General features: G+C 42.5%; 1 protein-coding gene and 1 pseudogene across 1 annotated transcript; one reads left to right on the top strand and one right to left on the bottom strand.

Annotated features, from left to right (window-relative positions):
• Positions 1-13,521: 13,521 nt before the first annotated feature.
• On the bottom strand, positions 13,522-37,112 carry LOC144615187 (integrin beta-3-like). Its single transcript, XM_078442058.2, has 9 exons — positions 37,019-37,112; positions 36,504-36,593; positions 35,666-35,800; positions 33,790-34,219; positions 27,619-27,841; positions 26,354-26,454; positions 23,814-23,933; positions 17,972-18,138; positions 13,522-16,638 (listed from the first exon to the last, which is right to left on the bottom strand). Exons 1-9 carry the CDS (start codon positions 37,091-37,093, stop codon positions 16,573-16,575), a joined length of 1,407 nt encoding a protein of 468 aa, XP_078298184.1. The 5' UTR covers positions 37,094-37,112; the 3' UTR covers positions 13,522-16,572.
• LOC144615438 (U2 spliceosomal RNA) lies at positions 24,730-24,884 on the top strand (annotated as a pseudogene).
• Positions 37,113-64,982: the final 27,870 nt, after the last annotated feature.

Genomic DNA, 64,982 nt, shown 5'->3' with positions numbered 1-64,982 from the left:
CTCAGAAAGCGGGAAGGCTGGAGGACAAAGGGAGGGAGAGCTGCTGAGCCCCCGGACGGCAGAGCTCAGCTTGGCGGGGAACAAAGGCGCTCGCCAGCGCCATCTCCCCCGCCCATCCCCCAGCCAAAATCCCAAAGGGAACCAGTTCCTGCCGGGGAACTTGCTCGCTCCGCGCAAACACCCAACTCTGTGCTTCTGCGGAGCCAAACCTCCGGCAGCGGATCTGACTCCCTTCCGCTGCCACAGGGCCCCTCCTGAAGTGGATCACCTAAGGAGAAGCGAGCTAAGCCTGCCCCTCCAGCCCCCGTGCACCTTGCCTACCCACCCCAGCTAATATGCCAGATCCCCAGCAACACAAGCCTGGCAGTGTGCAAGTAGCCCAGATGGGCCACGCCACCCCACAGTGAATCCCGCCCCTAGGAGAGGGGAAGAGAAGGCACACACCAGTCTGACTGTGGCCCCAGCGGTGGGCTGGGGGCAGACATCAGGGTGGACTGTGGCCCCGCCCACCAACTCCAGTTATACACCACAGCACAGGGGAAGTGCCCTGCAGGTCCTCACCACGCCAGGGACTCTCCAAAATGACCAAACGGAAGAATTCCCCTCAGAAGAATCTCCAGAAATAACAACAGCTAATGAACTGATCAAAAAGGATTTAAATAATATAACAGAAAGTGAATTTAGAATAACAGTCATAAAATTAATCGCTGGGCTTGAAAACAGTATACAGGACAGCAGAGAATCTCTTGCCACAGAGATCAAGGGACTAAGGAACAGTCACGAGGAGCTGAAAAACGCTTTAAACGAAATGCAAAACAAAATGGAAACCACGACGGCTCGGCTTGAAGAGGCAGAGGAGAGAATAGGTGAACTAGAAGATAAAGTTATGGAGAAAGAGGAAGCTGAAAGAAAGAGAGATAAAAAAATCCAGGAGTATGAGGGGAAAATTAGAGAACTAAGTGATACACTAAAAAGAAATAATATACGCATAATTGGTATCCCAGAGGAAGAAGAGAGAGGGAAAGGTGCTGAAGGGGTACTTGAACAAATTATAGCTGAGAACTTCCCTGAACTGGGGAAGGAAAAAGGCATTGAAATCCAAGAGGCACAGAGAACTCCCTTCAGACGTAACTTGAATCGATCTTCTGCACGACATATCATAGTGAAACTGGCAAAATACAAGGATAAAGAGAAAATTCTGAAAGCAGCAAGGGATAAACGTGCCCTCACATATAAAGGGAGACCTATAAGACTTGTGACTGATCTCTCCTTTGAAACTTGGCAGGCCAGAAAGGCTTGGCATGATATCTACAGTGTGCTAAACAGAAAAAATATGCAGCCGAGAATCCTTTATCCAGCAAGTCTGTCATTTAGAATAGAAGGAGAGATAAAGGTCTCCCAAACAAACAAAAACTGAAGGAATTTGTCACCACGAAACCAGCCCTACAAGAGATCCTAAGGGGGATCCTGTGAGACAAAGTACCAGAGACATCGCTACAAGCATAAAACATACAGACATCACAATGACTCTAAACCCGTATCTTTCTATAATAACACTGAATGTAAATGGATTAAATGCGCCAACTAAAAGACATAGGGTATCAGAATGGATAAAAAAACAAGACCCATCTATTTGCTGTCTACAAGAGACTCATTTTAGATCTGAGGACACCTTTAGATTGAGAGTGAGGGGATGGAGAACTATTTATCATGCTACTGGAAGCCAAAAGAAAGCTGGAGTAGCCATACTTATATCAGAAAAACTAGACTTTAAATTAAAGGCTGTAACAAGAGATGAAGAAGGGCATTATATAATAATCACAGGGTCTATCCATCAGGAAGAGCTAACTATTATAAATGTCTATGCGCCAAATACCGGAGCCCCCAGATATATAAAACAATGACTCATAAACATAAGCAACCTTATTGATAAGAATGTGGTCATTGCAGGGGACTTTAACACCCCACTTACAGAAATGGATAGATCATCTAGACACACGGTCAATAAAGAAACAAGGGCCCTGAATGATACATTGGATCCGATGGACTTGACAGATCTATTTAGAACTCTGCATCCCAAAGCAACAGAATATACTTTCTTCTCGAGTGCACATGGAACATTCTCCAAGATAGATCACACACTGAGTCACAAAACAGCCCTTCATAAGTATACAAGAATTGAAATCATACCATGCATACTTTCAGACCACAATGCTATGAAGCTTGAAATCAACCACAGGAAAAAGTCTGGAAAACCTCCAAAAGCATGGAGGTTAAAGAACACCCTACTAACGAATGAGTGGGTCAACCAGGCAATTAGAGAAGAAATTAAAAAATATATGGAAACAAACAAAAATGAAAATACAACAATCCAAACGCTTTGGGACGCAGCGAAGGCAGTCCTGAGAGGAAAATACATTGCAATCCAGACCTATCTCAAGAAACAAGAAAAATCCCAAATACAAAATCTAACAGCACACCTAAAGGAAATAGAAGCAGAACAGCAAAGGCAGCCTAAACCCAGCAGAAGAAGAGAAATCATAAAGATCAGAGCAGAAATAAACAATATAGAATCTAAAAAAACTGTAGAGCAGATCAACGAAACCAAGAGTTGGTTTTTTGAAAAAATAAACAAAATTGATAAACCTCTAGCCAGGCTTCTCAAAAAGAAAAGGGAGGTGACCCAAATAGATAAAATCATGAATGAAAATGGAATGATTACAACCAATCCCTCAGAGATACAAACAATTATCAGGGAATACTATGAAAAATTATATGCCAGCAAATTGGACAACCTGGAAGAAATGGACGAATTTCTAAACACCCACACTCTTCCAAAACTCAATCAGGAGGAAATAGAAAGCTTGAACAGACCCATAACCAGCGAAGAAATTGAATCGGTTATCAAAAATCTCCCAACAAATAAGAGTCCAGGACCAGATGGCTTCCCAGGGGAGTTCTACCAGACGTTTAAAGCAGAGATAATACCTATCCTTCTCAAGCTATTCCAAGAAATAGAAAGGGAAGGAAAACTTCCAGACTCATTCTATGAAGCCAGTATTACTTTGATTCCTAAACCAGACAGAGACCCAGTAAAAAAAGAGAACTACAGGCCAATATCCCTGATGAATATGGATGCAAAAATTCTTAATAAGATACTAGCAAATCGAATTCAACAGCATATAAAAAGAATTATTCACCATGATCAAGTGGGATTCATTCCTGGGATGCAGGGCTGGTTCAACATTCGCAAATCGATCAACGTGATACATCACATTAACAAAAAAAAGAGAAGAACCATATGATCCTGTCAATCGATGCAGAAAAGGCCTTTGACAAAATCCAGCACCCTTTCTTAATAAAAACCCTTGAGAAAATCGGGATAGAAGGAACATACTTAAAGATCATAAAGGCCATTTATGAAAAGCCCACAGCTAACATCATCCTCAACGGGGAAAAACTGAGAGCTTTTTCCCTGAGATCAGGAACACGACAGGGATGCCCACTGTCACCGCTCTTGTTTAACATAGTGCTGGAAGTTCTAGCATCAGCAATCAGACAACAAAAGGAAATCAAAGGCATCAAAATTGGCAAAGATGAAGTCAAGCTTTCGCTTTTTGCAGATGACATGATATTATACATGGAAAATCCGACAGACTCCACCAAAAGTCTGCTAGAACTGATACATGAATTCAGCAAAGTTGCAGGATACAAAATCAATGTGCAGAAATCAGTTGCATTCTTATACACTAACAATGAAGCAACAGAAAGACAAATGAAGAAACTGATCCCATTCACAATTGCACCAAGAAGCATAAAATACCTAGGAATAAATCTAACCAAAGATGTAAAAGATCTGTATGCTGAAAACTATAGAAAGCTTATGCAGGTAATTGAAGAAGATATAAAGAAATGGAAAGACATTCCCTGCTCATGGATTGGAAGAATAAATATGGTCAAAATGTCAATACTACCCAAAGCTATCTACACATTCAATGCAATCCCAATCAAAATTGCACCAGCATTCTTCTGGAAACTAGAACAAGCAATCCTAACATTCATATGGAACCACAAAAGGCCCCGAATAGCCAAAGTAATTTTGAAGAAGAAGACCAAAGCAGGAGGCATCACAATCCCAGACTTTAGCCTCTACTACAAAGCTGTCATCATCAAGTCAGCATGGTATTGGCATAAAAACAGACACATAGACCAATGGAATAGAATAGAAACCCCAGAACTAGACCCACAAACGTATGGCCAACTCATCTTTGACAAAGCAGGAAAGAACATCCAATGGAAAAAAGACAGTCTCTTTAACAAATGGTGCTGGGAGAACTGGACAGCAACATGCAGAAGGTTGAAACTAGACCACTTTCTCACACCATTCACAAAAATAAACTCAAAATGGATAAAGGACCTGAATGTGAGACAGGAAACCATCAAAACCTTAGAGGAGAAAGCAGGAAAAGACCTCTCTGACCTCAGCCGTAGCAATCTCTTACTCGGCACATCCCCAAAGGCAAGGGAATTAAAAGCAAAAGTGAATTACTGGGACCTTATGAAGATAAAAAGCTTCTGCACAGCAAAGGAAACAACCAACAAAACTAAAAGGCAACCAACGGAATGGGAAAAGATATTTGCAAATGACACAACGGACAAAGGGCTAGTATCCAAAATCTATAAAGAGCTCATCAAACTCCACACCCGAAAAACAAATAACCCAGTGAAGAAATGGGCAGAAAACATGAATAGACACTTCTCTAAAGAAGACATCCGGATGGCCAACAGGCACATGAAAAGATGTTCAACGTCGCTCCTTATCAGGGAAATACAAATCAAAACCACACTCGGATACCACCTCACGCCAGTCAGAGTGGCCAAAATGAAGAAATCAGGAGACTATAGATGCTGGAGAGGATGTGGAGAAACAGGAACCCTCTTGCACTGTTGGTGGGAATGCAAATTGGTGCAGCCGCTCTGGAAAGCAGTGTGGAGGTTCCTCAGAAAATTAAAAATAGACCTACCCTATGACCCAGCAATAGCACTGCTAGGCATTTATCCAAGGGATACAGGAGTACTGATGCATAGGGGCACCTGTACCCCAATGTTTATAGCGGCACTCTCAACAATAGCCAAATTATGGAAAGAGCCTAAATGTCCATCAACTGATGAATGGATAAAGAAATTGTGGTTTATATACACAATGGAATACTACGTGGCAATGAGAAAAAATGAAATATGGCCTTTTGTAGCAACATGGATGGAACTGGAGAGTGTGATGCTAAGTGAAATAAGCCATACAGAGAAAGACAGATACCATATGGTTTCACTCTTCTGTGGATCCTGAGAAAGGTAACAGAAACCCATGGGGGAGGGGAATGAAAAAAAAAAAAAAAAAAGAGGCTAGAGTGGGAGAGAGCCAAAGCATAAGAGACTGTTAAAAACTGAGAACAAACTGAGGGTTGATGGGGGGTGGGAGGGAGGGCAGGGTGGGTGATGGGTATTGAGGAGGGCACCTTTTGGGATGAGCACTGGGTGTTGTATGGAAACCAATTTGACTGTAAATTTCATATATTAAAAAAAAAACAAAAAACAAAAAAAACCCAAAAAACTATATGCACCCCTATGTTTACTGCAGCATTATCTACAATAGCCGAATTTTGGAAGCAGCTCAAGTGTTAGCAGCCCATCTATCCATTGATAGATGAATGGATAAAGAGGTGGTATACATATACACACACACACAAGCACACACACTGGAATATTACTCAGCCATAAAAAAGAATGAATAATCTTGCCATTTGCAACAGCACGGATGGAGCTAGACAGTATAATGCTAAGTGAAATGTGTCAGAAAAGACAAATACCACAAGATTTCACTCATATGTTATGAAACAAAGGGAAAAAAAGGGACAAACCAAGAAACACTCTTAACTATAGAAAATAAACTAATGGTTACAAGAGGGGAGGTGGGTGGAGAATGGGTCAAATAGCTGAAGGGATTAAGAGTACACTTATGATGAGCACTAAGTAATGTATACAATTGCTGAATATTGTACACCTAAAACTAACACTTTATGTTAACTATATTGAAATTTAAATAAACAAACTTTAAAAGCCGTAAATGAAGTCGGGGAGGAGTGCTTATTGTTACATGAAATCATAGAATCCACAACAGAGCTAGGATGATTTCAGAAATCTTTCTGGTCAGGGGTGCCTGAGTGGCTCAGTGGGTTAAGCTTCTGACTTCAGCTCAGCTCATGATCTTACGGGGCGGGGGGTTTCGAGCCCCACATCGGGCTCTGTGCTGACAATTCAGAGTCTGGGGGCTGCTGCAGATTCTGTGTCTTCCTCTCTCTCTGCCCCTGCCGCACTTGTACTCTCTCTCTCAAAAATAAACATTTAAAAAAAAAGAAATCTTTCTGGTCCAATACCTTAGTTATATATAAGGAAGCTGATACACAGAAAGATTGTGATTTGCTCACACAACGTACACAAAATAGTAGCAAAATTCAGGTCCCTGACTCCCAAATCCAGGGATACTTTCACTAAATTTACACTGCTGCTTAGTAAACCCAGAGGCACAGCTAGGCAGAAATATGGAGAATCTAACTTTATTTTGTTTTTAGCGCTCTGATGTTTGCACTGCGCTTTCACAACTGCACTTTCTCACTTGCTGAGTTACCACCACCTCCACATCTGCTTCCCTCCCATCACCCACCACTTCTGCAAAGTACTTTCTACTCTTTCCATTTGGGTTCCCTTCCAAACCGCCCCTCACTTCCTCCCTCACTTCCCTTGCAGCGATGACCGCAAACGTCCATTAACAGCAACTGCAGACACCTCTTCACCGCACCTGTTGCCCTTAACGTTCACACATGACCGGCACCACCCCCAACTACCACCTTTAACAATACTGACTGAACTTCCACTTCATGGAAGAACCTGTGCTGTGGAACATTCCAACAGGCCCTGCTCGTTTAGCCTTCTGGCGAAGAAAGTGAGTAGACCTGTGAACACGTTAAACCACTCACCAGATGAAAACAAGTGCTCTACTAGAGGTCTGAGGGTTTGCTCAAGAAGCAGGGAAGCGTCCCAGCCACCATGACCTCCACCCTTCTAGAACCACCACCATTTCCGAGGCACCACGGGATCCAGCCGCGTCTGCCCCTTTAGTGCCCGGCCCGCCCAGTCACATCGCTGCCCCTTCTGGAACCTTCGTCCATCTCCGTAATTGTTCTACTTTGTCCCTCGCACCGGGTGGCACGCTCCTCGGCAAGTCTTGCCTCTCCACCTGTGTCCCCCCGGGGGGGGCGGGGGGGGGTGTCCCACCGTGAACCCCCTCGGGCTCCCAAGGGTGTCCCCGTCCTCCCGCCTCACGGGCCGAGGCCCTAGCCCAACGGGATCCGAAGGTCCTAGCTGCAGGCCGCTCAGCCCCCCCGCGTGGCCCGGCGCTCTCGCTGCGCCGCCTTCCCGGGCTCCCACGCGACGAAGCCCCGCCCCCAGGTCACCTGACCGAGGCCGACGCTCCGCCCACTGAGAGGCCCGCGCTGGAAGAGCGCGGGACCCAGGGCACGGCCACCGCCACCGCCTCCGCCACCGCGCAGGGGCTCCGGGGCAGCCGGGAGCGGCTGAGCTCGCCGCCGCCTCCGCGCCGACTGGACGGCGCTGCGGCCCCGCGGCTCCACCCCACCTCACAAGGGCCTGTGACCTCACCCGGCCCCGCTCGGCGGCCCAGACGCGAGCTCCTCCCCGCGCGCTGTCCTCCCGGCACCTGGATTTCGCCGTCCATCCCGCACTCCCTACCCTTCCTGCAGCTGTCTTCGTTCCCTGGTGCAGTGTCCCGCCCCAGTCTGACATCTTTTCAGGATTATCCTGTATCCATCCTTTGAATACTTCCCGCCCTGCCTTCGAAAACATTCCATCCTTCTTGGTTTCTACCGCTCTGTACCGGACAACAGCGCAGAGCTCTTTGTCCCGACACTTTGCTGAAATCTGTTCCAGGCTGCCCTTCAGAGGACTAACGCTCTCTTTGGGAAGAGATGCTTTGTGTTTCTTCGAAGATCAATTTCTTGTGTGTGTGCGTGCTGCAGATGAAATGTTACTGGTAAAAGACAACAAAGCGATTTTTCACGGCTTGCCCCAAATATTATGTCGCTAAAACGTTGTACGAATCCAAGACAGTGAAATTAATCATTTTTAAGGTTTTTGCTACACTAGAGTCGTAATGTTCTGTCAAGCGGAGAGCGTTTTGCAAATATTTTCCCTCTAAAGCTCATGATTTGAGGTGTAAAGGTAAATTTTCAAAAAGGTAAAATTCACATTGATTGAGCCAACCTGAGCTCTCCGTTGTTAACATTGTGGTGAGCAGCGTGGGCTTTAGAGCTGGATCTATGCAAATTCAATTATTGAGTCAATTATCCTAATTATTTACTGTATGCAGTGGGGCAAACTAAGCTCTCTAAGCCTCAGTTTTCTCATTCGTTCAGAATTGTGATAATTCAAAAATGTTTATGCAGTGCTCAAAAAATGTTAAAACATTTAATTACTTCAGAGATACTTGTGCCCATTTATATCTCAAATCCTGTTGTGTAGGCATTCTTTAGTATTCTTTAGTATTTTTAGTATTCTTTAGTATTTTAACATGTATGTGTTTTATCTCCCTAAACAGTCTGTAAGTAATGAGTGCTGAGACCATGTCTTTTATTTTTGTAAACACCCCACCCTCCATTCCCTACTTCCCCACCTACCCACACACACTGTTTACAGTCCACCTCTATTAATGAGCTGAGCCCATTTTCCATCTATTCATAAGACATCAACTTCTAACGTGTAAGGATTATAATGGTTTCAGTCTGTCTGATCACCAGATTGTGGACGCTTCACAATCTTGAGCACTTGTAGTTTGTTAGTACTGAGTCTATTGATGAGTTAGTTACTGTATTAGTCAGTTTCAGAGACGCTCACCAAATAGCACCAAGAGTATAGTAGTTAGGATTAGATTCTTTCACCTAACAGAAAATCCCTAAATAACAGTGGCCTAAGCAAGATACAATTTTATTTCTCACATTCAAGAGGTTCAGAGATGGTCACTCAAGGGTGAATATTGCTAACCATAGTTGCAAGGACACAGTCTTCTATTTTACTGCTCCACTGGCATTTTTTCCAGTGGTGGCTTAAGGGAGATATCACAGGCAAAAGACTCTCAAAAGATTTTAAGGTTATGCTTCTTGGATCCTCTCATTCAAATAATATGGCTTCTAAGAAGCTTAAGGCTTTTGTCCTTCTGCAGAAGCCCGAGGTAGCAAAAGATTTAGCTCAAAGATATTTATGGGTAGGGCTTTTATTTTATGGGACTGAAACCCAATTAAGATTTGCAGGAGATTCATAATTTTTTTAAAAGAGTATTGTAATTGTCAGAAACACTGCCAGCTTGGGCTGAAGGAGTCAGAGCATGAAAAGGAAAGAGGTCTTTGGACCCTCAAGCTCTATAAGCAGGAAGCAGGCTGAGAAAACTATTTCCATGTAAATATATGCTACCTTTAATGGAATAAAGATGGCTTAAAGGGTAAAACCAAAAGCCTAGAAGATAGAATGAAAATCCATGGAGAATTATTCCCAGGCCTTTCATATGGAACTGCCAGCCTATACCCAAGTGACTTTCAGAACTGCTATGGACTGGGGGCTTCTGCAAACCTGTTTTCTGCCCCTTGAAACTGGAATGTCTATAACAGTTACCCTATCTGTCCTGCCATTTTAATTGGTTGTTGCAGGAAGAGAGCATTATAGCTTTTTCCTTTAGTTCACAGGACTTCAGATTAAGAGGCACTATACTCAAGTAGCCAAATGTAAGGAACTATATCCAAGAAGACTCCTCTGCCCCAGGACCTATTTAGAGGACAAGACTCTGGACTTTGAGTGAATGCTATAATGAGATAAGACCCGGGGTCCTTGGGAAGGGGGAGCACTTGTTGCAAGTGAGGGAACTAGGAATAAGGAGTGACCAGAGGGTGGACTGTGGCAGTTTTGAACTATGTCCACAAGTTCTTTGGTGTATTAGTTTCTTGTTACTGTAACAACTTACCACAAACTTCAACAACAATGTATTACATTTCTGGAGGTCAGAAGTCCAAAATTGGCCTTACAAAGGCTGCATTTCTGGAGGCTCTAAAGGAAAATCTACTCCTTCCCTTTTCCCGCTTCTAGAGGCTTCTGCATCCCTTGACTCGTGGCAACCTCACACTGACCTGTTTCCATCATTACATTTCCTATTCTCACTCTGACCCCCTTATGATTGTATTAAGGCTATCCACATAATCCATGAAATTTCCCTGTTTCTGCCCTTAATTACATCAGCAAAATTCTTCATTCCATGCCAGGTAACATATCCGCTGGTTCTGGGGATTAGAACATGGGTGCCTTTGGGAGAGGGGGATGGGCAGGGGCAACAATTTTATCTACCAGGGCGCTCATACCTTCAAGAAGTGGCATCTAGGTTCATGAGTTCTAGCCCCGCGTCAGGCTCTGTGCGGACAGCTCAGAGCCTGGAGCCTGCTTCAGATTCTGTGTCTCCCTCTCTCTCTTTCTGCCCCTTCCCCACTCATACTCTGTCTCTGTCTCTCTCTCTCTCAAAGCGTAAACATTTAAAACAATTTAAAAAAAAAAAGTGGCATCTGGTCCACGCTTCTTGCATGTGGACTAGTTGTAGCGGGCTGCTTAACAACGAATAGAGTATGGTGGAAATGCTGACGTGACACGTACAAAACTACGTCACAAGAGATATTGCAGCTTCCTCCTGGCTCTCTCTTGGCTTCCGCACTTTGGGAGAAGCCAGCTAACATGCCGCAAAAACTGCAAGATCGCGTTTGTGGTTTTAAGCTGCTAAATCGTGGGGTAATTTATTATGCAGCAATAGATAACTACCACAATCCCTCAGGTCCCATCCTGTTCCGTGAGGTCTGCTTAAGTTCTAGCTATTGTCTCTACAGTCGGCCTACCTGAAGAAGGAAGGGGAGAGGGGAGGCATGCTCCCTTCTTAAATGGCACGCGATGGAAGTGGTATGAACCTCTTCCATTCACATCTGTCTACAAGATGGACAGGGCAGCCTAGGAGAAGCTTGGAGACATAGTATCTATTCCAGGCAGCCATGTGTCCAACGGGAAATTAGGAGTTCTGACTATGTGAGAAGAGGAAAACACATATGGGGGCACAATTAGCAACCTCTGTCACAATGGGGGATTATAAGGGTCAGGAGAAGCAAAGTTGAGCATAGATCCATTAACATTTTTCCTAACCAATCTCTTCATTGGCCACCGAATGATATTTACACACCCAGCACTGTGATCTCTCCAAAGAAATCATGCCAATTGTATGAGTCACAGGAAAACCCAACTAATAGAAAAAAAAAAAAAAACCCACAATGAATTGCGAAATTTTTTTTTTCTTACAAAGCTCTTTTCAGGGACACTGATAAAGAATTTACTGTGGAGATTTTGCCTGAAGGCTGTTAAATCTCCTAAATGTTGCTTTCTAAATGCTTCTATTCTGTGAGCATTCTCCCGTGTATTGTCAGAAAATACACAGCTGATGGAAAATGTCTTCTCTGTGCAAAAGTTTAGAGAGACAGCACTATGGCAGCAATCGCAAGGAACACAATCATGTTAACTGACCTATAATTTTCTTTTCACATGCTAACTATTCTTGGATAGTCTCATTAAGTGGATTTTTAAAAAAATTTTTTAAGTTTATTTTTGTGAAAGAGACAGAGCAAGTGGGGGAGGGGCAGAGAGAGGGAGAGAGAGAGAATCCCAAGCAGGCTCTGCACCATCAGCACAGAGCCCAATGTGGGGCTCAAACTCACAAACTGTGAGATCATGACCTAAGCCAAAACCGAGTCGGACACTTAACCGACTGGGCCATCCAGGCGCCCCTTAAAATTTAACAATATAGATAACCCCAATCACAAGCATTTAAAACTGCCTGTGTGCTTTAGTCAAACTACAAACTATCAGAAATAGATATTTCAAGAAATATGTTACAAAACCAAATAGAAATTATTTTTCAACAAGCATTAAATGGTTTTCTTGCACAGCATATGTTACTGTTTCCTTACATCAGTGTGAAAAATGAAAATTATAGTTGCACTATAATTCCAAGGCAACTTGCTTGTAATTGATCCCGGTGGTCATTACATGGCTGTCACTATAGAGTTCAGACTACACAGGCCAAGAGTTAGGGGATTACAAATATGATTTGATATATAGCTTTTCATTTCATTTTCACATAAAGTCCTCCATTTTACCCAGATATGTAGTCATCAGTTACCATGAAGTAAATAAAACACAGTGTACCTACAAAATTTCACCATAAAAGGTCTCAGTGTGTGTTCACATAATCCTTTTATGACGTCATGCACCGTCATGTTTTTTAAAAATGCACGTTATTTAAGGAATGGAAGACCCAAAGGCAAAGATGATGAGTGTGCCATAAAGTACTTCAACCCCACACTGTCAATGCTCAATACATTTTAAATAGCAAAAAGTGAAGTTGCAAATTCTAGAGTCTTACCCTATAAAGTGATAATGCTAATAATTTCGATATTCATCCCATCTCCTGTGAATTAAAGGTTTTCTTAGATGCCTGCCAAGTATCCTGTTAGTTGGGTTTCTTTCCCTGTGATTTTGATCTAGTACTTCTTTTAGTTTTTCATGGGAATTTGTGGCTGTGAGGGAACCAGAAGCCTCTGATCACTTAATTTGGAAAATGGATCAAAAGTGCATTTTCATTTTGTGTGGGTAGATATTTGGTTCTCTTAATATACCCGCCAAGCTGTATTCATAATCTTTTAGTAACTGAGATGATTTAACTGCAAACTTAGTAAGCCAGAAGGACAGGTAAGTGACTTCTTAAGTCAGTGGTTCTCAAACTTGAGTAAGCAGCAGAATCACAGGGAGGGCTTTGCTGAAACAGAACACCGGGCCCGGCCCCATCTCAGATTTTCTGAGTTAGTAGCCCTGGGGCGTGGCCTGTGCATTTTTATTCCTAACAACTTCCCAGGTGATATGGAGGCTGCTGGTCCTCAAACCACATTTTGAGACCCAATTCCTTAAATAAAAGTTGGGCATTTTTCCCCCTAAAGCTGGGCATTTAAATGATCCTGTCAATAATCTGCCATCAAGCCTTTATTGTACTGATTTATGCCTCCTGCAAACAAAACCTAGGCCAAACTGACAGTCTGTTCTATTGAGATTGCACAAGTTCCTAAAAAATCCCCAATTAAAAGACAAAAAACTCCAACTCTTAGAACAGCAATAACCTACTCAGTTTGAAAACATTATGAAAGTCTAAAGAAACGCTCTGGGTTCTGGAGTAAACTTCAGTCCCCGTGGTGGTCATCATTTGGTTACATTTGGAAACAGGCTTGTTCTAAAATAATCATTTTTGAGGCGATGACATTTACTCTTTTCACCCAAAGAAAACAGAAATAACAACACAGGAAGAACTGGGCAGCCTTAGGTCAATTCTTTTTGGAAAGCACATTTAATTTACTGTTGCACAATTCAAACAGAGGGGGTGGTTAGGAAGTCAGGAAGGCACTTAAGTCATTTCAACCAGGAATACCTAACAAAGAGAGGGATCTTGAAATCATGGATGGTCTAGGAATATCTGAGAGAGAAAGAAGGGATTCGTTATGTGACAACTTGTCAGGAGCATCCCAAGCTTCCCATTACTATCCACACACCCTGAGACTGAACATACATTCTCTCCAGATGAGCTGAGCACAAATAAATAACTTCTTTGGGCTGTGCTGATACCAAAATACTATTTAGATGTTCACCCTACGTGATGCCCAAACTGACTGCCATTTGCTGTCTTGCGAACGCAGCTACAGGTTCTCCCCGCATACAAAGAGTATTGGTCTTTTTTTTTTTTTAATCTTTATTTATTTTTGAGAGAGCGTGAACAGAGAAGGAACAGAGAGAGAGGGAGACACAGAATCCGAAGCAGGCTCCAGGCTCTGAGCTGTCAGCACAGAGACTGATGTGGGGCTGGAACTCACGAAATGTGAGTTCATGACCTCAGCCAAAGTCAAACACCTAACTGAACCACCCGGCGCCTTTTTAAAGCCTAGGAGTCTCTTTCCAGAAGCTCAAAGAGTCCTACTGATTTTTTCATCCTTTAAATATATGTTCTTCCTCCTTTGATATAGTGTCTTCATATAAACCATCTTATCTAAAGAAAAGGTCCAACTACTGCTTTAATGGACTCTTGTCTCAGTAGCCAAAGGGTATAGTTAGGTTCTAAACTTCTGGGATTCATTATCGACCCTCCCCTCCCCCATTTACCCCTCTACTGTACTACCATCCCTTTCAGTAAAGAGTAATCCATGGGTGAGACAAGGCTCAGTCATTTGCCCTACTCCTAATTCCAAGGCTTATTCTCAGTGTTAACACACGAATACAGAATACACATTTCAGCTACTTCTTAATGGATTCCTCTCCCTTATATGTGGATGCAAACGTGTGCAAAGTGAGCTAAGGAATAATAAACTAAGTGGAGCTTAAGTGCTACATTAGGAAATGTGACTGCTAACAAACATTGGAGAAGGGGCTCTAAGAGAGGACAGAATGAGGCTTTTTCATTGAGAAAGGTGATGTGGAATGACATCTGCTCTTGCAAAAGCTGGTCTCTCAGATCTCCCAACTTAACAAAAAAAGTAGTATCAACATCTCATGGAATCTTGACTGTATGTCTGATGCCACAGTAAATCCCAGCATCTCAGATTATCAATATTGAAAGACACCTTCCAGACTGGCTGGTCCAAACTATCATTTTTCAAACTAGAAAACTGAGCCCCGAAGGGAAGGAAGAGAGGCTTGCCTTAATTAAGGGTAAAACTTCCTCAGCTGCAACAATGAGGCCAGGACTTACATTTTCTGATCGTCAGACCACAGATCGTCTATAGCTCTTTCCTTTTTCTTGATGAATGGGGGGTGAGGGTGGTTGTTAATGTTTAGACCAATGTGAACACCAAGGAAGCAACTGCTAGGAGAAAAGAACCACTTGTACCCCTCCTGCTCAGAATGGCCCAGCATGCCCGTGGGGCCATCCCCACAGGCTCCCAGGATGAGAGAGCCCCTACAGATCCAGCAAATGGGCAGCAACTCCCTATGAATGATGCCAAGTGGGAGGGTCTGTATCCATCCCAAGTCTATGTGGGGTTGTTTGTTTGTTTTTAAATATGCTCCTTCCTCCTCAAATAAAACTACAAAATATAATGCAAATGTGTTTCTGTACATGTTCCTTTAGATTAAGCAAGCCTCATCATGGTTTCAGGTGACCCAATGAGAAAAATAAAATAAAATTGCACTTGTGGCCTCTCAGATTAAAGACTGAGTTAAAATGAGGTTGCCCAGCCCGTAGGAGAATAGGCCACACACGCTGATACAACTGGCCCATCATTCTAAATGTGGCACATATGCCCAGCAGACTCAGAGACCCATGGGAATGATTCCTTCACAAGACAGCCAAGAGGTAGATAAGTGCAATCAGCCCCATGGATGGATGTAGCACACAGAAGCACCAGATTGGGTGTAGGGGCGGGGGGGTGCCTTGGACAAGGGGCAGAGGGCCTGAAGGGTGGGGCCAGATCTCTGGCTCTCATCACAGCACTCTCCCTGGGAGGAAAAGCGTCCGGTCATGAAAGAAATTCCCAGTATGTAGCAAATGTCTACAGCAGTGAGAGTGTAGACGTAGCAGGTAAAGAGGTGATGCTGGTCTAAGGGTAACACGCGTCCTCCAATCGAACTTCTAGGGTGGGGTGCCAAGGAGACAAATGTGAAGGGTGATGATTATGAACTGGGGGACTCTGGCACATTCATCCAGGCCATGCATGACCCCTGAGTGGCCTTCCCATCCTCACTCCCAACAGAATTGCTGGCAAGGGCTCCCCTTGTGAGAGAACCATACTGGATTGAGGGGACAGCAAAAGACATAGGCAACTCCGATGGCTGCTCTTGCTTCTGATTTCTCCGTCAGCCTGAGGGAAGGCAAAGGAGATCAAAGTCCAGATGACACGACAAGGCTGCGGAGCCCAGCATTTGCTATCAGAGCTGCTGAGCGTCGGACCCAAGAACCGTCAACTCAAGGCAGAGTCAAGGCCCCTTCCTCTGGAACGAGAGGCTCAGCCCTGCCCTTCTCTTCGGGAGAAATGGCCGGAAAAGGAAAGCTGGCTTCTCAGTGAGGTAATGAACAGTACCTGCTCAGCTACGTGGGTCACCCTAAGGTTAAGCAGGAAGGATCCCTGAAGGAGGCATTCTGCGGACAAAGGCTGAGGAGCTCCACGTGTCTGGACACACCTCAAGTTTTAAATTACACACTCCCCCACATGCAGCACACTCACGCGCACACACGCACAGAGACCCACACCTCCACATACTGACATTCTTGTAACCCACCCCACTCCCAGCCCCCGATCCTGCCCCACGGATTTCGTTCCCTGTAAACATGACAGCAGATGTGTCCACAATTCTGGGACAGCCTGACAGTGAACTGAGGATGACTGCTTGTCATTAAGTGCCCCGGTAGGTGATGTTGGTGAAGGTGGATGTGGCCTCTTTATACAGTGGGTTGTTGGCCTGCGGAGAGAACAGAAATGTGTCTTACAGTGAATTCCTCAATTGTTCCCTGCCCTCAATGATTACATTTCGCCTGAAGAGTTTACCCAAGACACCTTTCTCCGGGCTACACCATCCATGAATCGCTTAATGCTCATTGTAACCCCATATTCGCTCCTGAGATGGGAGTGGGTAGGAAATAAGAGGAGAGAGAAAGTGGAATGCCATTGTGCTGCTGTTTCGAAGGGGTTGAATTCAACCCATTACTTTTTGGTGATCCCCAAACACCTCAGTACCACTTGTAGCCAGTATCTATTTCCTGCTTCTCTCCTGAACTCTCTCTTTTGCCCTTCTCCAATTTTTTTTTTCTTTTGTTGTGACTATGCTGGCGGATGCGGGCAGAGACGAGAAATGTAGCAGGTGGTAGCTGAAACAGAGAGGATAGCTTTCACTCAAAATAATTTTAATTTGTTCTCATCTCATCCTTCCAAGCGCTACCCACTGTCATGTTAGCAGGAAAAAATAAGACCCTCACTGGGTTGCCCAAATTATTTTCTAACAAAAAGTGATAAATCCCATAAGATCTGGCCGTCTTTAGGAGTCCCATTTCAAGAAATACAACACATTCTCATGTGCCGCTGAGATTCCAGATTTCTACACTGTACGAACAGAAACATCTCAAGTTTCTTGGGACCCTTGAGTACCAAGGCCTGAGGTGACCATCAAATGAGAACAAACTTTCAGCCTCCCGCTAGACATTCATGGACTCAAACAGCCATTTTGGAAGGTCCAGAAAAAAAAGTCAGAATGTGGAAGATGAGCCAAAGGAGAACAGAGCAAAATTAAGTATATAGAAAGTTCTCAATAGATGCTTGATTGAATGCAATCAGAATAAATTGCAGAGAGGATATGTTTTAAGAGGCTGGCCCAAAGAGTCATTTCTATCATAACTTGATTCTCTCCCACAATTGGGCAAGCTGTTGAACGTCTCTGTGCTCAGTTTTCTTATCTACAAACTGGCAATAATAACATTCCCCACCCCCCATCATTTGTCCTGTCTTCCTCAATTAGAGAATATGTTTCCTTTTGATTATGTCAGTGTCCAGAGCAGAGCTGGGCCCTACCTGTACTCAGTCAGTTCTCACCTATGGGACCTATGGTCACTGTGTGGCAGTGAGAGACTCAGGTGGTTTTCAGGAATAATAAAGACAACAGGACCATCTCCCAATTTCCACAACAGAGACTAACTGGGAAATTATGGTGCTGGCTGAACCTGGCTCCCCTAAGTACCTACTATTTCCAGTTGAGGCTCTCAAACCAATGACTTAAGAAAATGCCCAGCCCCGACTCTTACTGTGTCCCATTTTGCTCTGGCTCGCTCTTCCTCAAATTTAGCAAACTCCTTCCGGTCATGGATGGTGATGAGGAGCTTCCAGATGAGCAGAGTAGCAAGGCCGATGAGCAAAATGGCCCCCATCACTGAGAGTAGGACCACCAGGATGTCAGGACCCTTGGGACACTCTGTCAGGAGAGAGCACAGAGCAGGGACGTTGTAAAGGCAACCTGACCAAGTAAGAAATTACTAGAAATCTCTCTGAGGGAAACAGGGCTTACAAAATAAATCAAAATTTTTAAAGGGGGGGGGGGAGCACCAATATTTAAGACAGCAATAATCTGTCCTGAGTAGTTTAAATTAGAGGTCATAAGCAGGTCACCCCCGGTAGAATCTAACCTACTCAAGTGTTTATTAAAAAGTTGATTTTATGTTAACTCTACTGGATTTAAAACAAAAGCTTGATTAAATTTTTATTTTGTTGGCAGCATGGAATAATCAGGAGATTATCCCCCTAAAACTTCAGATTCTTCTTCTTCCCTTTAAAAACATGAATAAATAGAGGCGCCTGGGTGGCTCAGTCGGTTGAGCGTCTGACTTCGGCTCAGGTCATGATCTCACACTTTGTGGGTTCGAGCCCCGCATCAGGCTCTGTGCTGACTGCTTGCTCAGAGCCTGGAGCCTGCTTCAGATTCTGTGTCTCCTTCTCTCTCTGCCCCTCCCCTGCTCACGCTTTGTCTCACTCTGTTTCTCCTCTGTTTCTCAAAAATAAATAAAAGTAAAAAAAAATTTTTTAAACATAAATAAAAAGGTCTGGAAACACTGCACCCACAGGGCAGCTCTGGTTAGATGTGAGTAGCTGCTGTCCCCTTTAGATGGGACACATTTTCTAGTTTGCCAGACTTGTCACCACCCTCTTTTCTCCACTAAACAGAGGCAACATGTTAACTTGTCATGGAGGCTGTGCTACTGTGGGTTCTGGAGCTAGACCGCCAGGGTTCGAATCCTGGCTGACAACTTACTTTGCTATGTGACCTTTGATAAACTATTTAACCTTTCTGGGTGTCTGTTTCCTATCTCTCCATGTTTAAAATGGAGAAAGTAATAGCACTGAATTCCAAAACTTATGAAGCATAGTTAAGTTAAATATATACTTTTAAAAATTGTTTTTAACGTTTATTTATTTTTGAGAGAGACAGAGCATGTATGGGGGAGGGGCAGAGAGACAGGGAGACACAGAATCCGAAGCAGGCTCCGGACTCCGAGCTGCCAGCACAGAGCCCAACGCGGGGCTCGATCTCACGAACTGTGAGATCATGACCTGAGCTGAAGTCGAACACCCACTGCGCCACCCAGGCACCCCAACTTATTTATTTTTTTAAGGATTATTTCTTTTTTAGAGAGAGAGAGAGAGAGTGCGCATGAGTGGGGGAGGAGCAGAGAGAGAGGGAGACACAGAATTTGAAGCAGGATCCAGGCTCTGAGCTGTCAGCACAGAGCCCAATAGGGGCTTGAACCCACGAACTGCAAGGTCGTGAGCTGAGCTGAAGTAGGACGCCTAACCAACTGAGCCACCCAGGCATCGGGCTCCATGCTGATCATGAAGCCTGCTTGGGACTCTCTCTCCCTCTCTCTCTGCCCCTCTCCCCAACTCGTGCATGCTCTCTCTCTCTCTCTCTCTCTCTCTCTCCCTCCCACAAAATAAATATTTAAAAAAAAAGAAACCTGTAAAAATAAACAAATAAGTTAAATATATTTAAAGAACTCAGAACACTGCCTAGCACAGACTCAGTGCTCAATAACTATCAGCTACCATTATTACTCGTGTTCTTGTTACACCTGTTTTCACTAATTTATTTACCTAGCTCCTTAGGCATTTGTATTTGTTTCTCTGGTTTGGATATGTACATCTCTGAGGGCTGGGAACCTAATGTCCTTGTTAGCACAGAGACCAGGAAGCCTGCCAACCCAGACAATATTTTGGGTTCCTTCCCAAAATATTTCGTCATCTTTAATCCTAACCCTATTGAAAGCCGACTTCCTGTTCAACCCTAGTCAACAACCAACACAGACAGAGGTGCATCACCCCTCTGAAGACCAAGCTGACTGTGCTCTGCAGAGCTCTGCTTCCCATAAACCACAGGTGTCTGATGGGTGACCTCACTCCAGTAACTTCTCAGGTGTTATGTAATTAGGTGTTTGAATATACGGGTATTGATGGGTCTGGAGAGGTGGTCATGCCTACTTTCCACACTGTCTCCCACCTTCTTCTCTAAACATACACCCTATGCTCACCACACATGACCCAAAAACAACCACCGATGCAGACCCAAGCTGGCTATTTCCCAAGCTACCAAATTATAACCTGTCTATAATTAAAGGAGCATCTGGAGAGAGGCTGTGAGGTTCCAGTGTCTGAGTTCCCAGGAGTGAAGGGCACCAGCTTTTCCGGGAACAACAATTATGAATTCTTGGGAAGAGAGGGCTGACCCTCAAACCTCAGAGTGAAATCTCTTCAATTCTGCATGTCAGTATGGGCAGGACAAGTAGAATGTCAAGAGGTCTTCAGGCAAAAACATCTATTAAGCATTTGTCCTGAAAGGAGTAGATGGCAGGATTCCCGGAAGAAGATGATGAGATCAGCTAGTCTCTAGAGAGCTCTCTCAGCCACGGTGATGAGGACCCATCGTGGAGACCCAAGGTCAGGAAAGACTGGGCAGGGCTGGCAGGTTTGACAAAAGCACAGGAAATCCAGTTAAACTTGAATTTCAGATAAACAATAATTTTTCAGCCTAAGTAGGTACTAAATGTTGAATGGGACATATTGTATTCGACGAGGCAACTCTATCTGGGAGTGATAAGGACCCAGCTCAGCGGAGCCCACTCCACATAGTAGGCTGAACACCACCCAGTCAAGGCCAAGCCCTTTGGCAGTGCTGTCTCTACTGCCTTGCAGTGGCCCAGCCCTTCAGGGAGACCATCCGCAAAGGCATGAGTTGGGGAAGAGAATGAGAATAATCCCCTCCTATGCTCTGGGACCTCAGATGACACATTCTGCACAAAGCCAGAACCCCTGAAAATAGTTGGGGGCGGTAGGTGAGAAGAGAGGTCAAATTCAGAATTCCAGGGCAACAAGATAGGGAATATGGGTCTGGGGTCCCATCTCCTCATGTGGAGGATGGAATCTACATCAGAAAAGCTACTCCACCCCCCACCCTGGGGGGTTATTTGTACCAGCTCAGGTTATCACCATCTTTCTGCCCCATAATTCCAAGTAGTGGATTCCATCTAAGAATATCAAGCCAAAAGATTTTGGTGTTACAGCAGAAGCACCTGCAAGGATTGTTATAGCAGAGATGAAGTAACGTTAAACCCCAAAGCAAGAACGTACTGCCCTTCAAAAATGAGAAAGCACAAAGGTGCAAATAGGGCGGGTGTGGAAAAATCCATGAAACGTGTTAACACAGGTGGGCGGGAAAGTGTGAGGGGTCATGGCCAAATAATCCACATGTGCTCCCCCACAGATACATACCCAGACTCTGCCCTCTCCCCTTCCCATGTCAGCTTTCCCTTGAGTCGCTAAATAAAATTAAGGTCATACCCTTTCCTTTACCTTCCTTCTCCCTTCTGAAGGGTGAGAGCCCTGGGAAAGGCAGGTGAACAATATCACGGTAGGGGGCGCCATGCTCTCCGGTACCCATGCAGCCAGCAACACCCTGGCTGACCCGGATGTAGTAGAGCTTCTTTCCACTGTCACCCGCTTCCTTCTCCAAGCAGCCAAAGTTCTCCGAGCAGGTTATCAACATGTATGCAAGCCTGCCTGTCAACTCGAATAATCAGTCCTAGTAACTCATTCAAAACCCGTTTACTAAGTATCTTCTCTGTAGATGACTGAGCCAAGTATGGAGATATAACGATAGATAAGACAGATGGTTCGTGTGTTCGTGGGGCACGTGATCTACTGAGGGAGATGGGTGATTAAAGAAGCAAGTTAATGGTGGAATGAAGGCCCATCTAAGGGAAACACAGCTGCTCTGGGACTCAAACAGGAGCACCCAACCGAATCAGAAGAAAGGATGATGGAGGAGGTCTGAGAAGGCTCACTAGGGGAAGTGATGTGTCCAAAGCAGAGGCACTCAAATATTGGGGCGTCTCACAACTGCCAGGAGCACTATTCAAGAACACAGAGGCTGGGGACACCTGGGTGGCTCAGTCGGTTAAGTGTCTGACTTTGGCTCAGGTCATGATCTCACAGTTCATGGGTTCGAGCCCTGCGTTGGGCTCAGAGCCTGGAGCCTGCTTCGGATTCTGTGTCTCCCTCTCCCTCTGCCCCTCCCATCTTTCTCTCGACTCGTGCTCCATCTTTCTCTCAAAAAATGAATGAACATTTAAAAATGTAATAAAAAATCAAATAAAAAGAACATAGAGGCTCATGGAAGCAGCATGGGGCTCAGGACTCTCGATTTTTTAGCAAGGGGAACATAGAAAAGTTGGAGACCCACTTTCCTAAAGCAGGGGCCAGCAAGCTATTGTCTGGGAGCCAAATGTGGCTTGCCACCTGTCTTTCTAAATATACTTAGGCTTGTGCATTAAATATAGACTATGGCTGCCTTCCTGTTACAATGGCAGAGTAGTCATGGCAGAGACCACAAGGCCCACAAAGCCTAAAATATTTATTTTGAGACAGAGAAAGCACGAGTGGGTGAGGGGCAGAGAGAGAGAGAGAGAGAGAGAGAGAGAGAGAGAATCCCAAGCAGGCTCCACACTGTCAGTGCGGAGCACAATGTGGGGCTCAAACCGATGAACCATGAGATCATGACCTGAGCTGAAATCAGGAGTCACACACCTAACCAACTGAGCCGCCCAGGTGCCGCCAAAGCCTAAAATATTTAACCCCTGGCCCTGAACAGAAAGTGTTTGCTGGACCCTGGTCTGAAGGAGGATTTGAAGAAATTTCTACAGCTGTAGGAATCAACTGACGAGCAACCAACTGACTTAGTCTCTGCCTTCAGACATTGTTCCTTCACTCATAGAAGCTCCTGTCTACCCCCCGCCTTGGCACAGCCCTTGTCCCTCAGCAGTATCACTATCAATTTACATGTCCCTCTCCCCCTGGCCTGTGAGTGCCACATCTGCTTGATTTATTGTTATATTCCCAGCACCTAGTCTACTGGCTGATATACAATAAGTACTCGAAAATATTTTCTAGTGATTCATCGCTTCGTCTGTTGTGTAAGAGAAAGGAAGGAGACGGGGGTGGTAAGGGGAAGAGAGCTAATCTACTACACTGGATGGCGACAAACCTGTGGTTGGTCTGTGTATGACGGATGAGCTCCTCCTGCTTCCAGAAGGCTGTGAGAGCAAGCACTATCTTTTCAGTGCTCAGAACACCTTGGCTTGGTGCCTCAAAGCCAGTACTGTGTCTCATGGTGACCCTGGTAAGGTCAACACCTCAAAGCATCAGGCCTTCCTCTGAAGCAGCGAACAGGTTGCCCTTGGCAACCACCTGACCTTAAGTGGAGCGGATGCTGAAGAGTCCCAGACTTTAAATTCCTCACTTCTTAATACTGTCACCTCAAAAAAATGCCAGGATGTATTTTGTCCCTTCGTGGGATCCATATCTACCTTCTTCCTTTCCTTACTCACCTTCTTTTTCTGCCTCCTCAATTAGCAAGTCACTTTCTCACAAAGATTGGTATTTAAATATCTCCCACCCCCAGATGACAGGCCCTAACTTACCACTTGTAAGGTAGTCTTAACTTGGCTGTTCTGTGTAAGAGGCGTAATGGGTGGAAATTGCTGCCTAACGTGGCTCTCCCTCTCCCTATAGGTGCAGTGTCAGGGGCCCTGGCGGTTCACGTACCTGGCTCCTCTACCACATAGAGAATGGACTTTCCACTGGAGTCTTCATAGTACTGGAATCTGACAACACAGTCATCTTCATTCTTGTACGTGCAGTTCACTGCATCCTTGCCAGTATCCTCTGAGGAAGGGGAAAATATGGGAGAGTGAAAAACAAGGCAATTCCTGGAAGACGGGGCCATCCCCAAACCCCAGTCATGGGACTTCTGAGAAAGTATGCAACAGGAAACCCTATGCCTGACATTAGGCAAGATGCCTAGACTTGAGATGGCTGTTGTGCCTGGCAATTGCCTCTAGATGACCCTCGCTGCTGAATTTTGTCCCTCCCAGACCCTTTTTGGTTCGTATTCCTTCCCTTGGAAGGGACATGACAGAACACATGACACAGTGTGATTCAAAGCCTGGCTCTACCACCTGTCAGCTGCGTAATATTGGGGAAGTTACTTGACCTCATTGGCTCTTTCTTCATCTATGAAAGGAAAAGGATAACCCACCTCACAACACTGGTAGAGAACTAAATGATGTCAAGTGAACAGTACCTAATAGAGAAGGGTGTTCCCTTCCCTCTCTTTCCTTTCCCTCCTGGCTCAACTATTCTCAATAGTTTGTTGGCAAAGCCCTTACATTTCTTCCGTTTCTGCGTCTGATCCAGTGTTCCTCTCCAGAGCCAGCCTCTCTTCTCTGACTCCCATCACTTTTTTGTAGGCTTCACCCCTTCTAATTCTGAAGCCTCTTATTCTGACAGGGAAACTATAGGTGCCCCTCTATCATTTGCACCACGTCCTATAGTGATGCAACCAGACAGGTAAAACTGACACACGATGATGTTAAGCAAATGCACCAAGATCACAACACAAGTACGTGATGGAACAGAACTAAAACAGGAGTCTCAGAGCACACCAGACTTGAACTCAATGATTGTTTCTCGGCCTTTTGGCTAAGATCAAGTGTAGTATCAGACTTGAACTCAATGAGCCGCCCGAAAACTAGTGGTATAAGAGTACAGTGGAAAGAGTAAGGATTTCCAGATTCATTCTAAGCTTAACTTGTTCGGGCAAGTTATGTAGCTTTCCTGAGATTCAGTTTCCTCATCTGCAAAATGAAGATAACAACAGTACCACAGTTCTACTCTACTAGGTGGCTGAGAAAAAGACAAGATCATGTGTATGAAAAGATACTTGCCTAACTTTTATAAGTTACACAATTCCATACAAACAAGCATTTATCTTTATGATTATCATGGCACGGGGGTGGGGGTAAGAGAAATACTTTCAACTAACCTGAGATTCCCCTCTGGTCTAGGTAATAAAAACATCTCACATCTCTCTCAGCAGTCTTGCCCGCCTGAGCTAATCACAGCATACCGATTCTCCTCAGGAGGAAAAGCCGTCTCTTCAAACTCAATCCCCAAATCATGCCCCTCACCCCCCCCCCCCCACCAGCCCCACTTCTGATATTAGCCAAAGGATCCAGAGAGCTGACCCTTTTCTGTAACACCCCAAGCCAGAAGCCGACTGACTGGCTGTGTCTCACTGTGGCTCTCACTGAAAACATGTTTCCTGCCTTCGTGAGAGACAGCTATCTCAGGAGAGATTGCCATCTCCCTAGACCAACCAATGCCTAGCTGACCCAGATAACATCAGATGTGCTGACAGCAACAAAGATTATCCCCTTTTTGGTCAAGGTGAAATTCAAACTACAGGGGCGCCTGGGTGGCGCAGTCGGTTAAGCGTCCGACTTCAGCCAGGTCACGATCTCACGGTCCGTGAGTTCGAGCCCTGCGTCAGGCTCTGGGCTGATGGCTCAGAGCCTGGAGCCTGTTTCCGATTCTGTGTCTCCCTCTCTCTCTGTCCCTCCCCCGTTCATGCTCTGTCTCTCTCTGTCCCAAAAATAAATAAACGTTGAAAAAAAAAAAAAATTTAAAAAAAAAAAAAAAAAAAAAAAAAAGAAATTCAAACTACAATGACTGCAGGCAAGAGTTTTGCTCACCACTGTATTTTTATCTGTCTTATTCTAGGAAGGGCTCCAGAGAGCCAAAAAAGGCTACAGCATTATGATTTTAGCTAAAATCCATAAGGGTGAAGGTTTCCCTCCAAACCAGCAGAGCAGTATGCCTGGGCATTGCTGAACACTCTCAGTTAAGTAAACTCAGTAAATGGTTACTAGCCTCCTAAACTGACATCACCTAGCCTAGGTTTCTTCATCCGTAAAATGGGATGCATTGTCTTCCTCTCCCTGGGGAGGTCAAGTTAGGGTTGATTTCTACATACTTTAAAAGTTATCTGTAGGGTCTTGCTGAGTCTGTGGGTGCTGGGAAGCAGCAGAATGGGGAGGGACTGTGGAACAAATTAGCAGAGGGCACAAGAGGACTCAGGGAAGCTGGCCTTTATTAAGTGCCTAGTGTGCATCAGGTCTGTACAACATGCCTTTGAGGCAGGGATTACTCTTCCATTTTACTGATGAGACATAGACACGTTTTGGGATCAACTGAAAACTTCAGCAGCCGCATATGTGCACAATTCTAAGACATGCTGAGCTTACTGAGCTCCTTCACAGGCTCAATCTCATCACGACAGTAACGGCTGCAGGTATTTTCTTTATGTAGGTCTCCTCGGTCAAATTTCTTACACTCCACACACTTCCTAAAAGAGAGACGACACAGAGATTAAGACAAGGGAGGAGAGGGACGCCTGGGTGGCTCAGTCAGTTAAGCATCCGACTTCGGCTCAGGTCATGATCTCGCCGTCTTCGAGTTCGAGCCCTGTGAGTTTGAGCCCTGCGTCAGGCTCTGCGCTGACAGCTCAGAGTCTGGAGTCTGTTTGAGATTCTATGTGTCCCTCTCTCTGCCCCTCCCCAATTGCACTCTGTCTCTCTCTCTCTCTCTCAAAAATAAAGAAACAAAAAAGACGAGAGAGGAGCAAACCTACGTGTGTGTCAGTCCAGCTCTGACATCCACACACCAGAAAGCTGCCCCACCTTGGAAAACAAACACCGAAACAAAAACCCCTGTAAGACAATTCTGGGGGACCCAGAGGGTCGGGTCTGGAGTTCAGGGGTGGGAGTTCCTCCTCACCCAGAGGCAGAGCCTGGCAGGCAGAAGGCCCCAGTCCCCTCATTAAACTTCTTCATGTCCCATCCGAGAGTGTGACAGGAGGTAAGGCGTGTGCCACTTCGAGGAGCCTTAAAGGCAGAACCGGTCATGTAATCTGGGGACCCAGCACAAAAGAAGATGTCAGGCCCCTTGTTCAAAAATCCCTAAGCATTACAAGACAGTGCCAGCAGAGCGGTAAACCAAGCATGGGGCCCTTCTAAGCACAGGGCTCTGTACAAATGCACAGGTTGCATGCCTATGAGCCCAGCCCTGCTGAAAGTGGCAAGAGAAATGGCAGGAGCTTCCCCTGACCCCAGATGAGTGGAGTTTGTACTAGCGAACATCTCCTGTTTCACAGAATCCTTCATAACTCCAGCCCAACTCTCCCACACGATCGGAACATGAGAACGTTCCCCAGAAGTTCCCTGGTTTAGCCTTCCTCCCAACTCAGGGATTCAGGATGCCATCCCAGGAGAGGGGTTTCTCCAACTGGAGTCCAGCGGGTGCTACTTTGGCCCCTGCATGGTTGGCTCTCCCTCCCTCTTTGCCCAAACTTTTCCGTGGGAAGAGGAAAGCTAGCCTCTTAGCTGCAGCGGACGCCTCCTCCTGAAGCTTTGGTGAGTAAGAACCTGGAGGGTTGGGGATTCTAGCCTGGGGGACCCCCTCCCTCCTTCTAGCACCCGACTGGCTCCAACTCACTTCTCTGCCCACTCACTTCTTAAAGGTGCAGGCGTCAGGGCAGGTGGGGCACTTCTCACAGGTGTCCCCGTAGGAGCCGGGCTGGATGCACTTGCAGCTGCCGCACTTACACTCGCCCCGGCCGCTGCACAGCAGCCCGTTGCTGGACATGCAGGTGTCGGTGCGCGTGGTACAGTTGCAGTAGAAGCCGGTCCAGTCGGAGTCACACAGACAGTCCCCACAGCTGCACTGGCCGTGACCTGAAAGCACACAGCCCGAGGGGGCGGGCAGCAGGTGAGGGGCCCCAACCCGTGGCTCAGCCTGCTCTCCAGCTTTACCCTCATCCACCCTCCTCCCACGGCCACTCATTAACACCCCACGGAAGCGTCACCACCTTCTATCCTTCTAGCCTCATGCTGCTAGCTCTGCCTTGACGCCCTTTCGTCCTGTGATCGCTACCAAACTCCCACTTACCTTTCGAAGCTCAACTCAAAAGTTCCTTCCCCTCCATAACTTTTTCTGACCTCCCCGGAGCAAATTGTCTACTACGTGTTCTCCCAGCACTTACATATGCCTCTATTTTAACCCTCATGACCAGCCCATTTGCTTGCCTATCTGTTTCTCTTTCTAGATTTTGAGCTCCACAGTGAGAGAGGACATATCAATTTGTCCGTCGGCAGGGATTAGCGTAACGTCTGAAATACAGTAGGCATGCAATTAATGTTTCTTTATCCATTTATGCAACAAATATTTATTGAGCTCACACTGGGCACTGGAGATTCGGCAGTGAATGAGACAGGAAAGGTCCCTATTACCGTGGAGCTTGTGTCCTAGTTAAGTTCCTGGGTAGGGTGCCTGGTGGCTCAGTTGGTTAAGCATCTGACTCTTGATTTCAGCTCAGGTCATGATCTCACGGTTTGGTTAGTGAGGTCAAGCCCTGCATCAGGCTCTGGGCTGACAGCCTGGAGCCTGCTTGGGATTCTCTCTCTCCCTCTCTCTCTCTCTCACACACAAAATAAGTAAATAAACATTAAAAAAGAAAAAAAAATCCTGGGAACCACACACACATTCACCAGCATGTGCCCTGTGTTGTATCATCACAGTACTGCAGAGAGCCATCAGCCCTAGTAGGAAAGACCTACTCACTTTACTGCATGAATGTAGGAATGGGAAAGAGAGATTGGGGTAGGGGGTAGATTGGTTAAATGCAGGTGTTAACTCTCAGTGCTACATCCCCCTAATCACTTAACAAGGCTTGAAAACTTGGCTCTCCCAAACTCAGAAGAAAGGGTGACTCATTCTCAAGGATTCCGAATCAGGAAGAAGTGGATGAATAATAAAAATCTGACTGTTAATCAGAGGAAAGGCAGGGAGCCAAGGGGAAGTAACCTCAACGGGTCTCAAAATCATGTCACTGTGTGAGCGGATGGGCCCCAAGATGGTGGAGGAGAGCGAGGTGCATAGGCTCAAACAGACACTAGCTGGCATCTTCTGCTCCCCAGGGACCCCAGTGGGTCTGACTAGAGGCCCTTGGTCAATGAGTCTCTCTGCCAGTGATCCTAGCACCATCCTCTATTCAAGACTCAGACACACCTTTGCTGCCTTGGAAAGAGATGTCTGCTTCTTTCTGGATGGCAAACATAAGGTCAGCTGCCCCAGCTCCAAATATCTGGAGAGTAGAGCCCGCTCCACCCGGAGGCAAAGGGAATGGTCTTGTGTAACCTTTGTCCACCAGTCATTGGCCCAGGTCTGAGGGCAAGACAGCTCCTGTCAGCTGAAGATAATTCCAAGGAAGGGGCAGCTGTGAGCCATTATCAGCAGCCCTAACAGCAGCTGGAGGGGCCCCACAGTGTCTACTACAAGCAGCTTTCAGTGATGGCTCCCGAACAGGGAAAGGCAGACGCCACAGAGGTCTGGCAGCACCCGGAGGCCTCCGCCTCCTCAGAAACCCTTGTCCCATAGTGTTTCCTTTGTGAGGCCAAACAAAGTAACCTTTGAGAAGATGGTCTGCCAGGCCAGCCACGGAGCGAGGCTGGAAGTAGAGTGGCGGGCCGGAGCCGGCAGGCCGAGCCCGAGCCCTGGCAGGGTCAGCCCTCAGAAGGAAGCTACAGTGCGGTAATGTCACAGGACTGGCATCCCTCCAGCAAAAGGGTGGCTGAGCCTGGGTTCACAGCAAAGTCAGAGGAGGAGGGTGAGAAATGAAGAGAGAGTGTAAGAAAGAGGAGGGAAATAGAAAAGAAGGCAGCAGGGGAGGGGTGGAGATGAGGGAGGGGGAGGGGTAAGGGAGGAGCAAGTATTTTAGGTCAGAGGGAATGACCTCTCCCTATAGAGCGTGACTCCCAGGCCGATGTCAGCCCCACTCCTCCCTGCCTTATGAGCCGACCCTTTGTCTGACATCCTACTTCCTCCATGAAGCCACCCAGGCCTCCTCTGTTCACACTGGGTCTCTCTCCAGGAGACTCCTATAACATTCCCCAGGGACAACTCACTTCTTTTCTTTAATTTTTTAAAAATGTTTTATTTATTTTTGAGAGACAGAGTGAGAGTGGGTGGAGGGGCAGAGAGAGGGGAAGACACAGAATCGGAAGCAGGCTCCAGGCTCTGAGCTGTCAACACAGAGCCCAACGCGGGGCTCAAACTCACAAACCACGAGATCATGACCTGAGCCGAAGTTGGACGCTTAACCAACTGAGCCACCGAGGCGCCCCAAGGACGCCTCACTTCTAAGATCTGGCACGTTCTGCCTCATGTTGTGAATTATCCTCAGGTAAGTTAATTAAGGGCAAAACTGTCTTATTCATGCCTCCCTATCCCACAACACTACAGCACAGAACCTGGCTCAGGGGTGTCTGATCAATCTATGCTCATGGATGTCCCTCGGGGAGAAGGATGAGTCCCTCGGGGAGTCCCTCGGGGAGAAGGATGCACTCCCTGATGTTTCCGAAGGAAGTGCTGATAACAGATGACCACAAAAGACCATGCCTCCAGCGGGGAGGGGGAAGGCCAGAGGCTGGGGAAATGGCTAAGTCATAGCATGCCCCCCTCGTGAGCCACTGCTTGCAGCAAAGAACAGACCAGGCCAGCAGCCCAGGGAAGAGACAATGGTGAACTGGTCTACAAACTGAGTGGTCAGGAATCACGCATGCCCCCTGTTCACCCGTGTGGACTGAGCGCCTGGCACAGAACAGGTGCTCAATAAGTGTGTGTCCCTGAGCATCCGTCACTGGGGAGTGTGACGGCAGCACCACAGGATCCAGACCTGCAGCCAGTAGGCACACAACACCCGGGCTGGCAGTGGGGGAGGGAGGCCTCTGAGCTGCTGCCTGGGGTTCCCTCCTGAATTGGGTGGAGCGCATTGCTGACGAGCTGTGCTTGCACCAGTGAGAGGCAGGAAGCAGGCTGCTGAACCCGATGGCTTTGTTTCGCAGCATCGGTGGGGCCAGCAGCTGAAGGAAACACACTCTGCCCGCGGTCCCTCCCACCCTGCCTCATACCAGACCAGGAACCAGGAGGCTTGGAGGACAAGTGGCCCTCCCTCTGTCCCTGGTGCCCCCAAGGGGCTATCTGTAGGCCTCACGTAGGACAACCCTCTTCCCCTCAGCCCCACCCTACTCCCCGTGGTCTCCCACATCAAACTTACCATTCCTTTTGGTACTCTGAATATGATGTAAGTACTATTCACTAGTAAAATGAGCTGAAATGCCTCCCTCACCCTCTAATTCAAACTGCTGTTGGGGGGTCCGTGCCTGATCTCTTTCTCCCCTAATCTCCCTGCTACCATTTTTTTCCAATCTCTGTCAAATTTTGCTGACATGAATAAAGGAAACAATGTTGTAGATAATAAAAAGAAGTCTTTTTTATGTGACTTGGGCATGTTTTAGAATGACATAGATTTATGGGGCACCTGGGTGGCTCAGTCAGTTAAGCCTCCGACTTCAGCTCAGGTCATGATCTTAAGGTTTGTGAGTTCGAGCCCCATGTCGGGCTCTGTGCTGACAGCTTAGAACCTGGAGCCCACTTCGGATTCTGTGTCTCCCTCTCTCTCTCTCTCTCTGCCCCTCCCTCACTCATGCTCTGTCTCTGTCTCTCTCTCTCTCTCTCTCTCTCTCTCTCTCAAGAATAAATAAACATTAAAAAAAATTTTTTAAGTTTTTTTAGAATCAAATTGTTTTTTTAACATTTCTTATTGAGAGACAGAGACAGAGCATGGGCACAGGAGGAGCAAAGAGAGAGGGAGACACAGAATCTGAAGCAGGCTCCAGGCTCTGAGCAGTCAGCACAGAGCCTGACGCAGGGCTGAAACTCACAAACTGCAAGATCATGACCCGAGCTGAAGTAGGATGCTTAACCAACTGAGCCACCAGGTGCCCCCTTTTTAATTTTTTTTTAAAAGAATGACATAGATTTACCTTTCTAATCAAGTTTTCATATACATATATATATATATACATATATATATATACATATATATATATATATATAAATTTTAAAGTTTATTTATTTGAGAGAGAGAGCGAGTTCAAGCAGGAGAGGGGCAGAGAGAGAGGGAGAGAGAATCCTAAGCAAGCTCCACAGTGTCAGGGAGGAGCCCATCGTGGGGCTTAAACTCACAAACCCTGAGATTGTGACCTGAGCCGAAATCAAGAGTCAGTTAACCATCTGAACCACACTGGCAGCCCTTTCTAATCAAGCTTTCTTAAAGGCAGATGTTAAAGTGAACATCTGGTTGGATTAGTTCGGCTCCTTTAAGCCCCATTGCAAAGGAAGCCAATCTCCGCCATAGATTTGATCACCAAAGAAGCCAATTATAATCTGTGTTAATTAACCACACAATACACCCATAAACCAATCCTAAACAACTTGCAAATGTCTTTGATCTCTCTGTCACAAGAGGAATCAAGCCTCAGAGACCATAATCCAGTGAAAACCTATCCCCAGTGCCCCAGGAACTACTCAGGCTGCCTAGTTGCCTCTGCAAGTATTGTCAGCACATACAGACGACATTCACATTAGTTCCACTTGGTCTAGCTGGGGAAGTAGCCTAGGAGCAGTCTTTAGGGCAAGGAAAGACCAGGTTGAGATTTTCCGTGGGCCTCAAGACTTTACTGAATTTTGTAATGAGAAGGACAAAAAGTATCCTGCAGGTAGAAGGAGCCAAAATCGTAACCCCCAGTTTGCAGGCTGGGCCTCTCAATGGCAATCCTTTCCCATGTCTGTGCTGTCCAGCATGCCACGAGCCACGTGGAGCTCCTGAGCAACAGAGGAAATGAATTTTTCATTTTTCATTTATTTTTTAAATTTTTTTAAGTTCATTTGAGAGAGAGGAAAAAAAAAAAAACCTCCAATGGGGGAGGGGCAGAGAGAGAGAGAGAATCCCAAGCGGGCTCTATGCAGTCAACACCCTGGCAGTGCAGTCAGAGCTTTAACCTACTGAGCCACCCAAGCGCCCCTCATTTTTCATTTAACTTAAATTTATTTAAATTTTATTTAAGTTATAATTCAATGTGACTAATTTACAAATAAATAGCCACACGGGGCTACTATATCTGACAGCACAGATCTAGAATCCAAAACGTTATAGTGCCAATAGCGATAACAAAATAGTGCCAGCATGTAAAAAGAGCTTATGATTTTCCACTCATTGTTCCGAGTGTATTGGCTGTTAAACGTGCTCCATTGCCTTGCTTTTTTACTATTTCCCAAGTCTTGTCATGAAAAGACAAATTCATGTAAAATAATTACTACCAACTTTACTACGCATTCTGATACCATGCAGTTTCCGAATCTGTAACTACTAAAAATCTAATTACCAGCAGCCAGAGATTTTTTTTTTTAACCTAAAAAGGGAGTTGTTCCGCATCCTTGAAATGATCAAGAGCCAGTGATTTAAAGTATTAGCAGGATGGCAGGTGGAAGAAAAGAAAATAACGGTCTTCACCTTCAGGCTCCCCCACTCGTTCCCATGCTCCAGGAGAGCAGAGGCTCCCTTCCGCTGTGTACCCCAGGAGCAAGGACGCGGGGAGCAGAGCGGAATTACAGAGAACCTCCTTCCTGTCTTCTGCCGTTGGAGTGGAAGGACCATCCACTCGGCTCTGCCTGCTGGGCCTTCCTGTGCCCACCTAAGCCCCGGCCTAAGTTTCCAGAGGCTGTGGATGTGCGAGCGAGCGTGCGCGGGTACAGGGGCGGGAGGGTGTGCAGTTTCACTCACCTGAGCACATCTCCCCCTTATAGCGGACGCAGGAGAAGTCATCACACTCGCAGTACTTGCCCGTGATCTTGCCAAAGTCACTGCTGTGGCAGACGCACTGGCCACACAGGCACTCGCCCCGCTGGCTGCAGGCGGGCTGGCCCTCCCGGGGGCTGCACTCTTCCTGCTGCGAGGGGCGGTAGTCCTCTTCGGAGCACTCGCACTGGGACCCCAGCCACCCGGGCCCGCAGCGGCACACCCCACACTCAAAGGTCCCGTTGCCATTGTTGCAGCGGCGGCTGTAAGGCTCAGCATGGGCCTGGCACGCACAGTCACAGTCGAAGGTGACCTGAACGGTGAGGCTGTCTTTGAAGCCTACAGGCTTGATGGTGAAGGACTTCTCCCTCTCCTGCGGGCAGCCTCGCACCTTGGCCTCAATGCTGAAGCTCACCTGGGTGGAAAGGAAGACCGCATTCAAACACAGGCGCACCCTGTTATCACTCCAGCCCTGGAGGGAAAGAAGCCCCGCCCTGCCCCGCCCTGCCCCGCCCTGCCCTGCCCGGGAATATCCAAACTGGGTGTCTCATCCCCCAGCAACCTGGAGTTCCTCAGCCTCCAAATGACCAAGGTCTGCAAAGCAAAAAGAAAAGCCTGGGGACAGTTGTCCAGTTGTATCTGGTTGGGTGCACAGACATAATTTACAGTCAGGAGAGAGGTTGGTTTTGGTTTTTTTTATATATATATCTATTTTTTGGGAGACTGCAAGTGGGGGAAGGGCAGAGAGAAGGACAGAGGATCTGAAGCAGGCTCTGCGCTGACAGACTGACAGCAGTGAGCCTGAGGTGGGGCTCGAACTCACGAACTACAAGATTATGACCTGAGCTGAAGTTGGATGCTCAACCAACTGAGCCACCCAGGTGCCCCTGGATATGTGTGTGTGTGTGTGTGTGTGTGTGTGTGTTTTAATTCCACCTGTGAAATAAGCCAGCTCAAGCAGAACAGAACCTGTGATCTTATAAAAATTCTTCTCTGGCCAATGAAGCCAGCTGGACTGATTATACACAAGGTCAGTCAGCCAGACACACAAAGCACTATATGGCACCACACGATGCCACACAGTGACCAAAGGCTCAGGATCTACTGTTTAATTTCCATATAGTACATCATCACTTGTGCAGTCAAACACCTTTCCGGCCAATATTTCTTAGACAGGATATGTGCACATGTTCTAGAATATAGATAGGTGTACGGACAGATGGATGGACCTAGATACAGAAATGATAGAGATACAGGTGATACCGGTGATAGAGATATAGCTATCCCCCTTTCTGCTTCCCTCCCTCTTCACCAACCCCTCCCCCCATCGGCAGAAGCAGAAGAGAACCAGTAAGGAAAGAAAGCCATAGAGGCCACAGAGGGACCTGAGAGGCAAAATGAACATTTGCGTTCTGGAAGTCTATGACAGTGGGTATTTGGTATTTTTGCCTGTTCCATTTGCTGTTGAATCTCCAGCAGCGAATGATGCCTGGCACAAAGTTGGCGCTCAGCAACTATCGGTAGATGTGACTGCCATTTCACATTGTAGAGGAAAGACAGGTATTACCTTAGGGGAGGCTGGAGACTGGGCCAAAGGTAAGAAATATTTTCATTTGCAATCAGCTGTGCATAAACAAACAGAGGTAAGCTAAACGCAAGTTTTTTAAAGATCTCCACGTAGCGGAGAAGTTTAGACAACAGGAGTCAGAGGAAAAGGTTGGCAGCTCCGTTATATCCAACTTGTAATGACCTTCGGGAAGAAGGTGCAGGGGAGGAATGGAAGGGTGCCCACAGACGCTCAGGGGCAAAGGCCAGGGCCAGAGCTGAAGCTTCAGCCCCTGCCCAGCCCAGCCCACCTCACCGTGTCTCCAATCTTGAGTCCGACACAAGACTTGAGCCCAGGGATGACCTCGTTGTTGAGACAGGTGGCGTTGAAGGATAGAGACAGCTCCTCGGGGAGGTCCCGCACTTCCAGCTCTACTTTAGAGCGGATTTTCTGAGCAGAAAGGGGGCAAAAGAAGGTTAAGGAGATGAGCCGAGAGGAAGTAGACAGGAACCAATTCCACCCCAAGTAAAATACCAGGTGGCCATGGACTCACCGCGGCAGTGCTGGGTGCTGGGGTTTGCTTAGAAGCTGCCAGAGGAGAGCATCCTTAGGAGCCTATTTCTTACAATATTTCCTGCCCAAGGTCTGCTCCTCTCTCTCTCTCTGTGCCCCCTGGTGTCTAGTTGAATCTGGGTAAAATCTAAACCAGCCACACCCTCCTGCAAGCCTCAGAGACATGCAAAAAGGGAGGGCTAGCACTGGTCACCTTGGATAGTAGCTTTTTTTACCTAATTTTTAACCAACCTCATCTTCCCCTTGGCTCAGCTCCCTCTTCTCTCTATTGTTGGAGCCCTATCCCTCACCCTGTCCTTCCTCATCACCACCCCCAACCTCTCTTTCCTTTCCACCTTCTCTAAGCTCTTCCACCCACTGCTCCTGACACTCCCTGGCAATTCTTTCTGAGCCATTTCCCTCTCAGAAGGCTGCATTCCTCCCAGTGCTGGCCACCAGCCAGCCTCTAGAAGAATAAGAGGAAGGCAGTGAAGGCTGCATCGTGGACTCACATCCAGGACTCCAAAATCTGCGTTCCCTCCTGGGGAATGCCGAGTGAGGTGGATTCTTAGCAGACCCAACCCCAGTGCGAGACACTTACCCCATAAGCATCAACAATGAGCTGAAGGACGTTGCTGGAATTGGCAGACAGAACCCCCACTGTCGTCCCTGGGATGAGCTCGCTATAGTTCTAGAAGGTAAGACAGAGAGATGTACAAGGCTGACTAAATGAAGAGGGTGATCTCAAAAGCCCTCCCCAAATCAGAATGAGGGTCTTGAAACGAAGATTGAGGGAAGGATGGGATATTTTACTTGTCACTTCCAGGAACAAACCTAGCAGTTTTGCAGCCCTGAGAAAAATTATAAAGAACTTCTCACACCCCTCTCCCCCAATAAATTACTCCCCTCCAGCACCACAAACACCAACACACCCATCCCCTGAGGTTCAAGGTTGGAGGAGAGAGACCATAAAAAGGAACCATTTGCCCCTGGGAATAGGCTGGAGGAGGGGCTTTCCTGGTTGGGAAGCATGGCCCGTGCTAGTGTGCCTGGGTTCCCAGAGACGGCTCCACCCAATACAGACCCCACTCCCGAAATCCCTGAAGGCACAGTCACCTGGTAGAGACTGACTACATTTTCCGTTACAGCAAAGATCAAATTGATGTTTTTCTGGGATAGCTTCTCGGTCATCAGCCCCAGAGAGGGATAATCCTGTAAAATGGGAGGATGTGGAAGTCAGTTAAGAATTCACCTGAATTCTACACCTTAGAACTTGGCTGATTTGGGCTGTGGCCCAGACGGTGGTGGTGCTGAAACCTTTTCACGCCATGATCAGTGTGAGGCAATGGACTAAGTGGCAACACAAACCCAGTTGTGAACTCCAGGGACAGATGAAGAGGCAAAGGCTGGTCAAAGCCAAGCATCTCAGGGCACCTGGCTGGCTCAGTTGGTTGAGTGTCTGACTCTTGATTTTGGCTTAGGTCATGATCTCACAGTTCATGAGACTGATCCCCGCATCAGGCTCTGCACTGACAGCGTGGAGCCTACTTGGGATTCTCGCTCCCTCCCTCCCTCTCTGCCCCTCCCTGCACACTGCGTGTGCTCTCTCTTTCTCTCAAAATAAATAAATAAACATTAAAGAGAACCCAGGCAGCTCAGTTGGTTGACGGGGTCATGATCTCACGGTTTGTGAGTTGAAGGCCCTCATCAGGCTTGCTGCTGTCTGCACAGAGCCCACTTCTGATCCTCTGTCTCCGTCTTTCTGCCCCTACCCCACCCATGCATGCGCACGTGCGCGCTCTCTCTCCCTCTCTCTCTCAAAAATAAATAAAACGTTTAAAATAAATAAGCATAGGGGTGCCTGGGTGGCTCAGTCGGTTGAGCATCCGACTTCGGCTCAGGTCATGATCTCACGGTCCGTGAGTTCGAGCCCCGCATCGGGCTCTGTGCTGACGGCTCAGAGCCTGGAGCCTGCTTCCGATTCTGTCTCTCTCTCTCTCTCTCTGCTCCTCCCCCGCTCACACTGTCTCTCTCTCCTTCAAAAATAAATAAACATTAAAAAAAATTTTTTTTGGGGGCGCCTGGGTGGCGCAGTCGGTTAAGCGTCCGACTTCAGCCAGGTCACGATCTCGCGGTCCGTGAGTTCGAGCCCCGCGTCAGGCTCTGGGCTGATGGCTCGGAGCCTGGAGCCTGTTTCCGATTCTGTGTCTCCCTCTCTCTCTGTCCCTCCCCCGTTCATGCTCTGTCTCTCTCTGTCCCAAAAATAAATAAAAAAAAACGTTGAAAAAAAAAATTAAAAAAAAAAAAAATTAAAAAAAAGGAATTGAAGATGTAAAGCTGAGGGCTATCACTCTTGCCAGCCTCAATTTTCTTAATGAATTAAAAAAAATCTGGTTGAAAAAAATGATGTTCAATGAATGCTTAGGGAATTCTGGTACTGGAGGCAAACATTATGTAGTTCTAAACAATAGTAGGTTGACTTTTGATGAATGAACTTCCAATTTAGTTTTTTCTATTTATTAAGTTCTCTGAATCACTGCTAATCATTTATATTTTTTCCCATGTAAACATGAAATTTGATATTTCTCTTCCTGAAAATTTCGAATATGACAAGAAAGTGTGGTGCTTTACTTCCAAGATAGAACATCAGATTCAACTGCTAAAATAAAGATTGAGGTCCAAAAAAGCATACATTTGCAATCAGTACATATGACAGATGGCAGCATTCAAATTCATATCTTGGAAACAGTATAAAATGAAGATCTCATATTCATTTGTATTCTTATTATGTTTCTCACTCACCTTTAAGGGACTTCACACCATCTAGCAACCTGTTTTTAAAGACCTTGTTATCATCTATAAAAAAGAACACAATTAAGGTCATAGAGAAATGATGTGGCTATTCACTAAAACTCTAGTAAAACTGAGATTTTCATGATTTGCCCTAGAAACTTCCCTCATTAAAATAAAGTTTGAGAGAAAATTAGGGAAAGTTTATAATATGGTAAGTCTATCTAAAATTTAGCATACAAGGCACTCTATAACATGCACAGCTTTTTTGGAAAATATCACCTCTGACCTTTTATCCCCTTCCGGTCTAACACCACTTCTTTCCCTTGGTTGCTTCCCACAACTGCCTATAGGTATCTAAAAAGGTAAGGGTAGCCTCAGAAATGTAGTCCCCTTGATGGCATGAGTCAGCATCATGGGGATGATTATTCCAAAACAGAGAGTTAAACTGCATAGATGGAAATTTCCCTCTACAATAAGTGAACATTTAAATTATTTTGTTTGGCATTTGCTTGTTTATTTACTGTTGCATCTTAGCAAATGGGGATAGTTTGAGTTTCTAAAAAAAAAAAAAAAAAAGCTTAAGAGGGGACAAAACAAACACGGGGTAAAAAAGAAAGGCAAACCAAGAAACAGACTCCTAACTATAGGGAACAAACTGATGGTCACCAGAGGGGAAGATGGTGAGGGAAGGGTGACACGGGTGATGGGGATGAAGGAGGGCACTTGAGATGAGCACAGGGTGATGTGTGGATGTGTTGAATCACCAAATTGTACACCTGAAACTAGTATTACACTGTATGTTAACTAACTGGAATTTAAATTAAAAAATCTTTAAAAGCTTCAAAGAACACTTTAAGGTCACATCAGTATATAAATGCCTACCATTGAAAGGCAGATTTTTCAGCAGCTTCAAACGTTCCTTATCTGTGAACTCTATTCCCATGTTTTTCAGAATAGCTTTCACATCTTTGACATCAACCTCCCCTCCTTAAAAAAATAGACATCATTACATATACGAATTTAAAGGATCATCTAATGACTCCAAACAGGGAAAATTAATCTATGGCTATATAGATTGAATCGGTACAGAATAAAGAGCATAGGCCAATGAGACCTCTCCAAATATACTGACGATGACTTTCACAGAAAAAGAATTTGATCTCTAAGTGCTAATAAAAGAAGTCACAGTCACAATGACAATGGCAAGGCAACTCTGAACCCTGTGAGATTTACATTATGTATCTGCTATTCAATTGGAATATTATAAATTACTTATTCAAATAAATGTATAAAATAAGGTAAGATCTGTTAGTCTCATTTTTTGTCAGTTATCTGTAGTCTTTATCAAAATTTTACTTCATATATTATTTCACTAGTACAGAGTTTGGCCATTCTAAAAAAGAGAAGAACAAAATATACAAATAAAAAATATACCAGAAAACAAATGAGTTGCTAGTAATTTAATGAACCAAGAAATAAATGCCATAACTAATATGGCAATTGAGGAATAATGATGAAATGTAATTATTATAAATACTAAATGTTTTAGATTCATAATTTCTCTCTTACCTGTAGTAGCTTTTACTCCATCCATCACCTCTTTCAGACCAACCATTCCATTAGCTACAAGAAAAGGCACAATGAAAATAATGTCAGAAGCCCAGAAGACAAATTTAAGACATATATTTTAAGGAAACAATTCCATTAAAAATTCCTTACATCTTCATTTTACCTGAGACCATTTAGAAAATGCCTGGATCTCAGGGAGTTAAGATGATCTCCATCAATACAAAGGTCTCTTGTATACTAGAAACTGGGTCAGGAAAAGTGTGCTCTTCCTAGTATTTTGGATGCCATTATAAGCCATAGCTGAAGATACTATTGGAGTTGGCCAGGTATTCTGGTAACTTTACTTCATGTACCCACAAACAGCTGAGGAAGGGACCACTAATCCAGCTTGGTATGTTCTAAGATTGCTTCCTGCAGGAGATGTGTGTGAACTACATTAATGTATCAGAGCAGTTGATACGAAATATGGAAGGATGGAAGAGCCTTCACATGGAGGAGAAGTTGAGAAAAATGTCCAGGGACATCATGCTATGTGGGTAAAACTACAAGCAGCTCAACATGGCTGGAACAGTAGAAAAATGAGAGAAGATATGTCCACACAGGCAGATGGAGCTTGAAGGTCTCATGCACTATGATAAAAATCTTTGAACACGTTTTCGAATGAAGATTTCATTAGACAGGAGGATAGATAGAAGAATGGCTTGTTGACTTCTCTATAAATAGATTTTCAGATCCCTATTATTTTGCTTTCTTATTGTTTAGACTATTAGAGTCCTGACAGCACCCTCTGCAGTTTTTGGTATATTTACGGAGAGGTGATGCTGTTTTAGGTTAATTGTAATGAAGATCCAAGATTTATTCTGACTTTAAAATTGGGCTCTCCTCCAAGTGTCCATCAATAGATGAATGGATAAAGACGTAGAACATGTGTGTGTGTGTGTGTGTGTGTGTGTGTGTGTGTGTGTGTGTGTGTATGATGGAGTATTATTCAGCCTTAAAAAAGAATGGAATCTTGCCATTTGCAACAACATGGATGGAGCTAAAGAGTATAATGCTAAGAGAAATGTTAAAGACAAATACTATATGATTTCACTCATATGTGAAATTTAAGAAACAAAATGAGTAAACAAAGAAAAAAAAAAGAAGAGAGAGACAAACCAAGAAGTAGACTCTTAACTATAGAGAACAAACTGGTAGTTACCAGAGGGGAGGTGGGTGCGGGAATGGGTGAAACAGGTGATGGGGACTAAAGAGTATACTTATCACATATATATAGAATTGTTAATATATTATATACCTGAAATAATATAATTTTCTATGTTAACTATATTGGAATTAAAATTAAAGACTTCAGTAAAAAAAATAAAATTGGGCTCTCCTCCAAGCTTTCTAACATGTATCTGTCAATTAAATCTATTTTCAAACATATCAGATATAAAGGAAAAATTAAAAAACGGCCTGAGGTCATCTGTAGTGTTCACCATCAACTTGTAGATTTTTTGACAGCTTTGCAAGTTCCTCTTCTGTGAGCTCAAGTCCCAATTTTTTAAGGGTGTTGTCCAGGTTATTTACATGAACCTTTCCCCCTTAGGAAAGATAGAAGGTAGGAACATGAAAAAAAAGTGTATTATGCCAAAAGTCTGCATGCATATCAACTTTCTATTTATTTATTTATTATGTTTGTTTGTTTAAGGTGAAGTGATTTTTTCGTGCATAGAGAAGGGGTGTACAGAGTTGAAAAAAAATGCAAGTTCCATATGGAACTTCCTACAAGATAAAATATACGCTGTTATCAGTTAAAATGTGGGTAGACTGCAAGAATCATAAATAAGGAATGATACCAAAGTGAGGAGCCAGGATTCATAATTGGAATAAAATTGTCAAGTTGGGGAATGTCAGACAGTATGACTTTTAATTAGGTCTTACTCACCATTGAGAGATTTCACACCCTTTAGCAACCTGTTGTGATATACCTTTCCAGCAGCTGTAAGAAAAGCCATAATTCATGCAATGGGGAAATTAACATGAAATCGCAAAAATGGTGTGAAATAAATAATAATTTAAATAAACAATTTCAAAAATAACATTTTAAGAAGAGTTGTCTCTAATTTTTAGTTTATTTCATCTAATATAATGAAGGTTGGAAACAGAAACCTCTCTCCTTGTGACAAACCTCTTTATTCCAGTACCTGAGGAAGTCTCCTTGCTCAAACATGAGTATAGCTTCCCTTTGCTTTTAAATTTCTGCTTCCCATCTTTATTTTTTTTTCATGGATCTCCAATCTTTCTTTTTTTTTCTCTTCTCATGATATGAACAAATTAGTAGCTTGATAGGTAACAATATGTTTATCTGTTAATGTCAACTCTTGTCTAAAGGGTTATTTAACTTCCAATATAAATTCTAAGCGACAGTGACAGGTTGCTATATACTTATAACTCAATTTAATATTTTTTCTTTTATACTTTTGGGGAAAAATAAATAGAAACAAAGTTGAAAATATTTGCACAGACCTAAAGACCAACAAAAGACCTCCATGACACCTCTATCAATCTCACCATCAATTGGCAGTGTTTTCAGTAGCTTCTCTTTTTCCTGATCTGTGAGCTCAATCCCCAGGCTTCCCAGGAAAATTTTCAGGTTATTAGAATCAACCTTCTCATCTTTTAAGAGAGGGAACAATAGACATATAAGCTTTCGGAACTCTGGTATTATATCAAGTTGTAAAATATGTACTATGAAGTTTAATGATATCCTAATTTCAAGATGAGGTGTTAGGCGAAGATATTCTCAATTGCAGAACCCTTGAGCATATCTTATGGTAATAAAGCATATCTTTATGAGCGTATCTTATGGTATCTTATGGTAATAAAATACCACATTTATTATAAATTGAAGACCATTTTTCCTAAAGCTGGAAAAAAACAACTTTCAGAATAAAATCTGATGAGTGAATTAAGATAACGCAGATTCTTATATAAATTATTCTTCAAAAACATTTGCTTTGGTAAGAATTATTGATGATATCAGGAATACATTATCTTGATCATTTCTAAGCTTCACCATGCCATTTTCTATACATTTCTAGATATTTTTCATTTAAACATTTGTGACCCGAAGCATATTACTTGCACAAGTAACAGAAAACTTAGGATTTAAAATTGACATATAGTCTTGTATCCTAGTGTAGAAACTTTCCTAATGTCAATCCATGATTCATATATTTAAAAATAAAACATCAGAATTTATAAGATACCAGAAATACCACTGAAAAAAACTATTATAAAGGACTGAAACCCTAGATTTACATCAACTTCTCATTTACCTGTAAAAGTTTGCAGTTCCTTCATCGGTGTTTTAGGAGAAGTCCTCCTATCAACTGTAGAAGAAAATTAAAGTCATAATGAGATATAAAAGACTCATGAAATATTGTGAAAGACAATGTCGGAGTAAATATAATAAATCCTAACTTACTATGTGCCAGGCATTATCTTAAGTACTTTATATATGCTTACTTAAGAACTATTTACTGAAGAATATCTTTCTAGGCTATTAATTTATTCAGTTTTCATTGGCTTCATTAATACTAGAAAGAAAAGCCTAAACATAACAACATGCCATTTCAAAAATATTAATTTTACTTATAGTTCTATACTATTTCAAAGCTATATGCATTAGTAATGGGAAGAAATTCAGAAGTACTGTCATCTAAGTGGCCTGCATTTTTCTTTTTAAAATGTGGAAGACTGTCTTCTAGTGACCATAATATGGGTAAAGAACATAAAAGACATTCATACAAAGGGCAATGTTTTCACGGTGACTTGGTAGCTGGCTGCTTATATGCTCTTTACATGCTTTGCCCATATTTATAGCTTCTTACTATCAGTGTAGATTACCATTCCTAAGGGCCCTTTCCCCTCAACCTTTATTGTCCAAGCTCTCCCAACATGGAACTATGGTATCTGGAAACTTGCTCACCATCACCAGGGAGATTTTGAGTCAGAGCCTCAAGTTCCTTATCTGAGAGCTTGATTCCCATATTATCCAGTATTGCGTTCAAGTCGTTGACATTGACTTTCCCATCTAAGGAAAGAGAGTCCATGAAGAAAATTATGTAACTTCAAAAAAGAGGTTCATAAACCTTTTAGAGACACATGCCCTGTTGTGAATTTCATGAGCTATATGCTAGTGTTCACAAAGATTACATATCATTTCAGGGGGGGGCATATATTCTCTAAAGCCTATTCACAGACCCCCCTTAGTAGTAAGGTTAATAATCCTTGTTCTAAAATGTGGAGAAAAAAAAACCACAGCAATTTTAGAACAAGAGACTAAGGACCTTATTATGCCTATAGAGAAAGTCAACTATGACATTAGAACGAAGGTCACTTCTCGTGAGATTTGTCTTGGGGATCAGACTACAAAATACAAAGTTTTAAATATCATTGAATAAATGCTAAGTGAATTCTAGTTCTGGAGGCAAACATTTTTTACTTCTAAACAATAGGTTTTGATGACTGAATTCCCAGTTTAGTATTTATCTGCAGCTGATTAAATTCCCTGAATCAGTACTAATTCTTGTCTGTCACATTTTGCTATGCAAACTTGAAATCTGGTATTTTTTCTCTTGAAAAGTTTGGAAGAATCTTGAGAAAGTAGAAGGCTTTCTTCCTAGATATAAAGTAAAAGATCAGCAGCTACCGTGAAGCTTGATCTTCAGTGGGAGCATAAATTTGCAATCAGTATATACGATCAGTATAGCAGCAACCACTGATACCTTGGAAACAGTATAAAAGCAAGGATCCCATATTGGTCTACACTCTCATTATGCCGCTCACGTACCTTTTAGAGACATCACAACTTCTAGCAACCTGTTTTGAAAGATCTTGTCATCATCTGTAAGAAAAGGCAGAATTTAAGTCACAGAGAAATGTGGAAAATCACAGAGAAATTAGGAAAAATGACTTTTCGAGAGTTTTCTCTTATTTTAATAAAATTTGAGAGAAAATTGGGTGAAATTTAGCACATCATGCACACCTCTGTTCTTCTTCCCAATCCTGCCTTTATTCACTTCCAATTATTAATCCTTTCTTCTTTCACAAATCCCAGTTTAACCTTTGTTTTTTCCTTTTTTGTTTTTCCCTATTGATAAAAAGACTCATCATAATGGAAATGCTGCTTCCTAATCTAAAAGTAAAACCACCTAGGGATTCATTTCAGGTATAAGTGGACTTTCTAAAAAAACATTTTTTTTTTTTTTTTGAAATGGATTTTCTATATCCTAGAACTTAGGAAATGGAGGTAATTTTAGAGCTTCTCGCAGACGCAGAAATCTAAAACTTCTTTTTGGGGACAGCTGGGTGGCGCAGTTAATTAAGCATCCAACTCTTGGTTTTGGCTCAGGTCATATCTCACGGGTTGTGAGATCAAGCTCCGAGTCCAGCTCCGTGCTGACAGTGCGGAGCCTGCTTGGGATTCTCTCGCTCTCCCTCTCTCTCTGCTCCTCCCCAACTCACACATGCTCTCACCTTCTCAATATGAATAAATAAACTTAAAAAAAACCACTCTTTGAATACATCAATATTTAAAATGCTTACCCTTAAAAGGAAGAGTTTTCACCAGCTCCAAGCATTCTTTACCTTTGAGCTCGATCCCCATGTTTCCCAGAACAGCTTTAACGCTACTGACATCAACATTTTCTCCTTAACAAAAAGATCAAAACAATGACATACATGGAATTTAAGTACAATCAAATTATTGCAAATAATTAAACTAAATTATGATGCTAAAACAATAGGATTATGAGCTGGGGAAAGTAATGATCACTGAGCTCTGCCCAAATACATGGAGATAATGTCATTTATGGAAACATAATTGCCTTTTTTTAAAATAAGTTTATTTATTTTTGAGACAGAGAGAGACAGAGCATAAATGGGGGAGGGGCAGAGAGAGAGGGAGACACAGAATCAGAAGCAGGCTCCAGGCTCTGAGCCATCAGCCCAGAGCCCGACGCAGGGCTCGAACTCACGGACCATGAGATCGTGACCTGAGCTGAAGTCAGACGCTTAACCGATTGAGCCACCCAGGTGCCCCAGCTTTCTAAAGGCTAATAAGAGATGGCACTCTCACTCTTAAATACTGAGAACAATACTGAGGGGTGATCGGGGGTAGGGGAGAGGGGAAAGTGGGTGATGGGCATCAAGGAGGGCACCTGTTGGGATGAGCACTGGGTGTTGTATGGAAACCAATTTGACAATAAATTATACTTAATAAAAAAACAAGAGAGAGAGAGATGGCACTCTCAACGGCGGTCATGAGAATGTATCCACAGGAGTTCCAACTATGGAGAACATAATTAACCAAGGGCCCCACCTTCTGCTTTGAAATTAACCTGTGTTTTTTTGCACTAATGCCATATGTATCATTGGCACTGGCCAATCACAAGTGCAGCCAAGATACTAGGGGAGCCCTGTTCCTGGAAGATACAGAATGGTGATTCTAACCAGAGGATTCTTGAAAGCACTTTTGCCAGGCCCTCCTCAGACTGCATGACAATCTAGGATGCTTCCGCCCAAACATTTCTTCCTCTTTCCTTCACCTGGTGCCAGATTTGCCCTGCAGTCTGACAGCCTCCCAGCCTTTCAGGCATCCTCCTTATTTTCTCTTACGCAGGCATTTCCCCTAATAATGTCCTGGCATGTTTAACCCTGCCCCGGCTTTTGCTTCTTGGGAGGCTTGGACTAACATACTCAAAATGACAATGACACAAAGTGGGTATTATAGATCTCTTTTGCCAATTTTCAAGCTGCAGATGGCTTATCTTCATAATTCTATTGACATGAAGAATGTATCACCTCTCCTTTAAGTAATTACCAGGGTCTTTTCCAAAGATTCATTTCACCCTTTATTGTACGTTTTGGCTGTCTTAAAATAAGGAAAATGAAGCGTATTCGTGAAGAATACATCAGAAAATTCTCCAATTTCTGGGCTACTGGCTATGAAAACCTTAAACAAATAGGAGGTAAAAATGATAGAATTAGCCTAGCAATTAAGGCATGAAGAAAAACAGTACTGTAAAAATTAGGATCCTATGTTTACATTAACTTCTCAATCACCTGTGACAGCTTTCACGCCATCCATCACTTTATTCAGATCAACTTTTCCATTAGCTATGAAGAGAAGGGACAATTGAGACATGTAATCAATGTCATGAGCTCCAAAAAACATATACAAAGGATATATGTTGATGGAAAATTCCACATAAATTCCATTAATATCATAATTTTATACATACTTATATTAAATCTGTGAATTTCAAGGATTTAAGCTGATCTATTTTTCCAGTGTTTCTGGATCATTGGTATTTATCAGCTCTCTGGTAGCACTTCAGGTACTGCTGTGAGCCATGAGTGCCATAGCTCATATAGGAACCACTAATTCAAACTAGACTGTTAAATGTATACATCATAGAGTATGTAGTGCCTGGACAAGTTAAAATATCAGATTTTAACTAAAGGAAAGGGGAATGCATAGAAAGAGTCTTCTACATGGAAGAGGGGCTGAGAAATATAAAGTAAAACCACACCTGGGTACAACATATACAACATATACATATGCAGTGCATGGAGAACTATAGTCGGTTCAGCACTGCAGAAGAATAAAGTATGGATTTGGGAAAGGAAAGTTCATACAAGAGAGGTAGGTTGGACTCAGATTATTAAGGGATTTGTAAGTAATTTTAAGAAGCTTAGCCTTTATCTACTAGGTTATATAGAATCATTGAGTGGTTATAAGTTCAGGAATGATATGGACCAATTTGCATTTTATTTTAATTTTCTTTAACTTTAAATTATAATTAATTTTATTATTACAAAATTACATTTATATTGAAATATATAGAGAGTGATGTCATCAAGACGGTGACATAAGTTTTTCCTGACTTCAGTCCCCCTCACAAAAAGACCATCTTGCAAGTATCCACAGACAAGACACCATTGTGAAAATCCCAGGATATGGTTGTGAGGCTGATGAATCTCCCTGAACCACAGAGACTGAGAAGGACCACATTAGAAGGGTAAGACAATCAGCTATGCTCTGGCTGCACTGCCCCTCTCCCAGGCTAGTATAGTGCTGCACTGAGAGGGCTTCCCAGAGCTATGGTTTCTCTGGTGGGAAAAAGAGAGCCCAAGGTAGACATCCAGCTCCTCCAGAGTTGGGGGTTGCTTCCTGGAAGGCCCACTTGGGTCCTGTCCCATAGGTATTGGGGGGGGAGGTATCCGTGGGTCTTAACCATTTGAGATCAGAATGAGATGGAGAAGGGAAACATTAACCAGCACTTGGATCTTGGCAGATTGTTTCTCCTAGCAGCAGTGCCTGAGTAGATATCTGACACAGTGGTTTTGCCCATCTGCAGAGCCAAGATGGTGGTCCCTCTGGCCAGGGAACCATTCTGCTTGAGTTGGGTCCCCAGCCAATAAGCCTTTCTGGCCTTGGAGCCTCTTCTATCACCCCATCCAGATGAGGAAGCAAATTCATGGCTCCTGCCTATTGCTGAGTATAGATAGTCCTCTGTCCTGCCTGACCAGAAAACCTATTGAGAGCATCCCAGAGACTGTGTAGATTACCCTACAGCCCCTCTTACAGCAGTGCCTGAGTGAAGAGCCCACTCATTGGCTCTGCCTCTCTGCAGAACTGAGCTAGTGGCACTATCTGGCCAGGGATATTGATGGATACTCCTGCCTGACTCAGGTACCCAGCCAATAAGCCTTATCAGCAAAGGAGCCTATGATACAGAGACTGGGCTGGGAAGGAAATTCAAAGCCCTGACCAGGGATGAATATAGCTTCCAGCCTTATCTGACCAAGAAGCCTAACCAGAACACCTGGGAAGTTGCATAGTCCATCCTACAGATCTGGTTATAATGGTGCCTGAGCAGAGACCCCAAAACTGACAACCTAGAAGAAATGGATAAATTATTCCCAGAAACATACAACCTACTGAGATTGAATCATGAAGAAACAGAAAATCTGAAGAGACCAAAAACAAGTAAGGATATTGAGTCAATAATCAAAATCTTCTTCCCCAAAAGTCCAGGACAAATGGTTTTATTGCTGAATTTTTACCATTTAATGAAGAATTAATACCAATCCTTCTCAAATTCTTCCCAAAAAATTTAAGAGAAGGGAACACTGCCAAACTCATTTACAAGGTAGCATTTACCCTGATACCAAAGCCAGACAAAGATACTACAAAAAAATTAAAACTATAGGCCAATGTCCCTGACGAATATAAATGCAAAAATTCTCAACAAAATTCTAGCAAACAAATTCAATAGCACATTAAAAGGATAATATAGCATGATTAAGTGGGATTCATGCCTAGGATGCAAAGGTATTTCAACATGTGCAAATCAATAAATGTGACATACTGCATTAATAGAATGAAAGATAAAAATCACATGATCATCTCAATTGATGCAGAAAAAGCATATGACAAAATTCAACATCCATTCGTGATAAAAGCTGTCACTAATTTAGGTATAGAAGGAAAGAATCTCAACATAATAAAGGCCATGTATGACAATACTCAATACTTAACATCATACTCTAACAGTGAAAGGTTGAAAGCTTTTCCTCTATAATCAGAAATAAGACAAGTGCTCACTCTTACCACTCCTATTCAGTATAGTACTAGAAGTGTTAGCTAGAACAATTAGGCAAGAAAAGAAATAAAAGTCACCAGAATCAGAAAGAAAGAAAGAAAGAAAGAAAGAAAGAAAGAAAGAAAGAAAGAAAGAAGTAAAAGTGTGTCTATTTGCAGATGACATTATTTTAAGTATAGAAAATCCTAAAGACTCAACCAAAAAAAAAAAATAACAACTTGTTAAATTTAATGAATGAATTCAGTAAAGATGCAGGATACAAAATCAACATACAAAAATCAATGGTGTTTCTATATACTAACAATGAATTATCAGAAAAAGAAATGAAGAAAATAATCTCACTTACAACAGCATCACAAACTATAAAGTACTTAGGAGTAAATTTGGAAGAGACACAAATAGAAAGATATCCTGTGTTCATAGATTAGAAGAATTATTAACATTAAAATGTCCACACTAAGGCAATGCCATCTATAGATTCAATGTAATTCTTAAGATTCCAATGGCATTTTTTACACATACATAAAACATAATCCTAAAATTCATTTGGAACCACAAAAGCTAAACCAATCCTCAAAAGAAGGGTAAAGCTGGAGGATCACAATTTTTTACCTCAAACCATATTATAAAGCTATAGTAATCAAAACAGTATGGCACTGGCATAAAACCACACACTTGGACCAATGAAAGAGAATCAAGGGCTTAGATACAAACTCATACATATATGGCCAACTTCTATTTGACACAGAAGCCAACAATATTCAAGCAAGCCTAGAATACTCAATGGAGAAAAGAGTGTCTTCATTAAATGGTGTTAGGAAAATTGGATATTTATATGACAAAGAGTGAGATTAGACCACTGTCTTAAACTGTTCACAAAAATCAACTCAAAATGAATTAAAGAATTAAATGTAAGGCCTGAAATCATACATAAAATTCCCAAGGGAAACGGAGAAAAAAGCTCTTTGATGTTGCTCTTGGGAATGATTTTTTGGATGTGACTCCTATAAAGCACAAGCAACAACATAAAAAATAAACAAATAAGTAGGGCTACATCAAACTGAAAAGCTTCTCTGCATGGCAAAATAACCATAAGAGACCCTTAAATACAGAGAACAAACTGAGGTTGATGAGGTTTGGAGGGGAGGTAAATGGGTGACAGGCACTGAGGAGGGCACTTTTCAGGATGAGCACTAGGTGTCATATGTAAGAGATGAATCTCTGGGTTCTACTCTTGAAGCTAAGACTACACTGTATGTTAACTAACTTGAGAATAATAATAATAAAAAAAGAATCAACAAAATGAAAAGACAGCCTATGTAATGGAAGAAAATATTTACAAACCATATATCTTATAAGAGGTTCATATCCAAACTATATAAGGAACTCATATACCTCAATAACAAAGAAACCAAATAACACAATTTAAAAATGGGTGAAATATCTGAGAAGACATTTTTCCAAAGAAGATATTCAAATGGCCAACAGGTCCATTAAAAGGTGGCTCATCCTCACTAATCATCAGGGAAATGTAAATCAAAACCACAATGAGGTATCACCCCACACCTGTTAGAATGGCTATCATCAAAAAGACAAGAGATAGAAAGTACTGGTAAGGATGTGGGGGAAAGGGAAGCCTCGTGCACTGCTAGTGAAAGTGTAAATTGGTGCAGTCAACGTGAAGAGTATGAAGGTTCCTCAAAAAATTAAAAATGGAACTACATATGATCCAGAAATTATGACTTGGGTATATATCTAAAGTAAACAAAATCACTGTCTTGAAGAGATAACTGCATCTTCACATCCATTATAGCATAATTTATAATAGCAAAGACATGGAAAAAACCTAAGCATCCATTGATGGAGGAATACATAAAGCAAATGTGGGGTATATATACAATGGGATATGAGGGTATATATGGGGCATATATACAATGGGAATGAGTTTTGGAAGCATGTGGGTGTTTAGGAATTTGTCCATTTCTTCCAGGTTGTCCAGTTTGTTGGCATATAATTTTTCATAGTATTCCCTGATAATTGCTTGTATCTCTGAGGGATTGGTTGTAATCATTCCATTTTCATTCATGATTTTATCTATTTGGGTCATCTCCCTTTTCTTTTTGAGAAGCCTGGTAGAGGTTTATCGATTTTGTTTATTTTTTCAAAAAACCAACTCTTGGTTTCGTTGATCTGCTCTACAGTTTTTTTAGATTCTATATTGTTTATTTCTGCTCTGATCTTTATGATTTCTCTTCTTCTGCTGGGTTTAGGCTGCCTTTGCTGTTCTGCTTCTATTTCCTTTAGGTGTGCTGTTAGATTTTGTATTTGGGATTTTTCTTGTTTCTTGAGATAGGCCTGGATTGCAATGTATTTTCCTCTCAGGACTGCCTTCGCTGCATCCCAAAGCGTTTGGATTGTTGTATTTTCATTTTCGTTTGTTTCCATATATTTTTTAATTTCTTCTCTAATTGCCTGGTTGACCCATGCAATCTTTAGTAGGGTGTTCTTTAACCTCCATGCTTTTGGAGGTTTTCCAGACTTTTTCCTGTGGCTGATTTCAAGCTTCATAGCATTGTGGTCTGAAAGTATGCATGGTATGATTTCAATTCTTGTATACTTATGAAGGGCTGTTTTGTGACCCAGTATGTGATCTATCTTGGAGAATGTTCCATGTGCACTCGAGAAGAAAGTATATTCTGTTGCTTTGGGATGCAGAGTTCTAAATATATCTGTCAAGTCCATCTGATCCAATGTGTCATTCAGGACCCTTGTTTCTTTATTGACTGTGTGTCTAGATGATCTATCCATTTCTGTAAGTGGAGTGTTAAAGTCCCCTGCAATTACCACATTCTTATCAATAAGGTTGCTTATGTTTGTGAGTAATTGTTTTATATATTTGGGGGCTCCTGTATGCGGCGCATAGACATTTATAATTGTTAGCTCTTCCTGATGGATAGACCCTGTAATTATTATATCATGCCCTTCTTCATCTCTTGTTACAGCCTTTAATTTACAGTCTAGTTTGTCTGATATAAGTATGGCTACTCCAGCTTTCTTTTGACTTCCAGTAGCATGATAAATAGTTCTCCATCCCCTCACTCTCAATCTGAAGGTGTCCTCAGGTCTAAAATGAGTCTCTTGTAGACAGCAAATAGATGGGTCTTGTTTTTTTTATCCATTCTGATACCCTATGTCTTTTGGTTGGCACATTTAGTCCATTTACATTCAGTGTTATTATAGAAAGATACAGGTTTAGAGTCATTGTGATGTCTGTAGGTTTCATGCTTGTAGCGATGTCTCTGGTACTTTGTCTCACAGGATCCCCCTTAGGATCTCTTGTAGGGCTGGTTTAGTGGTGACAAATTCCTTCAGTTTTTGTTTGTTTGGGAAGACCTTTATCTCTCCTTCTATTCTAAATGACAGACTTGCTGGATAAAGGATTCTCGGCTGCATATTTTTTTCTGTTCATCACATTGAAGATCTCCTGCCATTCCTTTCTGGCCTGCCAAGTTTCAGAAGAGAGATCGATCATGAGTCTTATAGGTCTCCCTCTATATGTTAGAGCATGTTTATCCCTCGCTGCTTTCAGAATTTTCTCTTTATCCTTGTATTTTGCCAGTTTCACTATGATATGTCGTGCAGAAGATCGATTCAAGTTACGTCTGAAGGGAGTTCTCTGTGCCTCTTGGATTTCTATGCCTTTTTCCTTCCCCAGATCAGGGAAGTTCTCAGCTATGATTTCTTCAAGTACACCTTCAGCACCTTTCCCTCTCTCTTCCTCCTCTGGAATACCAATTATGTGTAGATTATTTCTCTTTAGTGCATCACTTAGTTCTCTAATTTTCCCCTCATATTCCTGGATTTTTTTTTATCTTTTTCTCAGTTTCTTCTTTTTCCATAATTTTATCTTCTAGTTCACCTATTCTCTCCTCTGCCTCTTCAGTCTGAAGCGTGGTCATTTCCATTTTATTTTGCAGCTCATTTATCGCATTTTTTAGCTCCTCCTGACTATTCCTTAGTCCCTTGATCTCTGTAGCAATAGATTCTCTGCTGTCCTCTATAGTGTTTTCAAGCCCAGCGATTAATTTTATGACTATTATTGTAAATTCACTTTCTGTTATATTGTTTAAATCCTTTTTGATCAGTTCGTTAGCTGTTGTTATTTCCTGGGGATACTTTTGAGGGGAATTCTTCCATTTGGTCATTTTGGATAGTTCCTAGAGTGGTGCGGAACTGCAGGGCACTTCCCCTGTGCTGTCTTGAATAACTCGCGTTGGCAGGCGGGCCGCAGTCAGACCTGATGTCTGCCCCCAGCCCACCGCTGGGGCCACAGTCAGACTGGTGTGTGCCTTCTCTTTCGCTCTCCTAGGGGCAGGATTCACTGTGGGGTGGCGTGGCCCGTCTGGGCTACTTGCACACTGCCTGGCTTGTGGTGCTGGGGATCTGGCGTATTAGCTGGGGTAGATAGGCAAGGTGCATGGGGGCGGGAGGGGCAGGCTTAGCTCGCTTCTCCTTCTGTGATCCGCTTTGGGAGGGGCCCTGCGGCAGCTGGAGGGAGTCAGGTGCGCCGCCGGAGGTGTGGGTCCGCAGAAGCACAGCGTTGGGTGTTTGCGTGGTGCAAGCAAGTTCCCTGGCAGGAACTGGTTCCCTTTGGGATTTTGGCTGGGGGGTGGGCGAGGGAGATGGCGCTGGCGAGTGCCTTTCTTCCCCGCCAAACTGAGCTCTGTCGTCCTGGGGCTCAGCAACTCTCCCTCCCATTGTCCTCCAGCCCTCCCATTCTCCGAGCAGAGCTGTTAGCTTATAACCTTCCAGATGTCACGTCCCGCTTGCTGTCGGAACACACTCCGTCCAGCCCTTCTGCTTCTGCCAGCCAGACTCGGGGGGCTCCGCGTGGCCGGCGGGCTGCCCCTCCGCCCCGACTCCCTCCCGCCAGTCCGTAGCACGCACCGCCTCTCCGCCCTTCCTACCCTCTTCTGTGGGCCTCTCGTCTGCGCTTGGCTTCGGAGACTCCGTTCTGCTAGTCTTCTGGCAGTTTTCTGGGTTATTTAGGCAGGTGTAGGTGGAATCTAAGTGATCAGCAGGACGCGGTGAGCCCAGCATCCTCCTACACCGCCATCTTCCCCTCCGTCCTAACTCTATTATTCACTGATTTAATACAGAATATTTTTCCCCAACATAGAAGAGGTGTCATATATTAATGTCAAATTTAAAAAAAAAGAATTTGCTACCAAGACACAGAATTGAAATTATTTACTCTTATTTATTATTTTGAAAGAGAAAGAGAGACAGAGAGAGAGAGAGAGAATGAGTGAGGGAGGGGCAGAGATAAAGAGAGGGACAGAAATCCCAAGCAGGCTCCATGTTTTCAGGGCAGAGCCCCATGTGGTGCTTGATCTCATGAACCTCAGACCATGACCCGAGGCAAAATCAAAAGTCGTCTGCTTAACCAACTGAGCCACCCAGGCACCCCAGAATTTAAATTTTATTACTAACATGCAGAGATTTAAAAGTCTAACTCTAAGAAATTAGATAAAAAACGATCTATTAAATGAAGGATAAAATGGTAGAATAAGCAAAGAAATAAAAGTCTTTGAAATATAATTTTGAGTATATTCTTAGATTTATATTAACTTCTCACCTGTAAGAGTTTTCACTCCATCCATCAATTTATCAAGATCAACCTTCCCATTATCTATAAAAAAAAAGGTAAAGATAAAAATAATAAAATGATGCAGACTCAGAAAAACAGAGTATGAAAACCTTATATTGTGAAAGTCCACTTCTCTTCGTTGTGCTCTATGTCAATCCTCAACTTATAAATCCAGTTCTTCAGAAATCCTGTGATAGAAGACGTGCCCTATTCCCTGTCAGACATGAGCCAACTATCGTCCATTGGCCAAATCCAGCCCACTGCCACGTATCTTTTTATTTTTTCACCACCTATTTTTATATGGCCCATGAGCTAAGAATCATTTTTACATTTTCAAATGATTGTAAAACCCAAAAGGATATTATTTGTGACACATAAAACTTACACAAATTTAAAATTTTAGTGTCCATAAATAAAATTTTATTGGAACACAGCCACACTGATTTGTTTACACATTGTTTACAGCTGCTTTTGTACTACACCAACATAATGGAGAAGTATGACATCATCCACAAAGCCTGAAGTATTTATTATTTGCCCTTTATAGAAACATTGCTGACCCTGCCCTAGAAGATAGAGTCCACTCAGAGGCAATTTATACTCCTGAATTGTTTAGATTCACCCTACTTTATAAACCTGGAAGAAACTATTATTGATGTTGGCCATGTTCTATGACCCTCCTCAATTATGGTATATCCATAAATCCTACCTATCATTGTATAATAAAAGGAAAAATGAAGTAATCTTTCATATATTCCCAATATAATTTTTTAAAAAAGTCTTTTCAATTACTATGATAATCATGGAATGGCTAGTGACATATGACTGGTGTATTTTTGAAGCAATTGTTAAAAAACTTCATTCATCTCATTATAGGCAAATTTCCCTTTTTTTTTTTTTTCTTATTTTCCACTACTTTTATTTACTTAGTCATCATACATTAGTTACTGACAAGTGGTCAAGAAGTTCCTAAGAAGAGGTATGGTATTTAACAGGATCACAAAGATTGCCACTGAAACTGCTAGGTTGGCTCGTCACATTTCCACAGATTTTGATGGTAATGAGACAATGAGCCCAAATGGATTAAGATAGTTTATTACTTATACCCAAGAAGTAAGATCAGCATGGTGTTGGATCTCTGACACTTTAGTCCCAGAGTACAACACGGAACCAGCTGGACAGTGGACTGGTGGGACATACGATGAGTTGTTCTGCTGCTGGGGAGCTCACTCAAATGGTACGCAGCAAGTTTTATAGACTTATACAGAAATCTGCAGCTGTATCCTAAGGGAGAGAGGCGGAAAGTTGTGTTCAACTGAAACTAGGGAGATGAATGAGAAATGACCTGTGACTGTCTCCTGTAGATAGGGAAACAGATGGAGACACTGCTTGGTGGCAGCTCTTCACAAGGCTGTCTACTTCTCCTTATTCCAGGAGGAAGTGTGACGCTTTCAAGAAAGACTTTGGTAAGATTGTGGTCAAGATATATTTATGTGGCCTAGGTGGAGATGTGCAAAGTTGTTAGAGAAGAACCATTTCCCTCAAATTACATATCTAATATTTGAAATATGCTAGGTCTTAAGGGTACAAAGATAATTAAAGTACACTTTCTACTTTCAAGGACTTCAGAGTTTAGAAAAACTGGTATGCTGAGTAAATAAAATTCAGAGATAGTGTACTTTTATGGAAGACTCTGATCAAATTGCCTGAAATTTTCCCATATACACCACATAGTAATTTTCCTTTTCCATAAATAACAAGTTAAATTAGGAGATTATTATCTATTATTGTTGAGTCAAGTATTTTATTTATTTATATATATATTTTAATAGAATTTACTATCAAATTGGCTTACATACAACACTCAATACTCATCCCAACAAGTGCCCTCCTCAATGCCCATCACCCTCTTTCCCCTCTCCCCCACCCTCCATCAACCCTCAGTTTGTTCTCTGTATTTAAGTATCTGTTGTGGTTTGCCTCCCTCCCTCTCTGTTTTTAACTATTTCTTTTTTTTCCCCTTCCCATCTCCCATGGTCTTCTGTTAAGTTTCTCAAGATCCACATGAGTAAAAACATGTATCTGTCTTTCTCTGACTTACTTATTTCACTTAGCATAATACCTTCTGGTTCCATCCACGTTGCTGCAAATGGCATAATTTTATTCTTTCTCATTGCCAAGTAGTATTCCATTGTATATATAAACCATATTTGCTCTATCCATTCATCAGTTGATGGACATTTTGGCTCTTTCCATAATTTGGCTATTGTTGAAAGTGCTGCTATAAATATTGGGGTACATGAGCCCCTATGCATCAGCACTCCTGTATCCCTTGGGTAAATTCCTAGCAGTGCTATTGCTGGGTCAGAGGATAGTTCTATTTTTAGTTTTCTGAGGAACCTCCACACTGTTTTCCAGAGCGGCTCTACCAGTTTGCATTCCCACCAACAGTGCAAGAGGGTTCCCATTTCTTCACATCCTGGCCAGCATCTATAATCACCTGATTTGTTCATTTTAGCCACTCTGACCACTCTGATCACTTGGTGTGACGTGGTATCTCAGCGTGAGTGTGGCTTTGATTTGTATTTCCCTGATGATGAGTGATATTGAGCATCGTTTCATGTGTCCATTGGCCATCTGGATGTCTTCTTTGGAAAAGTGTCTATTCATGTCTTCTGCCCATTTCTTCACTGGATTATTTGTTTTTCAGGTGTGGAGTTTGCAAGTTCTTTATAGATTTTGGATACTAGCCCTTTATCCGATGTGTCATTTGCAAATATCTTCTCCCGTTCCGTTCCATCGGTTGCCTTTTAGTTTTGTTGATTGTTTCCTTTGTAGTGCAGAAGCTTTTTAACTTGATGAGGTCCCAATAGTTCATTTTTGCTTTTAATTTCCTTGCCTTTGGAGAGGTGTCGAGCAAGAAATTGCTGTGGCTGAGGTCAAAGAGGTTGTTGCCTTTAAGCAAAGTATTTTAAATATACATATGTCCTATTGTAAAAGATAGATTACAAACTGTAAGAAGAATATGAAAATCATCTAGGCCTGGAAATCGGCTAACTTGCTTTTTTTTCCTTATAATTTAGAATATTTATTTTATATCATTGAATGATGTTTAGAGTTAAACCGATTTTTAAAATATCACTCTTATGCAGGGGCGCCTGGGTGGCTCAGTTGGTTGAGCATCTGACTTCGGCTCAGGTCATGATCTCGCAGTCTGTGAGGTCAAGCCCCCCACCTCGGGCTCTATGCTGACAGCTCAGAGCCTGGAGCCTGCTTCAGATTCTGTGTCTCCCTCTCTCTCTGCCCCTTCCCTCCTTGTAGTCTCTCTCTCTCTCTCTCAAAAATAAATAAGAAACATTAAAAAAAATTAAAAATTAAAAAAAATTAAAATGTCATGCTTATGTAAACATAAAAATATGCGAGATAAACTTGCAATTACTATAATTTCATATTTAGAATCTAATTCTTTTAAATTGCCATTCAGCTCTTCAACTCAGAATCACTGGTGTCTGCTTTTGTCTCCAAAATATTGTCCAGTGTGCTATCAACAGCACTGGTGACACAGCATTTCTTAGATGAGGGCTCCACTAGAGTTTTTTATTTAAAGCTAACAAGAAATTAAAAATGTTTTTTGAGAGTAGTTGACACATAAGGCTACATTGGTTTTAGGTGTACAACGCAGTCATCTGATAGGTTTTTACACGTGATGCCATAGCACCACAGGTCTAGCTACCATCTGTCACCATACAACACTATTACAATACAATTGACTATATTCCTTATACAGTGTCTTTTATTGCATGACTTATTCATTCCATTACTGGAAGCCTGCATCTCCTACTCCTCTGCATCCATTTTGCTAATACTCACATCCCCACCCCTCCGGCAATCAGTTTGTTCTCTGTATTTACAGGTCTGATTGTTTTTTTGTTCGTTTATTGACTTTTTTTTTAGATTCTACGTGTGAGTGAATTGATATATTTGTCTTTCTCTGACTTACTTCACTTAGCATAATACCCTCTAGGTCCATCCGTGTTGTCCCAAATGGCAAGATTTCATCTTTCTTGATGAATATGGCTGAGTAATATTCCAGTGTGTGTGTCTTCTTTGTCCATTCATCTATTGATAGGCACTTAGGATGCTTCCATATTGTGGCTATTATAAATAATGCTGCAATAAACATAGAGTGCATCTATCTTTTTGAATCAGTATTTTTGTTTACTTTGGGTAAATACTCAGTAGTGGAATTATTGGATTATATGGTATTTCTAGTTTTAATTTCTTGAGGAACCTCCATACTGTTTTCCATAGTAGCTGTACCAATTTACATTCCCATCAGTAGTGCACAAGAGTTCTTTTCCTCTACATCCTCACCAACAATTGTTATCCTCACCAACACTTATTATTCTCATTGTTTTGACTTTAGCCAGTCTGACAGGTCTGAGTTGATATCTCATTGTGGTTTTTATTTGCACTTCTCTGATAGTGATACTGAGCATCTTTTCATGTGTCTTTTGGCCATCTGTATGACTTCTTTGGAAAAGTATCTATTCAGATCCTATGCTCATTTTAAAAATCAGATTTTTTTTTTTGGTGTTGAGTTGTATAAGTTCTTCATATATTTTGGATATTAACCCCTTATTGGATATATCATTTGCAAATATTTTCTGCCATTCAGTAGGTTGCCTTTTTGTTTTGTTGATAGTTTCCACCACTGTGCAAAAAAGGCTTTTATTTTGAGGTAGTCCCAATAGTTTACTTTTGCTTTTGTTTCCCTTGTGTTAGAAGACATATCTAGAAAAATGTTGCTACAGCTGATATCAAAGAAATTACTGCTTGTGTTCTCTTCTAGGACTTTTATGGTTTCAGGTCTCACATTTAGGTTTTTAATACATTTTGAATTTATTTTTGTGTGTGGTATTAAAGAGTGGTCCAGTTTCATTATTTTATATGTAGCTGTCTAGTTTTCCGGACAAATGGTCCAACAATACCATTTGTTGAAGAAACTGTCTATTCTCTATTGTATATTCTTGCCTCTTTTGTCATAGATTAATTGACCATGTCATCACGGGTTTATTTCTGGGCTCTCTATTCTGTTCCTTTGATCCATGTGTCTATTTTTATGCCAGCATCATACTGTTTTGATTAGTATGGCTTTGAAGTAGATCTTGAAATATGGAATTGTGATATCTCCAACTTTGTTTTTCTTTCTCAAGATTACTTTGGCTATTTGGGGTCTTTTGCAGTTCCAAACAAATTTTAGGATTATTTTTTCTAGTTTTGTAGAACGCGCTTTTGGTAAATTGCACTGAATTGTAGGTTGCTTTGGATAGTATGGACATTTTAACAATATTTGTTCTTCCAATCCCTAAGCATGGAATATCTTTCTATTTGTTTGTTGTGTCATCTTCAAATTCTTTCACCAATGTGTTATAGTTTTCAGAGCACAGATTTTTTTCCCTCTTTGGTTAAGTTTATTCCCATTTCATTCTTTTTGGTGCAATTAAAGTTAACAAGAAATTTTGACAAGTTGATGTCTGATGTCCATCCTCATTGCTTTGAACTTTATTTTACCTTTGTGAGGGATTTGGCAGTTTCTTTTGCCTTCACTTACACTGTATGGTGTATCATAGGCAATTCTTTTGTGTATGCATCATTAACAACAGGTAGTATAGATTTTCTACTTGTGGGTTTCTTTCTTTCTTAGGTCCAAAAAGCATTTTGTTGTAGCTTTGCAATAAAATTTTGAAAAACAGAATTGTGGTCTTTCCTCCAATGGTGAGATGTTTTCTTCACTAATCATAAATTTATACTTTGCCACTGTTTCCATGCTTTTCCTGTAGACACAACTTTCCCTTCAATTCTTAATGACAGCGCAATTTTTTTGGAGAAGTTTTTAAACAGCAATTAAACTCCACACATGGGGTACCAACAATACACAACTTAAAGTGGTAACGTGCCACAGTGACAGGCTAAAACCAAATTCACAAATGCAGACTCAATGACAAGAATGTAATAACTCTACTATGTGATTGGTAACAATTATAAGATGCATCCTGATTCACATGCTAAAATGTGAAAGTATTATTTACATATATATATTTTTTAATTTTTTTTTAATTTTAAAGAATATATATTTTTTAAATAATGAAATATGAGGCTGATTCTGATTCTGCCATGGCCGTATCAGCTCTCTACAATCTATTTTTCCTGATGATTAGACTAAAAGTCTAAAGAAAACACAAAAAGCAACAACACTAGACTGTAGAAGAGAACCAAAACTTGCAGAAGTGACTGGCAAGGGGAGTGAGCCTTCTGTTTTTGTTTTCTCTTTTCCCTAATGTCTTTGTCCTGAGGGTGGGGCCCCAATCACAGAACTGCGAGGCAGAGCAGGAAGCTAAGATTGATAAAAACTCCATCTCTTTGACCAGGGAAACCTGGAAAAGAGGCCCCTTCAGGTTGGAAAATATGGCGTAATTCCAGAGAGGAGAGAACAATGGAGAAAGGGATCCCCTAATTCTGTGTATGAATCTGTAAAAGTCTTGGGCTCACTTTTGAGTTGTGCATGCATGAGACAGATACAAAGAAAGCATTCTTGCAACGGCTTTGAGAACTGAATTAAGATTTAAACCAGGGCCCAAGTCTCAGACTAACCCAAGTGGCACATGCAGACAGACCCACAGCAGTAAAACAAAGCTTTGTAGAATGAACTGAGACTGGAACCATCCAGAGAAATGGGAGATGGAATTTGTGTTCTGAATCTCAGAGTTGATTACCTGCTAAAACAAAACCCACCAGCATTGTTCAATGAATTTTAAAAGGACCCAGAGTCTACACAACAAAATAGTTGACAAAGTTGAGGATACAATTCAGAATTATTTAACATACAAAAAGTTAGGAAAATGAGATCAATTATCAAGTGAAAAGGCAATCAACACATGCCAATCCTTGGATGACTCAAGTGTTAGAATTATCAAAAAAAAAAAAAAAAAAAAAAAGGCTCTAAAACAAATATTTTGGTCACAGAATCCCTTTACGCTGTTAGAAGTTTTTGGAGACTCCAAAGAGCGTCTGATTGTCTTGTATGCTAAATCGTAAAACAAGTGTTAACAAAATTCAAAGGACTGAAATCATGCAAAGTATGCTCGCTGACCACAACAGAGTTAAATTAGAAATGAACAACCAAAGGAAATCCGAGAAATTCAAATATTTTGAAATCAAACAACACATTTCAAAGTAATCCATGAGTCAAAGAAGAAATTACAAGAGAAATTAGAATGTATTTTTATCTGAATAAAAATTAAATACATGAGACACAGTGAAGGTGGCGCTTAAAGTAAAATTTATAGCCTTAAATAACTATGTTAGAGAAGAAGAGAGATCTCAAATCCATAATTAAGTCTTTATCTTCATCTAGGGAAGTAAGAGCAAGCCAAACCAAAGACAAGCAGAAGGAAGAAAATAATGAAGATTAGAGTGGATATGAGAACAATGACAGAGAAACTCAATGCAACCAAACATTTAGTCTTCGAAAACATCATCAAAATTGACTAGCCAAGAAAAAAAGAGAGAGGACACAGATGACTAAAATTAGTAATGAAAGAAAGGATTAACCTATTGAACTTAACAGTAATTTAAAGGCTAAAGAGGGAATACTGTGAACAACTTTATGCCAGAAATTAAACAACTTACATGAAATAGATTCCAAAATGGACACAAGCTGCCAAAATGGAATAAAAAAGAAACAGAAAATCTGAATAGTGTTGTAACACACAAGAAAATTAAGCATTGGAAATTTTCTCAGAGAGAAGGGACTATGTCCAGATGGCTTCTTTGGTAAATTATTACAAATAATTAAAGAAATAATATCAGTCCTACATAAATTATTTCAGAAAACAGAAGTGGGAAAAAACACCAATTCATTCTATGAGGCTAGTGCTACCTTAATATGAAAGCTAGACAAAGACATCACAAGACAAACTCCAGTGGTGATGCCTTGTAATGATACTGGGAAGGAATGAGTTTTAGTAGAAAAATCAAGAGCTCAGACTAAGACAAGTTAAGTTACAAGTTATTTGAGCTATCCAAGTGGAGATTGCAAATAGGTAGTAAATAAGCCAAATAGAGATCCAAGGAGTGTTTTAGGTTAGGAATATCTATCAGTGATTCATTACCATACAGATAGAATTCAGAGCTCAAAAAGTAGGTAAGATCACTTAGAGAACCCATCAGAGCCTTGAGTTATTTCAACGTTTTGAAAGAAGGTACAGAAAAGTAGAAGAGGGGAAGATAAGATGGGGAGAAAAAAACCCCAACTAGTTTCATAGAAATGGATCATTCTGCCCACTGTGTGTAGAGTGGATTTAAAAGTAACAAAATTATAGGCAGAGAGAGAGAGAGTTATCTAGCAGTCTAAGAAGAGATAAAAAGAAATAGAAATAAGGGTAGTGATACAGGGCTAAAGAGTAGGAATGGATTTTAAAAATATTTAGGAGTTTAAATAGGCAGCAGCAAGTAATTAAGTGGACAGAGATTTCTGGCAGGGTCAGTGAAGGAGAAAAAAGGATGATCAGTTTAAAAAGATATGGAATATATTAGATTACGAATTTTATCCTTGAACAGCTATTTGGGGTGGACTAAATAGAAATGTCTCAGAAGATTTAGAATAAAATAGTTTGAAGACTGGGGAGAAGACTGGAAAGAATATAACTGATGGTTCAAACAGATGGTTAAAAGTAGGGGTTCATAAAATCACTCAGGGAGAACACATAAAGCAAAAAAGCAAATGGTTCAGATTGGAAGAACTAAGAAATGAAGCGTTAGCAAGCGTATGATCACTTTTAAATTTAATCCGTAGAAGTTTTATTCTACATTCTGACTATTCCTCAGATAAACATTCTGGCTTCTCTGGTTTCTATATGAAAACATGTTGATAACTTTACATTTTAAAAATGAGGCAGGATTTCTTTTTACTTTAGAATGGGTTCTACTCTAAGATACATTTCCTTTCAGCATCAAATAATCCTAATTTCAAAAATTCTCATATGCACATTCACAGGCAAAGCTCTGCAGAAACACAGAGTAATAACCACAGTGCTTACCGTTAACTGGTAGGTTATCTGTTAGACTTTGAAGCTCCTCTCCTGTGAGCACGATTCCCATGTTTTCTAGAACAGTATTGACCTTACTTCTTTCAACCTTCCCTCCTTAGGAAAGAGACACAAAGAATGACAAAAAATATTAAAATATGAAAGAACATTAAATACTAGAAATCTATCAGTGCTCTGTTACTATTATATTGAAAATGTTTTTACTATTAATATGAAAAAACTAGGAATAAGGAAAAATAGAATCCTTTTCAGTACTATTAATATTGCTTTGAAACATGAGTACCAAACTCTATTTTAAC

The sequence above is a fragment of the Panthera onca genome (genome assembly GCF_046562875.1).
Source record: "Panthera onca isolate mPanOnc1 chromosome E1 unlocalized genomic scaffold, mPanOnc1 haplotype 2 h2.Chr16_ul_4, whole genome shotgun sequence".
Lineage (NCBI taxonomy): Eukaryota > Metazoa > Chordata > Mammalia > Carnivora > Felidae > Panthera > Panthera onca.
Note: the sequence above shows the minus strand (reverse complement) of the source record. Positions and strands in the feature narration are given on the sequence as shown.

Bases quoted from the DNA above. Each gene is read 5' to 3' on its own strand.
- LOC144615187 (XM_078442058.2), bottom strand. From the start codon at position 37,093: ATGACCGAGAAGCTATCCCAGAAAAACATCAATTTGATCTTTGCTGTA. The intron at 35,801-36,503 runs GTAAGTGTCTCG...CTTTCTGCTCAG, and splicing joins TCATTGTTGATGCTTATGGG to AAAATCCGCTCTAAAGTAGA. The intron at 27,842-33,789 runs GTGAGTGAAACT...GTGTGCTTTCAG, and splicing joins TAAGGGGGAGATGTGCTCAG to GTCACGGCCAGTGCAGCTGT.